Raw genomic sequence first — 72,089 nt, 5'->3', positions numbered from 1 at the left:
AAAACCTGTCAGGGCTGAGTGTTCGTTTTTTTAAGTAAGTTTTAAAATGTTGGGGCAGTCAAGTGTGAGTCAGCGTGCCGGCTTTCGGAGCTCACCATGTTTTTCCGCTTAGCGAGTAATCGCTTATTCAGAGAGCGCGATGAATTAATCCGCGGAATGTAGGTGACATAGGCACAGAAACACATTGTTTGTATAATCGAGATTGTATATATTTTTAAAATCGCACGCTCAAAAAAAATATTCCGGGAAAGGGGGAGATACATAGTGTACTACTACATCGCTCGTACAAATAATATATACATCGACGTTATCCTGCTGCTGCTGCTGCTCAAGGGAAGGCGACACTGCGCACAGGTGAGTGAGTGACTGACTGTTTTCGTGTTCGTAATAGTGGGCAGGCAGAGCGGTCGCAAGGTTGCCAGTTGAAAGCTTGTGTTGGGGGGGGGGTGGAGTTGACTCAGCCCATCATCTCTCCGGGGTCGATAAAATAGTAGCCAGATGAGCACCGCTTCAATGCTTATTTGAGCAGGATATACCGCTTTTGACTTATTTTTACGTTGGATTTCTTGGGGGGAGTCCTTCATCCAGCAGTGGATTGACAATGGCTGATAATTAAGACGACGAATACACTTTGTTTATCCACAAAAGCCGTATTGAGGCTCAATATCATTTCGAGGTGGGGGGGGGGGGTCCCGCATTTGGGATGTTTGGCAAATTCCATTCATGAGCGTTTGGCACACGCGGGAGGGAACTGGACTTAGTAGAGAACAGCCACCCTTGCACACCAGGAGGATAACACAAAACAACAAAGATCCCCCGTGAAGCCTTAACAGACTGTAGGGGCAAGTGCTGTTAGCGAGCACCTATGAAGGCCGGAACGGTACACGAGGGGGTGGGTGGCCAGCACCACGCCCGACCGCCTTTGTTTCCCCAGTGGAGATGTTTAGACACCGCACCAGGTACTCATTTAAGGCTGAGTCGACTTAGGGGAGGCCCGGGACCGGTTCAGATAATCGTCACTGGTGTTAGCCGTGAGCGGGAATCGAACCCGGGTCGCCAGGTTCATAGCGCAGCACGCTAACCGCTACACTACCGCTCCCCAGACCTCGGATAACACGCACAGGTCCTCACAGACTGGCGTCACGAACCTACTTTCTGCACTGCCTCCTCCTCCTCCCGGTCACCTCCTCGCAGCCCCAGTTGGGCTTGGGAGTTTCACGAAATCGCGATGCGACCCACCAGCCCTTGCCTCCGATGTGCTGTATCACGGCCCGGCGTGTGATAGAATCTGCACAGCCCTTTGGTAAATCCACCGCTGGATGAAGGCCTCGCCGCGTCGTGTTGACTGTTGGTTGACCATACTTCACCGCGCTGATGCGATGCGATACATGTACGATGCTGCTATTCCTGCATAATGCACGGGTATAATATGACTTTGAAACCACAAGCCTACCTCCTACGCATTTCCCATAAATATGCTAAATTCCTCTTGATATGCAAATTATTTTGTCAAGGCGCTCTTCTTCCCCCTCCAACCCAGCTTAAATATACGCTCCAAGCTTGGTGGTGTTTCATTCTTCACCTGAGGACGGTTGCTTGCGTTGTGGCCGAAACGTCGTGAGAATTATTTTATTATTTTTATTTTTATTATTTTATTACTTCCCTTCTACGTGACTTTACCGAAAGAACCAAGAAAATGAATCCCTGCAGTCACGAAAGCTTTAAATCGAAATGTACGATGTTATCCCTGTAGATCATACGGAGGTGGAGTTCGGGAGGATCACACACATGTAGACCAACCGTCGTTCCTGTTAGAGCCACCAACTTGCATAGCTTAAAGGCGATGCCTGTAAACAAGGCAGCACAGCAAGTTTTGTTGTTGCGAATAAATGTGTTTAATACAAAACTTGGCCAAAATGTTACAACCCAGGACCCTCATGCAAAGGAGTCCCAAGACTCAATTAACTTTTTTCCAAGTTATGCAAAGGGCTACTGTCTTTATAATAATGTAATAAATAGGCATCTTTGTTGCGCAAAAACTACATTGTTGTTGTGATCAGCTCATGTGTGGGTGCTCAGTGGACTAGCACATCGCAGGATCGTGAAAGACGATGAATACGTTTAGGAAGACCTTAATCCAGCAGTGGATTGACCAAGGCTGATGATGATGTTGATGATTATCAAAATTGTTGCATTAGCGGTCAATTTGAGATTAACAAAAAAACTTTTCAAAAAGCAGGGTAACGGCGGACTCAGCCAATCATCCCTTGAGGGGAGATACAATTAGTAATCCTATCACTTTGTAAGACATCAATGATGATCGTACTTCGCGGATATACTGGCTGCTGTCACGGGGATGTGGAATTTCCACCACTGCCTCAGCATTGCCTGCCAGACCTCGGAAGCAAAGCGTGACGGAATCTGACTAACACGCGAATGGCAGTAAATTCTCTTCGTTCTTGAATCCATCTGTGCGGATCTTTGGGTGTCACCGCGACTCCTCCCCCCGCGCCGTCGTGTCCGTGATGGGCCTTCTCCGGGTTCTTCGGTTTCCTCCCCGCACGAAAGACAAAACGCCCATTGCGAATGGGATTGGCCCCAAAAGCCAATTGAATGTAGCAGAACCCTCTTGAAAACGAGTCTTTCTTTTTTCGAGTTTTTTTTCTGAGTTAAATAAAGCGCAATATTTCGACTAGCAATTTTTATATCAACACTTGGATGCTGCCACAATGCATTCATGGTCAGCACACCGGACTTCAACTAACACCACACTTTTAGTTTTATTTTACCAGGTCCACTGAGCTAGATAGCTCCTCTCTCAGAAGCGATCTGGCCACAAACGATAGCTGAGCGAAGTGGCTTATCATCGTGTTGGAAGCAATAACAGCCAAATACTCGAAACGCATGGAACTAAATGTGGACGGAAAAACCAGAGGGCCTCGCGAGAAAAATCCACCTGGCCACGGGCAGAGAGACACAAACTCAAAATATACAACAGTAGGCGTCAGGGTTGGGATCGAACCCACGAACTCCTGTATACTAGGCGAGGTAGTTAACATCTCACCATGGGCAAGAGAGAGATACACACAAACTCCAAATATACAGCAGCAGGCGTCAGGGTCGGGATCGAACCCACGAACTCCTCCATACCAGGCGAGGTAGTTAACATCTCCAAGCCACCGTGATGATGATGAGAGAGACATGCACACTCCAATATACAGCAGCAGGCGTCAGGGCCGGGATCGAACCCACGACCTCCTGCATACCAGGCGAGGTAGTTAACATCTCCTAGCCACCGTGGCGCCCCTTGGAATCCTGAGGTCGCCGGTTCGATTCTATTTCCCGACGCGGCAGTAAAAACAATGGTGCAACTGTGTTAAACTCGCCTCCCCCCCCCTCTCATTGCCTCTCTCCACCCAGCAGTGTGCATGGGTACAACCTCGGTTTAGTCGATCTGCAGGTCGCGTGTGGTGGGGTAAAGTGTGGGTAACACCCATCTGTTGAGGCAACGCGGTGGCAAGATGCTAATCCCGTCGCCTGGTATACAGCAGGTCGTGGATTACATCCCGAGACCCTGACGCCTCTATATTTGTGAGTTTGCATGTTCTCCCCGTGGTCGCGTGGATTTTTCTCCGGATCGTACGGGTTTTGCCCTCCCCCCCCACCCCCATTCAGAATCAACATGCGCTTAGATTATTTGGCTGCTATGAATGTCCACACGATGATAAGCCACTTTCGTCGTCGAGCGATCATTTGTGGCCAGGTCGCCTCCGAAAAAGCAGCCAGATAGCTCAGTGAGCTTTACCTGGCAAAGATAAAAACAAATATATATAGTTTAGTTTAGTCTTCCAAGACGTGTGGCCGGCATGGAAGAGTAGGCCAACAACATACATTCTAGAGGGGAGCTCTCTGGAGCTCCCTCCAGAGGAAACCCTTCCCCACCCCCAGCAGTGCATCGATCGAAGGCATTTCAGCGCTGCCCCTTTGTCTTCACATCAGACCGATGGTGTTGCGCAACAATGCAACGTAAAAGCCCCACCCAGTGCCAGCGCGATGTGGCATATAGGATGTGGCAGTCAACAGCGGTAATTATGTGTTATGTGTGCTCAGCTGTCCAGATGTGGTTGTGTCATATAGACTCGTAATAATGTATTAAATAATATTCCTACTGCTGATGATGATGATGATGCACGCCTTCCCATGCCACTTCAGTCACAGGGTCTGTTCGACCATACTTCACCCACGCTGGGCAGTGGGGGTTTGGTGGAGGGGACAGAAGAGCCCATTACTCTCTACCCGTTCGCGCACAAGCTCGCCATTGATCTCATAGCCGTGGCCAGGAATTGATTACAGTACTCAGGTCGCCGGGATCATAGCGCAGCGCGCTAACTGCTGCGCCACCGCCCAATCTCTGTGTACAAGACATCGGTGCAGTCATACAATTCCTTGCTTACGCCCCAGTTGACAGGAGAGAAGAGCTCCCACCCCCTCTCTAGAGGGTATTTGGCCTACTCTTCCACGCTGGCCAGACGACATGGAAGAGGTGGGAGAAGCCCACACTTTACTCCATGCACATTAAACAGTATGTTAGAAAACTACCGTTGTGTTTGTGGTTGTATATGTATACTGTACTGTAGGGGGAGCGGTGGCGCAGTGGTTGGCACACCGCGTGACGGACCCGGCGACCCGAGTTCGATTCGCCGCTCACGTCCAATAACCCAGTTGTGGACCTCCCGTACGTCGACGCAGCCTTAAATGAGTGCACGGTGCGGTGATGTATTCTTTGGGTCTTTCTGTAAAGTCACGTAGATAGGTTCAAAGAAAATAAGAAAAAAAACTATTGACGTGACTTTACCGAAAGCCCCAAAGAATGACTTCCTGCAGTCACGAAAGCTTTAAGTCAAGGTACGGTGTGTATTGAACACCAGCACTGGGGAGACAAAGGTGGTCCGGCGTGGTGTTGGCCACCCACCCCCTCGTGGACCGTTTCGGCGTTCGCGAGCAGCAACCTGGCCCCGACTGTCTGTTAAAGGCTATACGGGGGAGCTTTGTCTTTATTTTGTGTGCAGGTGTGTTGTCTATTTATTGCATGTATGTAACCTCACGTAATTATACACGCGAACACATATTTTCGTAATAGCGCTGTTTGTTCATGCGGTATATACATATGGATTAGAAACTCAGGTGCACGTATTTCGTAACGTATAATTTATTGCACGCATATCCAGCCACAGCCACATGCCGACCGTGGCAGGTAATGCAATACACATCAAATATATTGTATATACTAAAGCCTATATATATAAACTTCATATATGGGGCTAGCATAAATATATGAATGATGCTGTCGTGGTTAAATTATGATAATTGGTTAGCACACGATAGTGTACAGAAGTCGACGATTCGATGTACCAACCGCAAACACTTTTTCGGCAGGTCGCGTACGCATGTGTGTGTGTGTTGAACGTCTATTGCACCCTGCGTAGCCTGGGGAGACACAAGGCCGGTTCACGTAATCGTCACTGGTATTGGTGGCCGTGAGAGGGAGTCGATTTCGAGTCGCCGGTTGCGTAGCGCAGCGCAGTAACCACAACGCCACCGCTCCCCACACCGCTCCAAAGACAAAGATCTCCCGTAAGGCCTCAAGAGACTGTTGGGGCAAGTCCTGTTAGCGAGTAGCACCTATGAAGGCCGGAACGGCACACGAAGGGCAGTGGGTGGATGGCCAGCCCTACTACAAAAAGAAAGATCCCCCGTGTAGCCTTAACAGACTGTTGGGGCAAGTGCTGTGAGCGAGCACATATGCAGGCCGGGTGCGGCACACGAGGGGGTGGGTGGCCAGCACCACGCCCGACCGCCTTTGTCACCCCAGTGGCGATGTTTACACCCCGCACCAGGTACTCGTTTGAGGCTGAGTCGACGTAGGGGAGGCCCAGGACCGGGTCAGACAATCGTCACCGGTGTTGGCCGTGAGCGGGAATCGAACTCGGGCCGTCGGGGTTCGTAGGGCAGCGCGCTAACCGCTACACTACCCGCTCCCCGCAACCCTAACCACACATCGCTCTCCCACACACAGACACACGTGCACACACTCTGTCTGTCTGTCTGTCTCTCTCTCTCTCAACCGTGCGTAAGAAGTCGCCTCTAATCCCGCACCCGTGTGCGACGGCTGCGGTGACTGTCAGGGTTAATCCACGTGGATTTTCTGCGGATCTCGGCTCTGAACGCTCACTTACGGATACCCCCGGCGGTTCAGAGGGCCACGGGGATTTGGAGACAGAGGCCGAAGACGCGAGGCGTTGCGGTCCGCCTCTGGCGTTTCGCCGAGTGCTAAAATCGCGTTACCCGATAATTGTGGGCAAGAACAGCGGCGTTTGAATCGTTGCCTCCTTTCACCGTGCCCGTCTCTCCGGATCAACGATAAAAGCAACACAAAAACAAGATGCGTAAAGCATGTTTTTGCTTTTATTTTTTTAAATGTATTATTTTTAATTTACATTTTTTTTCTTTGGCTCCTTCGGTAAAGTCACGTAGATAGAAAATAAATTAAATAATAGAATACGACGTTTCAATTGCAACACAAGCGGTCGTCATCAGGTAGAACTACATTTGAGAGAGAGACACAACACAGAGACACACAGAGACACACTCTGTGTGTCTCTGTGTTGTCTCTCTCTGCTTGTGTGTCTGTCCCTGTGTCTCCGTGTCTGTGTTTTGTCTCTCTCTCAAATGTAGTTCTACCTGATGACGACTGCTTGTGTTGCAATCGAAACGTCGTATTCTATTATTTAATTGCTTTTCCTATCTACGTGACTTCACCGAAAGAACAAAGAATATGCGTGAATCAGTTTGTTCACACGATCTGCGCGTCCTCCTGTGAGTCCCATGCCGTCCGTTCAACGGCGTCCCATTTGTTGTTCTTTGTTGTTGTTGTTGTTGTTTTGATCGCTTGTAAAAACGAGCGTCCCAAGACGGCGCCCGGACTAGGTTTCGACAATTCAGTGTCTCTCCGGCAGCAGTCGGGGGCTCGCGCGAAGCAATCCTGGCGCACTGCCCGATGCCGATAGGGAAGGTGGCCACCCCCTTCCCCCTCCTCCGTTAAAAATGTATATCTCCGTATCGTATTAATTCACACGCATTCGTCAATGGCGCTGTGTGGTCTTGAAAGGAAGATGATACAATAAGTAACGTTTCGGGCAATGGCCCTTCTTCAGTTGAAACATTGGGAATGTTTCGTTTGTTATCACCCCCACCCCCCTTACCACCCCACCGCATCTGCCCACGCAGCAGTATACACAACATGGGTTCAACACCACAGTAAGTCGATCGGCAGGCAGCGTGCGGTGGGTACTTCAGCCTATTCTAAGACGTTTGTCCAACGTAGAAGAGTGGGACAAAGTACCCTCTGGGGAGGCTCTCGACAGCTCCCTGTAGTGGAGGCCCTTCCGCTAGCAGTGGCGAGAGCGAGCGTTTACAGGCCTGCGCTTTTAGCTTTACTCTAACACATCAAAGACAGATATCCCGCGTGTAGCCGCACCAGACTATTGGGGCAAGTGCTGTTAGCGAGTAGCACCTATGAAGGCCGGCAGGGCGCACGAGGGGGTGGGTGGCCGGCAGCACGCCCGGCCGCCTTTGTCTCCCTCGTGGCGATGCTTACACACCGCACCAGGTACTCATTTGAGGCTGAGTCGATCTAGGAGAGGCCCAGAAACGGTTCAGACAGGTGTCACTGGTGTTGGTTGCCGTGATCTGGAATAGAATGCGGGTTATAGGGCAGCGCGCTAACCGCTGCACCACCGCTCCCCACACCCAGTTCCACACCCACTCACACCCATCCTTCCTCACACCAAATAAACCATCACGGATGGAACGTAATCCTCGCTGATCATCCCTGCGGGGAGTATAAGGACAGTTGTAACATAAGTACACGGACAATTCTCCTCCCGCCCAATATGTCTCTGTACGTAAAAATAAATTAAATATTTTTTGTTACACATTCCAGTCAGCTACACAAACTCCTGCAAATGAATATTTTAAGCAGCCTTGGTCGAATAATATGGTGCTATGTGTGTATATATATACACTGCACCGATGTGTCAACAGATATCATTAAGCCGATAATGTAACACGCGTAATTCAACTATTTGTCTTTGAATTTTGTTTTAACACATCTCATCAGCCACACGGTTTTCAACAACAATTGTCTATTAACACCGTACAAGCAAAAATGAACAATCTGGACCGGTTTCGACAATCATTGGCTCATCATCAGCGATGGGCAGGCTTGGGAACTTGCCCGATGTTTTAGGCAAGGAACGTTTCCGAAATAAACGGAAGTTCCTCGGCATTGATTGCTTTAAGCAAGCCCGACATCGCTGATGATGAGACGCCACATATGGAAACCGGTCGAGAGTTGTGCTTGTTGTACAGGGTATGTAAGTGCTCCTCCTTCGTGCCATGGGTGCTTGGGTTTTCTCTGGGCGCACTCATTTCGCTGGGTGTCCCTTACAATAAAATAGTCATTGTCCATCAGTGTGTGGGTTTCATTGGTGCTCCGATAAGGGCATTCAAGAGAAACACGGACACCGATGAAGAACGGGGAACAACACTTTTCATAAAATGTAGTTGCTCAACGAAAGCAATGGGTGCTGCTGGTAATGACACTGAGCGACGATGAGGGACACGTGGATAAGAGAACACACGCACGTTGGAGACTTCGTATGTACTGTCGTATGCACGTTGAACTTCTTTCGCACCGTACGTAGCCAACCGTACTCATCAGAGGTGTGGCGGGGAAGGACAACAACACCAAAGCAGCTCTCTAAAGAAATTCGTTTGAAAGCTAAATGTATTGAGGAACGCTAGTCGGACGTCGGCAAAGGCTACGGGCAATGCTGATGGCGTTGATGAGCTGATGGGCGAGATCGGCGATGGGAAGAGAGAGTCAAAGGTGGAGGGGGGCCGCGTACGAGAGGATGACCCCTGCAGAGAGGGAGCGGATGAGACCGGCTCATCCCGCGTGGGAACGAGAGGGAGCGCGGAATCGCACCAGCAAGGCTCGGGGAGGCCTTTCATCCAGCAGTCGATAGAACATGCCCGGTGATAACGACGCTCAAAAGCACTCAACTCGCACATTTGAAAGTGGCAATTTCAAATGCCGGTCTGTGGTCGATGGCAGCCCATCATCCCTCATCGTGCGGGTCGCTAAAATTGAGTAACGCTTTGTGAGAAGTCGGCCGCGCTTTGGTAATCCTTGACACCCGCCATAGGAATGTGGAATTTGTTTTAGCAGAATCCACCAACACACCCCACACCCACCCACCCCCACCACCTTCCCCCACCTCGCCAATGTTTCTATTTCCCGGAGGCACTTTCCGTAAATGAGGGCTGACACACAAAAAAAAGAATACCACAAATTCTTAGCGCACGCAGAAATGGCCACCTCTAAAAACGGAGGAGGAATTCCCGCAGACGTTGACAGCCGGCACTTAACTGTGCCCGGGTGCTTGCACGTACACATCAGTCATCACGGAGCCTTTCGATGGAACCAACAAGGGGCAACGTCGCATATCCGACCGTCAACTTATCCGCCCCGACCGATTACCCGGCCCCCGAACCTGTCCACCTGTGAGAAGAGAGCTTTATAGCTCATCGGATTCCTCCGGTAAAAAAAAAATACGATATTCTGATTTAAAAAATACCCACCGCGATATTCGCGCACGACGGTTGTGACTTGTGGTCGACAACAATCGGACGTTGGCAAGTCCCAACCTTCGTCTTTATTTCATTTCTCACTCACATCTCCGACCTGTGAGTACCCCCGTGCCGCATGCGAATCACAAACGCCGAGAAGCGATCGCGATAAATGGTACACGGGCTGATCCGTTTGCAGATGCCGCCAGCCACTCGCTTCTAACGAACCCTTTGAATTGGCTGCTCGACGGGTGATTGATTATAGTGAACGCCATGGCTCCACACGTTGCAGATAAATGTCATTGAGATGTAATAGGTGCACTGAGATTTGGTGAGAGGCGTGTCGAGGCCCTGGATTTAAATGTTGCTTTCTCCATTATAATATCTCACCATTATTTTAATGTGGGGCATCTGTAGATGGATCACCTTGAATTTTAGTAACATACAGAGTTGCGGCACGGCTATCATCAGTGGTGAGTGACATCTGAACCAATCTCGGGCATCTCGACCACCTCCCACCCTTCCCGTCCTGCTTCAATCACTGAGCCTGCGTGGTGAAGTATGGTCAAATACCCCCCCCCTTGCAAACAACCCCGACGAAGCAGGCTTAAACCATCTGAGCTTCTCAGATGCGTTTCTGTGGCCGTCTGGAACGCTCTTCCTTTCGATATTAGGAAACCACTTGGAGCTTATGCACTTTTAAATTAGCTCGATTGAAAGCTCATTTCGTTAGAACAGATTTTTGTGTTTTAGTTTGTTAGTCTTCTCCCTGCACCTCGGATTATCACGGTTGGCTGCGTACGGTGCGAAAGAAGTTCAACATACATACAAGAAGAGACTGGGTGCAAACGGACAGATTCAGTTCGAGGCAATAAGCATATTCGCCGTATGAATTAAGGGTGACATTTAAATCTATAAAGATGCTCGTTGTATTATTTGAACGAAGCCAGAAGGTTAAACTTGACTAGAATGTGTTGCTAAACTTCATCTTCCTAGCCCTTCGAAAGCTATCGCTGGATTTCACGCAAGTCACACACCCAGCAGGGTGTATAATCACGATGATCATCATCATTATTATTCACGATGATCATCATGCTCCTGTGGCAGCACGTTACCCTCCAGAGAGATGAGTCCCAAAGAAGGTGAAACTTCTAAGAACACACGTTGTTTTAGTTATACCCTGCTCGCACTATAATCCTGATTGTTAAAACCTCGGGTGTATAGAAAATAACAATTATATGACCTTACCCGGCCGGTTGGTATAAAAAAAAGTATATATATAAAAATATTTACGCACACATTTGGAACGTATAATTATACGCATACACATTCAACGACGCGTACTGTACACGCAGTCGCACACACACCGTTTTACAAATGCAGACGGTCATACTATGTACGTAAATATGTATATGAATACTATTGTACGGACGCATACATGACACATGTATATTTAGCTTACTATTTGACCGTTTTATTTATTTTAAAAGGCCCACTGAGCTAAACAGCTCTTTTTCAGAAAGCGATCTGGCCACATATGATAGCTCAACGAAGTGGCTTATCACGTGGAAATTTATAGCAGCCAAAAACTCTCAGCGCATTTTTCTAAATGGGAGGGGGGGAGGGGGCGGAGGGCCTGGAGAAAAATCTACGCCTCCATGGGGAGAAACATGCAAACTCAAAATATACAGCAGGCGTCAGGGTCGGGATCGAACCCACGACCTCCTGCATACCAGGCGAGGTAGTTAACATCTCCTAGCCACCGTGATGATGATGAGAGAGAGAGAGACACGCAAACTCCAAATATACAGCAGGCGTCAGGGTCAGGATCGAACCCACGACCTCCTGCATACTAGGCGAGGAAGTTAACATCTCCGAGCCACCGTGATGATGATGAGAGAGAGAGAGAGACACGCAAACTCCAAATATACAGCAGCAGCAGGCGTCAGGGTCAGGATCGAACCCACGACCTCCTGCATACCAGGCGAGATAGTTAACATCTCCGAGCCACCGTGATGATGATGATGATGAGAGAGAAAGAGACACACAAACTCCAAATATACCAAATATACAGCAGGCGTCAGGGTCGGAATCGAACCCACGACCTCCTGCATACCAGGCGAGGTAGCTAACATCTCCGAGCCAACTCGGCGCCCAAACGCAAAGTCGACGTGCACCGGTACCCGATCTTCTCCTGGCGTCTCCTGCGCTCAGGTGACATCCACGCAGTTTGTTTCGTGCGTCGATTCGCGCGTCTTTCGTTGACGACCTTCGCACCCCCAGCGAGTTCTCGACTTTCCCCGCACCTCCGATTAGCGCGGTTGGCTTACGCACGCACGGGGTGTGAAAGACGTTCAACATCCGAATGGGAAATCTGTACATACACCGGAGGAATCCGATGAGCTATACAGCGAATTTCTTCACAGATGTCCAGTACACACACACACACACCTAACAGTTCTCAAGAAACCCTGCTGTACTCGCTGTCTGCAATATTCGCGTAGCTGTTTTTGTTTCCTTGCTGCTGCTGCTGCTGCGGCGAAGCTCACGAAATCCTATCGATCTCCCCGCGTAAAATCGCCGTGCAACTGGCTACAGGCAATCGGTCATCCGCGCCACAAACCGACGCACAATTTGAGAACCACTCGGGGCTGAGCGACGCGCTCCCGTGGGGACGACGAGGAGGAGGGTGAGTGAGGTGGGTGAGTGAGGAGGGAGGGTCAGGAGGGTGAGGTGGGTGAGGTGGGTGAGTGATGAGGGTGAGTGAGGAGGGAGGGTGAGGAGGGTGAGGAGGGTGGGTGAGTGAGGAGGAGGAGGTGAATGAGTGGGGAGGGTCAGTGGGGAGGGTGAGTGGGGAGGGTGAGTGAGTGAGCAGGATGAGTGAGTAGGGTGAGTGAGGAGGGTGAGGGGGGAGGGTGAGTGAGTGAGGAGGGTGAGTGAGTGAGGAGGGTGAGTGAGGATGGTGAGGTGGGTGAGTGAGCAGGGTGTGTGAGGAGGGTGAGTGAGTGAGGAGGGTGAGTGAGTGAGGAGGGAGGATGAGGAGGGTGAGGTGGGTGAGTGGGGAGGGTGAGTGAGGAGGGTGAGTGAGGAGGGTGAGTGATGAGGGTGAGGTGGGTGAGTGAGCAGGGTGAGTGAGGAGGGAGAGGTGGGGGAGTGAGGAGGGTGAGTGACGAGGGTGAGGTGAGTGAGGAGGGTGAGTGAGGTGGGTGAGTGAGGAGGGTGAGTGGGGAGGGTGAGGTGGGTGAGTGGGGAGGGTGAGTGAGGAGGGTGAGCAGGATGAGTGAGCAGGGTGAGTGAGCAGGGTGGGTGAGGAGTTCGCGTGTGGACGTGTAGTCGCGGTGTGTCTCAGTCCGCTCGCTATCGGGAGCGCGATGCAGCCTCGAGCCAAACTCGCGGGGGGAGGGAGGACGGCGTAGTGGGTGTGGGGGGGGAGGCGAGTTTGTGATCAAATTCTTTTGAACTCGATAAACCAAGAGATGTCGGCGCCACAGAGGGGAGGCCACAGCCGTCCAGACGGGAAGGGCACGCGGCACAGGGAGAAGTTTCCACCACCGAGGGATGGTCTCTCTCTCTCTCGTTCTCTTGCATCGTTGTTGTTGTTTCACGCCCAAGAAAACCCTCAATTCGCCCGGGTCTCATCTTCTTCATCTCGCTCGTGCGGCTCATGTCGCTGTAGAGCGCTGTTCTTCACTCAGTTTCAGAGCTGGTTGGGGGGGGGGGGATGCTACTTTCGCCGATAATTATCGATTTGAAGCTTTCGTGACTGCAAGGATTCATACTCTTAGGTCTGTTTCGGTAAAGTCACGTAGGTAAAATAAAAATAATAAAAATAATATAAATATTAATAGAAATTAAATAAAAATGTATACTTTTTTTTTTTTACCTATGTGACTTTACCGATAAAAACCTAAGAGTATTTCGCCGATAAGACATCATCAGCGTGAGGGCCGCCACACACGTGAAGCCATTGGGGGTTTGACAGCATGATGATGATGATGAGGGGCGGGGGGGTGTTTTCACTCTTGGTGTAATGTCGGGGGGGGGGGGGGGGCGCACGTCAGGGCTGCCGCACTAAAGGCCACCAGGGACCTCCAGAGGCCCGTGGGGGGTCCTTGCAATGAAGAACGCCGCCGTCGAGCAGCGCCTGTGACTTCACGTCGAGGTAGTCAATGGGCCGCCCCGGGTGATTTGCGTCCGGGTTAGCGGCGCAGAGCATCTCGCTGTGACGGCGACGACGCTCCGCTCTTCCCGTAGTCTTTGTGAATCGCAGCACTCAGTCTGCGTTCCACGGTTCAGCGATTATTCCATGCCGGGCGGTTGACCACAGTACACCGCACACTGCCCCGGAGACAGTTTTTAAATTTTTGTTATTTTGTATTTTCCGTTTGTGCATCGTCATCAATTATCCGCATCCGTCGCGAGCCACAGTCTCATGGCCCCAGCTGGAGAGCGGTCGCCGCGAGACGTTCGCGGTTCTAATGCAACGGCCGCCCTGATTAATGCTGCCGATGTAATAACAACGACGACGACGCCCACCGCATTAACGGGCGAAGTCGAATCTTGATTTGATTTGGCGAAGTGACTCTGCCGTCAGAGTGCCGGCCCACGGTCCCACATTTGAATATTGCACCGCAAATGACTCGAGTGGGATGAATCTCTCACACACACACACGGCGCCAGCGGCGATCTTTGATCATCCAAACTGGTAGACGAGTGGCCCAGGTCACTCGTTCTAAATCGGACTCGTCATGATCTATTGACGTTTCGCCTGGTCAAGCGTAATACACTCAACTCGCATGGAGATTCGCCAATAACTGGTGTACGTTCTGATCCTCGGCTCCGCATAACATCATATAACGTAGCTAATACATTAAACTATTACATGTTTATTTTGCTCACGGTTAGATGTTGTACTGTACTGCCGAATCATCATCGACGACGATGATGATTCTACTGCTGATGAGCATCCTCATAGCCTCACAGACTATTTGGGGTCACGCGCCTTCACCGAGCACATCGCAAGGCCTGCACGGTACACGAGACGGTTTTGTGTAGTTAGCGCCACGCCTAGCCGCTTTTGTCTCCCCAGTGCTTATGTTTAACACACCGCGACTGAGTACTTGTTTCAGGCTGAATCGACCTAGAGGTGAGCCGAGCACTAGTTGAGAAATTACTCACCACTGATGTTAGCCGTTGCTGAGGATCGAACTCGTTATCGCAGTGTGCTAACCATTGCGCCACCGCTCCTCAGTGAAAAACAGACTGTTGGGGCAATTGCTGTACGCGAGCCATCTGTGAATGGCCGGAACGGCACGGTACCATTTCCCAGCCGCCTTTGTCTCCCCAGTGCTGATATTCGATACACGCCTTTGGCGGGCGACTCGCTTGAGGCTGAGTCGACCTCGCCGAGGCCCATTACCGTTTCATAAAATCGTCACTGATATTAGCCACGAGCTTGGATCGAACTCGGATATCTGTAAAGGGTTCGCAGCGCAGGTGCGGCCGGCGCTAACCACTTCGCCACCGCTCCGCACGTGCACGCACGCGCACGCACACGCGCGCACAGCGGACCTGAAGACGTAGTAGCCTCGGCTTGCCCCGAACAGGTCTCATTGATTACCCCTGAAGCCCACACAACCCTCCACCCCCGCCCCAACCGCGCCAGGCGAATCACTGTGTGATCGGTGGGAACGAAGACCATTGTGATGCTAAAGCAACTCAGGGTGGGGCGCGGGAGGGAGACGGGGGGGGGCGATCTCTGTCAGATCTCGAGGGCCCAGTTCTCCTCACCCGCACCCCAACCTCCTCCACCCCTGCCCTCCTCCTCCTCCGCTTTCTCGCTCTCTCACTCACTTGGCACAGACGTGCGCTCACACAGAGACGTTGCCGACAGACCGAGTGCGGCGTTATGCACAGAGCCCCGAGAGTGTATCGCCGCGGTTGTTGCCTGTATTGTGTGTGTATGTGTGGGTGTGATGATATAGGATCATCAGCAGCATCATCATCATCAGCAGCAATGGGATTGTAATTATCAGCAGCAGCAGTGACATCTTTGTCAGACGCAGCAGAACAAGCGTGCAGCAGTAACGCAAACAGCTTTACTGATACAATTTTCACCATCGTAATCGTCAGCAGGAGTAATAGATTATCATCAGCAGTCGTGGAAACATCATCATCAGTGTAAGCAGGAGCAGCACGATGAAAGAATCGCAATCATCATCAGTAGCTGCGGCAGTCACAGCAACAGCATCAGCAGCATCAGCCGCGACAGCTTTATGATTTGCTATCATCATCAGCAGCCGCAACTTAATCATCAACTTTAACAATAACGGAATCGTTATCAACAGAAGCAGCAAGAGTAACAGTCCAACACAGTCATCATCATCATCATCAGCAGCCTTATCACAATCTCGCCTCTATACCCCTACGCGCACACGTACATATCGAAGCGCTCTTCGACATTATACAATCAAATACAAAAGCCACCTCGACTGAACGCTGGCCTGTGGAATATAACCTCGTAGGACGCGTTCGTCATCGGCAGCGTTCACGTGGTCACACTCACAGCAGGATATCAACACAATCATTATCACCATCAGTCAGCTGGAGCTCACCAAGTCGCGCGCGCGCGCCTCGCATGCATGCGAGACCTGAAGCCGCCGTCCACGTAGGAGCAGCGGGGGAAGGAAACGCGAACATCCCACCCGAGCTATGGAACACGGGTTCGCATCTCCACCCCGGTGCATCGCCGACCTCGTCGTCACGGTCATCATCTCCGTGCTCGTCGCCGCCGGCTTCGGCTACGTTCCTCTAACCGGTGCCTCGGCCTCGTGGTGGTGAGTGGAATGAGTGGATGGTTGTGATGGGTGGGTTGGTGGTCGTGGTGGTGGTGCTGGTAGTTTGGCGTTGCACACACAAACCCGGCCGCTCGCGTTCGATTCGCGCTCACGGCCGTCAACACCGGTGACGATTTATCTGAACCGGTCCTGGCGATTCAAACAAGTAACTGGGTACTGTGTGTATCCAACATCGCCATTTGGGATATAAAGGCGGTCGGGCGAGGCGTTGGCCACCCACCCCCTCGTGAACCGTGCCGGCCTTTTAGGTGGTTGCTAACAGCACTTGCCCCAACAGTCTAATAAGGCTATACGGGGGAACTTTGTCTTTGGTGCTGGTGATAAAAAAAAACTACGTTGTTATTACATCGTATTCGTTATTAAGGTTGTAATAACGTACAATCGTTGTCATGGTGGTAATCGTCATCACTGCCGACAAAATCATCATCATCATCATAGTTGTCAATGTAACAGACTTGTCTTCGCTGTAATCATCATGATCATGAAGATCATCACCAGCGTCTCGCTCGTCATCGCGGACCATAATGAGCATCTTTATTACGCGTTATCTAAAAAACTGTCGGTGCAATGATAATTATCATCATCTGTATAATGATGAGATCATGATCTTAATGATGATTATGATGATGATCAGCATAATCTCCGTCGTCATAATCACCATCGTTATCATCACCACCATCGTCGTCGTTATCGTAACCGTCGTTATTGTCATTATAATCTTCGTGTTAACCATAATTGCCGTTGTCATCGTCACTGTCATTACCATCATCATGATTATCATCATGATCACCGTCAGCATCATATTAATCACAATCGTCGTCATTGTAATCTTCGTCACTGCCGCAGTCATCATAATCATCATCAGTAATCCTAATTATCGCCATCGCGATGATATTCAGAACGATTATATTCTTGATAATTGTGCTGCTGGTTCACCAAATGTTATTGGCAAGAGCACTCCCTCAAAACGACGTAAAATAAAAACACAGAACTAAAGAAAACTACCCAGACTGCGAGGTCGTGCAGTGTAACCTCCGTTTGTACGACAGTATACATATATACTGTCAGTATACATATATACTGTCAGTATATACATATATACTGTCAGTATATACATATATACTGTCAGTATATACATATATACTGTACATACTGTCGTGCGTTCCTAACCCTCCGTAGCTGCGATCATTAACCAAATTCATCACTTCATGATAAAAAAAAATATCCACCGTGGTGACACATCTATCTGCATGAATGCAATCACACATCACGCGACGCTCTAAACACGAATCGATCAAATAAGCGGCAACTTCAAAAGGACCTCAGGAGCGGTTCTCTATTGCACCCTTCCCCGAGCTATGTTCTGACCATGACCCAGATCAAGGTGTTGCACTGCTCACTGCCGGGAAGTTACCAATGGATAGACATTCCTTTTCGAGGTCCTCATCCAGCAGTGGATTGACAAACTTTGTCTGTATATTTGCAATGCGTTGGCATAGCTTCTCGCCCCATACATTCTGGAACGCCAGCAATTGGCAAAGCTCCGCTGCTTCGTTTGTATTCGGATGTTATCGGACCATTAACGAGTGCTCATACACTGGAGAAAACCGGAACACCCGGTAAAAAAAACCCCCATCCGTGCGAGGGAGAAACACTCTATCCCATACAGACGGAAAAGGCGTAATCCGCATTGTTTTGATGTACCGCCCTCTCCTGGCGAGCTCGGCTATGGCAACCTCCTCTACGTCCACGGGACGGACAGTTCCTCAACATCAGTGCGATCCACCAATCCTCGCCATCGATAAAGGCCGTGCCATACCCGTGCCGTACCCGTGCCGTGCCCGTGCCGTACCCGTGCCAGGTCGCTGGGTGCCGTGCCCGTGCAGAGACCCGAGATGTACCTGCTGGGCGCGCAGCCGCTGTGCGCCTCGCTGCCGGGTCTCTCCCCCGGGCAGCGCAAGCTCTGCTCCCTCTACCAGGACCACGTGGCGCACGTGGCGGCCGGGGCGCGACTTGCCGAGCGCGAGTGCCAGCACCAGTTCCGCGCCAGGCGCTGGAACTGCAGCGCCGGGGAGGGCGAGCACGCATACGGCAGGGTCACCGACACGGGTGAGCTCGTGTTTATCTGCTTGCCGACTCAGCTGTCTGAAGACTTACCTGTCTTCCCGTCTACCTACCTACCTGCCTGCCCGCCTGCCTACCTACATATCTAACTACCTGCCTGCCTGCCTGCCCGCCTGCCTACCTACATATCTAACTACCTACCTGCCTGCCTGCCTACCTGCATACCGACCTGCCTACCTACATATCTACCTACCTGCCTGTCAACCTATCTAACTGCCTGTCCGCCTACCTCCATAACCTAACTCACCACCTGCCGACCTGCCTGTCCCTCCTACATATCTGACTGCCTCACGACCTACACAACCACCTGCCTGTCTGCTTGCCTGTCTGCCTGCTCACCTGGCCTGAGTTATGTCTGCACACAAGAGCAGGTGCGTGGTTATGAAGTGTTTCTATGGGAAGGAATTCGTTATTTGTTGTTGTTGTTGTTGTTGTTTTTAATATGCAAAGCGAGGTAGAGGAGCGGAGGAAGGAAGGTCTTGAACCTGGGACTTGAACCGAGGCAAGGAGGGGACAGCACGGATGGGTGGGGGAAGGGAGTTTCCAGACATTGTGGGCAGCAAGCGAGAATGAGCGACCATTCCCCCCGCCTCACTGAGTTAGAGGTCTACGGAAAGCCTTGGGGTTGCTGGATTGGAGAGTGTGTGGAGAGGCGGTGCTGGGGGGAGGGGGGGAAGAAATGATGACAGTACTGCAAGTAGGTCCACGTAGGATTGTGCAGTGACGATCGTTTGAGGGCAGTGGCAGAATGAATTCGTGCCGGATTCGGTGCGCGTGCCGTAGTTTCCGCCACACATTTCCTTACCCTCATTCCGAACACCCCCTCACCCGCGCCACCCATCAACCCCCTCGCCATCAATGAGGCGATGACGTGTGGTCTAGCCGCGTATCTGTTGCAGAGGTTCACGGTTCTAATCGAGCGGCCGCCCTGATTAATACTCTGTGTGTACGGTATTAACCACAAACAACAACAACAACGCAATATTTTGCCTGACAGTGATCGTTAAAGATCGCGTTACGTCCTTCGCAAGAGCACCCATTGTGTGGCCGGACGAGGCCACTCGAAAATCACTCAACACACACACAGCCATCGGCACGGGCGAACAAAAACACACGTGGCAGCACCCTGGCCCCGAAAGAAGAAAAATAACGAAACCAAGTCATGAGACTCAGCGAGGGGTTTCCCCGTGGCTGAACAAAACGTAGTTATAATACGCAATGATAATTATAAATTTGAAATGTACCTATTTTAAATGAGAAAACGTGTGCATTTGTGTCTTTCGTTCACATGAAGTCCTGGTCACAAAAGCAAAGTTTGTGGGGAATAATAGCCGTTTTCCATACTTTTTAGGCATACGCAATAAAAAATAACACTTTGTAGCCAGGAACAAGAATTGTGTTACATAGTGTAATTAACGTGATTTTAGTGGCGCAACTTACATTACGAGCTCAGGGGGGGGGGGGGGGGGGGGCGGCAATCGGTCAGGCGATGCCCCGATATTTGATTTGTCTCGGACGGTCGCACCGAGGCTGTGAGATATCCGGCTCCTCTCGTTACTCTCACGGTCTCGAACATTTCACGCTGTAGGGGCGGAAAAATTCACCCACTACAGCTCCGTAGCGCCTCTTTTGAAAAATTACGCTACTGCTCAAATTCAATTAAAATAAAACGTGGAACGTAAACAAGATCATTTTCATAAAAAAAAATTAACGTAAACCGCGTTTTAAATAAGTTCTTAATCTTCAATACTGCTGTTGAAAACATCTCATCATGGTGTTTTCAATGGTGCATCAACTCGTAGCTTTGGTCATCAGTGGGGTGCCGTGGGGGGGGGGGCAAGGCACCCCCCATGCCCCCCCAACGCCCGTCACGTTCCTGCGTGATGGTAACCAACCCCACCTCCCCACCTCTCCCCACCTTCCCCAAACCCCCGGCTTCCCCACCGCGTGCCAGGCTCTCGCGAGGCCGCCTTCGTCTTCGCCGTGTCGGCCGCGGGCGTGACGCACGCGGTGTCGCGCGCGTGCCGCGAGGGCGACCTGGCCACGTGCGGCTGCAGCCGCGCGCCGCGTCCGCGCGCCCTGCAGCGCGACTGGCTGTGGGGCGGCTGCGGCGACAACACCGAGTACGGCTACCGCTTCGCCAGGGAGTTCGTGGACGCCAGGGAGCGAGAGGACAGGGGAGCCGCAGAGCCGCGCCGGGCGCTCATGAACCTGCACAACAACGAGGCGGGACGTCGGGTAAGAAGGGAGGGGGGGTGGTGGAGGGGGGGGGGTGGTGGGGGTGGTGGGGGTGGTGGGGGGTGTTGGGGGGGTGGTGGGGGTGGTAGGGGGGGGTGGTGGGGGGGGATGGTGGGGGGGGATGGTGGGGGGGGTGGTGGGGGGGGATGGTGGGGGGGGTGGTGGGGGGGGGTGGTGGGGGATGGTGGGGGTGGTGGTGGGGGGGTGGGGATGGTGGGGGTGGTGGTGGGGGGGGATGGTGGGGGGGGGGTTGGTGGTGGGGGTGGTGGGGTGTGTGGGTGGTGAGCGCGCCGCGCTATGAATCCGGCAGGCCGAGATCGAGTCCCGCGAGCGGTCGACACCGGTGACGATTATCTGAACCGGTCCTAGGCCTCCCCCTAGGGCGACTCAGCCTCAAATCAGTACCTGGTGCGGTGTGTAGACATCGCCACTGGGGATACAAAGGCGGCCGGGCGTGGTGTTGGCCACTGACCCCCTCGTGTGCTGTGCCGGCCTTTATCGGTGCTCGCTAACAGCACTTGCCCCAACAGTCTGTTAAGGCTATACGGGGATCTTTGTCTTTGTTTCGTGTGTCGGGCTGTCCGACACGGCGCTGATGCCTCATTCATACAACAAGTGCTTTTTGTGTTTAGTTTTCTGTCCTTCCACCGCATCTCCGATTGGCACTGTTTGACTACGTAGGGTGCGAAAGAAGTTCAACATACACCATGCAAAAACACGTGACCTTGAATAACTTTCAGCAGCGCCGCATTCCCGTCACAGGCAGGAGGGCCTCGCTGCGATGTGGGGCCCTGACTCTTTAACAGGACGTCACTGCAGTGACGTCACGTGAGCGGTTGTCTGATTTTGTTCTAATCATCGGGACGATGAACGATACGACAGCAGATTAAGATGATTGCAATTCGATTCGTGGATTGGTCGATGACTATTAATGAGCGGCATCGTCTTGATCACCTGCGGCATCTTCATGATCAGAGGAATAATTATCAGCTGCATCACGATTCATCATCAGCTGCATCAGACGCATCGCTGTAAAAATCATCATCAGCTCGATCATCATTGACTGCGTCACTGCAATAATCACCATCAGCTGCGTCACTGTACAAATCATCATCAGCTCCATCATTATCATCAGCTGCATCATGATCATCATCATCATCAGTCGCTTGCGTTGCGATCGAAACGTCGTGATCTATTATTTTGCCTACCTACGTGACCTTACCGAAAGAACCAAAGAGTATGGATTCCTGCAGTCACGAAAGCTTCAATTTAACATCATCATCATCAACCAGAGTAGTACAACGGCATCAGTATATTTTAAGGGATTAATGTCAGGCCGCTGTTCCGAGGATTAGCAGCCCTAGGAAAATATATCTACATCCGGCACACCACACCCAGAATACCCTCCACTTATATTTGTGGCTACCGTAGTCACGTGGTGCCATCTTTCTCCAGTAGACCAGCAGCGACTCGGGAAAAATATATATAATTCAGTGAGAAATTAAACCCTGTATCATCATCATCATCGGAGTACCATCATCAGCTACATCGCCATTATAGTATCATCAATCGCAGCAGTAGGCACATGGTAATTATTTCCATGCAGTAGCATCGGCAACACATGTTATATGCAATGCGGTCTTTCAACGAGGTTGGGTTTTAACGGTCAGTTCATATAGAAAATGAACAATAACATGAATAATGGTAACGGTTTTTAGTGACCACTTTTACAATATCTTAAGTTGCTCTTTGAGCTGCATGCTCGTCGCACGGCACGAGTGTTCCGAGAAGCGGTGTCGCTGTTGTTAGCGCACTGCGACTGCGAACTCAGCCCCGTGTCGATTCCAGCATCGATGGCGAATATCTGAACCGGTCCCGGGCCTCCCCGTAGGTTGACTCAGCCTTAATTAAACCAGTAGCTGTTGGAGTGTGTGTACATCACCAGCGGGGAAGACAGAGGCGGCTGGACGTGGTTCTGACCACACCACATTCTCCTCCTGCGTCGTTCCCGCCTCCATAGGTGCTCGCTAACGGCACTTTCCCCAACAGTCTATTAAAGGCTATATGGGGGATCTTTGTATTTGTTCTTACACGACAAAACAAACATCAAACAGTTGGGGCAAGTGCTGTTAGCGAGCACCTATGAAGGTTGGGACGGCACACGGAGGGGGTGAGTGGCCAACACCCCGCCCGACCGCCTTTGTCTCCCCAGTGGCGATGTTTACACACCGCACCAGGTCCTCATTTGAGGCTGAGTCGACCCCGGGGAACCCCAGGGCGGTTCAAATAATCGTCACTGCTGTTGGTGGCCGTGAGCGGGAATCGAAATGTGGGTCGCTGGGTTCGTATCGCAGCGCCGCGTACCACCGCTCCCCACTGTTATCGCAAAGAGAAATATTACAAACATCCCAACGTAGAACCTTAGCAGACTGTAGGAGCAAGTCCTGTTAGCGAGCACCTCTGAAGGCCGGAACGGCACACGGAGGAGTGGGGGGGGGTTGGCCAACACCAAGCCCGTCCTTACACACGCAGAGAGACACAGACATACGGGGAACTGGCGTGGGCCAGAAGGCGACATCAAAGACACAAACTCCCCCTTTTAGTGGCGACGCCAGGAGGCGACATTGCATCCGCCAATTATTTCCTGCGTTCGTTTCAAAGAGCAACCACCAAACCAACGACCACCTAACCAGCCATCCAGCCAGCCACAACCAATGCAACAACCGACACCACCACCGCCACCACCACCACAACAACCAGCAAATAATTACAATGACCACATTGAAGCAGAGAAAACAAGGGTTACCCCAGAGGAAGGAGACAGGCCGATGCCACAAAGGAAACGACTGAGCAGCGACCCATCGTTTATGGGTTTATTTTTTTTATCTTCGCACGGAGATGCAAAATCCGGCTTTGAAGAGAGGGGGGAGGCAACCAAGAGTTTATTGCAAGGCCAGAATTTGTTTCTGTTCATGGTGGGGGGTTGGGGGTGGGTAGATGTGGAAAGTGGAGGTGGGGGGGTGTTTGAGCGGGCGGGGGGGGGGGTGTGTTTGAGGGGGAGAGGCCGAGGGCGAGGTTGCTTTTTTGTCAATGCACGTGTCTTTTCACGTGCTAATCAGGGTACACGGCGCCAGTATGCACGTGGTAATTGTGAGCAGACTGGATGGGGGGTGGAGTGTGGGTGAGTGGCGTGGGCGCGAGTTGGGATGTTTTGGTCTCGGTGGCGAAATGTTGACTACCTCGCCCGGTATACACGGCGGCCGTGTATACCGGCTGGATTTTTCTCCGGGTCCTCCAGGTTTTTTTTAACCTCTCCACATTTAGAATCAACGTCACGCGTTTCGAATACGGTGTTCGGCTGCCGTAAATGTCCACGTTTTTCGCCACGTCGTTGAGCTATCATTTGTGGTCAGGTCGCTTGTGAAAAAGATCAACACAGCTCAGTGGGCCTTACCTGAAAACATCGTTTTTAATTGTTTATAGTTCTCGATGTATGCCCCCGAACGCGTTCTCTTAGCCCGTACGCGCACCTTAAAGGTGCTGCTGATGATGACTTGGATAAATTGATAAATATCAAGGTACTATCAGCCCACACATCCTTTGGCAGCCAGTGAGCAAAACGTTTCTCTAATATAGTGTATGGGAAGTAATTGTAATTTTTTTTATTTGCTGTACAGCCAGTTAATACGACAAATCGCTAACCTTAAACACCCAGTCGTTCATAAAAGTTGAAGGCGGTATAGTACTATCGTAATGGAGCAAGTGCAGAATCACTGAACCGGAATTGATAGCTCGAAAGCATTTAGCGCGGGGCCCTTGAAAGTGCGGGGCCCGTAGTTTGTGTAGGTACTTTTGCTGCTGGGATAATCCAGCACTATCTCTGTCCACCCAGACGTGTAAATAGATGCACCACCGTTTAGTCGATCAGCGGGGGACGGCTCAGAGCATCGTTGATGCTGCTGCTGCTAATGCCATTGCTGTTGTCACACTGCTCGTGACAATGATGCTCCAGGAACTGCTGTTGCATTAACTCATCAATTCACCCTCCCCACCTCCCGCCACTCAAATCCTCTCTCTTGTTCGCAATGACGATGGTAAAAGTGACTTGCGCAGATAACTTGGATTTAAGTGAGGGTGATTTGCGCAGCGTCAACCTCACTCTCTCGACCAGCCCCATCTGTACCCAGTGGCAAGACGTAGTCAAGACGACTGGAGATGGTCCTGGTTGCAGTGGAAGGTCCAAAGACCCGTTTTGGTGGAATTTCCTCCAGGGGTTCCACAATGCCCAGGCTCAGACAAGCTGAGTTGTCCGGGTTAGTTAATCGCTGCCCGGGGTTCGGCGTTGTCAGCTGCTGACTGTAGCGACTCACCAGGGATGTTGAGCCTGGTGTGTTGGCAGCTGCTGACTGTAGCGACTCACCAGGGATGTTGAGTGTGGTGTGTTGTCAGCTGCTGACTGTAGCGACTCACCAGGGATGTTGAGCCTGGTGTGTTGTCAGCTGCTGACTGTACCGACTCACCAGGGATGTTGAGCCTGGTGTGTTGTCAGCTGCTGACTGTACCGACTCACCAGGGATGTTGAGCCTGGTGTGTTGTCAGCTGATAGCTGTACCGACTCACCAGGGATGTTGAGCCTGGTGTGTTGTCAGCTGCTGACTGTACCGACTCACCAGGGATGTTGAGCCTGGTGTGTTGGCAGCTGCTGACTGTACCGACTCACCAGTGATGTTGAGTCTGGTGTGTTGTCAGCTGCTGACTGTACCGACTCACCAGGGATGTTGAGCCTGGTGTGTGCCTACGGTAACCAGCGAGAGACCCGGCCCAGATGGAACAAGCCTGAGGCACAACTAACTCCCCCGCACCCTCTCTCCCTCCGTCTCCCCCAGGCCGTGTTCAACTCGGCCGAGGTGGCGTGCAAGTGCCACGGCGTGTCGGGCTCGTGCTCGCTCAAGACGTGCTGGCTGCAGCTCGCCGACTTCCGCAAGGTGGGCGACTCGCTGCTGCGGCGCTACGAGCGAGCGGTCGCGGTGCGCGCCACGCGGCGCGGCCGCCTCGAGCCGAGCGGCCCCAACAAAGCGCCCCCGCCGGCTCCGCCGGTGCCCCCTTCCCCCCTCGGGGGGCCTCTGCCGCCGTCGGGGGCGGCAGGAGGTGGAGGAGGAGGCGGCCAGCAGGGCGCGGGGGCTGCGGCGGCTGCTGGCGCCTCGGCGTTGGCGGAGGACGAGCTGGCGTACCTGGAGGCGAGCCCCGACTACTGCGCGCGTAACGGCAGCACGGGCTCGCTGGGCACGGCGGGGCGGCTGTGCGAGCGAGCGAGCACGGGGCCGTCGGGCTGCGAGCTGCTGTGCTGCGGCCGGGGCTACGACCACTACAAGGCGACCGTGGTGGAGCGGTGCCAGTGCAAGTTCCACTGGTGCTGCTACGTCAAGTGCAGGAAGTGCTCGCGCACTGTGGACCAGTACGTCTGCAAGTGATTGGGCTGGGGGGGGGGTGGTGGTTGCTGGTGGTGGCGATTGTTGCAGCGTAGCGGTGAGCGCGCCGCGCTACTGAACCCCTGCTACCCGAGTTCGAGTCCCGCTCACGGCCACCAACACCGGTGATGATTATCTGAACCGGTCCTGGGCCCACCCCTAGGTCGACTCGGCCTCTAATGAGTACCTGGTGCGATGCGTAAAAACAATGGCACCGGGGAGACAAAGGCGACCGGCACGTGGTGCTCGCCACCAACCCCCACGTGCGCCATGCCGGCCTTCATAGGTGCTCGCTAACAGCACTTGCCCCAACATTCTGTTCAGGCTACGCAGGTGATCTTTGTCTTTGCTGGTGACGGCGTCGGGGAACGGTGGCGGGATGGGCTGTCTCCCCACCTTGCCCCCCCCCCTCTCCCGCTGATGAGCTGAAGATCGACGTGGAGAAGAGAAGAACAGGCTTGCGTGCGCATGGATCGTGGTTATCGCCTCTCGTCTTGCGTGCGTCCGTGCGTGCGTTTTCTTCCTCTCGGTCTTCGGGAAGTATTTAATTAGCAGTGAAGGAGGGAAGCTGGGTGCGTTGGCGTGCTCACAAATGGGCCCCTTCTGCTGCTGCTCGCTGTGTGTTTCTACGTGATAGATGTGGCCGTTTAAAATAATAATACCGACGGAACTTTACACTAAAGTTCTGTTGATATCGCATCAACGCTGTGAGCGTTATCGTGAACCCACGACGGACAGATGGACAGAATTATAATTCGTGGACACTTTCAGACGTTAATAATCACGACGGCGATGACGATGAATTTTTTAGTAAATTTGCTATTAGTTCTCTTCTTACAGCGCCGGGCTATGTGTGCACCTATTGTTAAACTTCCTTTGCACCATACATAGGCAACGAACTAAACACAATCATCACGAGAAGAAGACGCTGCTTGCGTTTGCCACAGAACGGATAGAGTCTGTCAGTAGGGAAGCGAGGGGGGCGATGCTGTCGCTGCGATTTTTTTTTTATTCAATTCAGTAACTTTGCTGGTTATCTTTTTTCTAAAATTCGGTCAAATTTTGGGCCGCGGCACCAGCAACACGCAGCCCCCCTCAACCCACGCCGTGCCGAATTGTTCACGTGGAGAGAGTTTCATGAACGTTCGCGAAGTCCTCCTTGCACACGTGGCAGCGGTGTACTGATGAGCTTCCAATAAGGGAGACACCAGCACACACAGTGCCGTTTATTTATCATTCTTCTGCCAACATTTAAATATATGTACACAAAATAAAAAAACAATGCCATATTTATCGGCTCTTTTAGAGCTCGTGGCTGCCGTGATTAAATAATAATGTTGGGGTGGGGGGGGGGTGGCATGTTGACATGCAAAGTGAGGCTGAGATTGCTTTGCTGTTGGAAAACCTTTTGTCGCCTGCAATAATAATAACACTTTATTTTATACAGCGTCATTCATTCCAAAAGCATTCCACAACGCTCTACATTAATTATACACAGCGACCAAATCCCACGTACGTGCGGTTGGCTAGGTATGGCGTGAAAGAAGTACAACGCGCACGCACACATACACACACACGTACCAAGCAAATTTAAATCCCTACTACCAAGCGAAAAAAATAAAAAGTTAATAAGTGGCACGAAACCAAAAAAAACACAACATTTTTTTGTCACTATTATTAATAATTATAATGTATAATCATATATTGTACTGTATAACGAAGCAACAGCAGTGTCGGTCTCATGCAACTCGCTTGCTTTCTCACGCAGTTGCGCGCTTTGTGCTACCATAACGAACGCAGCTCATGTTACGATAGATTTTTTTTAAAAATAATTATCGATTTTTCTGGTTCGTTCATCATTAGGACTATAGAATGCAGCGTCGAGCATGACACCGAATAATAGCCATCATCATTAACATAATTATAATCCATGGTCAATCCACTGCTGGATGAAGGCCTCCACAATCTGCCTCCAGTTGTCACGGAACTGCAATGCGACAATCTCCACAGACTAGCAGAGTGGTGCAGCATCGCTGTGATGCTGGTGCTGGGCCTCCCCTAGGTCAACTCAGCCTCAAATTAGTACCTGGTGCGATGTGTAAACATCGGCACTGGGGAGAAAAAAGGCGACCGGGCGTGGTGGTGGCCACCCACCCCCTCGCGTGCCGTGCCGGCCTTCATAGGTGCTCGCTAACAGCACTTGCCCCAACAGTCTGTTAAGGCTATAAGGGGGATCTTTGTATTTGGTGATGCCTCCTCCCTTCGTTTTTGTGAATCGGGGCACCGAGTCTGCGTTCCGCGCGCCGTGGTTCACTTCTGGGTGTTGATCACAGTCACCGCACACTGCCGGAGAGAGTTTTACATTTTCCATTCGAGCAACATCATCCCCTGAAATCCGCCGCTTACAAAATTAGAATCAAGAAGAACCCTGAATGAATTGAGACAACACAAAACATCATTGATGAACGTTCACAGATTACAACCTGCAATCTTAAAGCGTGCTAAATTCATTTCAAACAGAGTCCATGCATCACGCATTCATGTTACTGGAAGTCAGTTTGACCATTTGTTAAAATACATTCAATAGCCGGACACGATTTGTTAAAATAAATGTACCAACCCGATGTGTCCTGACTTTTGGGCCACCCTGTATATGCCGAGATAATCAACAGACACAAACAAAGCGCCTATGCATCCATGCATTAGGCATAAGGCTGCACGTGCAATAGACGGACTCGCCCCCTCCACCCTGCCCCCCCCCCCCCACCACTATTGGGGAACGTAGAATTTCCACTGACAAGCCCGAGTCTCTGCAGGGCTGCTACGTCGCGCGGGGAACCGTGGCGGAGAGCGAGCGGTGAGGCCGACGGCGCCAAGCTCAGAGTGGCTAAGACGTCCTCGCGGGCACGGCCACGACCCTGAGCCGTCGCCTCCTTCCTTCTGCCGGATCGCTCGCCAGTCGCAATAGTCGACGTCTGACTTGTTTTTTTGTTGCTGCGTTGCATCGAAAGCTGTTCAATATCTCTCTCTCTCTCTATACTCTTTGGTTCTATCGGTAAAGTCATGTCGGTATAAAATACAATGAATCACGACATTTCGGGCGAAACACGGACGCTTGTGTTGCGCCCGAAACGTCGTGATGTATTATTTTTTATACCCACGTGACTTTACCGAAAGAACCAAAGAGTAAGGATTCCTGCAGTCACGAAAGCTTCAAATCGAGATCTCTCTCTCTCTCATCGGTGGTGTCAAACGCCTGGTCCACACCCGAGCCATGGGTCCCGGCAACTTGGTTCCATGCAACGGAGATCGCTCGCGTGTGTGTATGTATGTATGTATGCGCAACCGATTGCGAGCAGTTGCTTGGACGATATAACACGTGGGTGCACGCTCTCTCTCGCCACTGCCATCGCCTGGCCACACCTCGAAGCCCCACGCCGACAACACCCTGTGATGGTGGTGGTCACCCATTGAAGTGATAACCAGGCTCAGACATTTACGTGATCAGACAAGATCGTGCGCAGTCAGGGTGTCTTGATCTTAGGCCAAGATCAAATCAGATTTTTTTAAAATATATATACAGGAGGAATCAGATGAGCTATAAAGCTCCTTTTCACAGATCTCCAGTCGGGGGCGGGTCAGAGCGTCACAACAGCAAACAATACAAACACACGATCGGAGTACAAACGATCAAGCTACGCGGAGGTTACTATAAAGCCACGACAGAGATGTCACGTGCCCCCACGCCTCGAGTGAACGCGGTGTCAGCAGGACGTTTGATTTCGCGTCGTGAATTCGCGTCGTTTTGTCGCTGACGCTCCCTAACGAAAATGCCTCCTGCACGGTATCCACGCCGTCGCCTTCAACCCCCCTCCCCCACCTCCCCCGCAGGGCGAAGCGCCCGGGTTGAAATCGCTGCCATTGATGTTTTGAACGACGCTTTAAAATTTGTTTTATTTAAATAACGTTTCGTTATTGTTCCATAGTTTTTGTTTTTAATAATTTGTATTCTTATTCGATAAATACCGCATCGAGTGTTCGTGATCTTGCTTAATTTAAACAAAAAAATGTTCTATGATGGCACTGTAGCTTTTTTTTTTTTATAGCAGTGTGAGTTGCGTACGCGAATTAGCAATATATTCAGAATTTCCGCAATGTCACTGCACCGAATTGCTATATGCCTTGTGTATGTCCGTCGTTGTATATCTGTAAATGACACATGTATAAACCGCGGAAGAAGTGGTGACCTTTATGAACACGCAAATTTTCCATTAAAACAATTCTGGCGATCATTACGCGTTGCTTGTTCATCATTGACACAATCATCATCATCATTATTGTAATTATTATAAACGTGACTATTGGTTTATAAACGAATGAACAATAATATAGACATCGCAACAATATATGATCCGCTTACATTTTGTAGGCAATGTCATCATACAATTAAACATCATCATCAGCAGCAGCATGTGAGGCGGTATCAGCATAAGCATCACGATCATCATCGTCGTGTTAAAATACGTACAATATATATAGGGTTTAAAACAATGCATGTTGCATTTCCCAGTTTAACACGTAGGCTGTCGCGAACATTATCACCCATAAGAGTTTTTTGGGTTAGGTCGATTAAATATATAAATGTGTCGTTAAACCCACTACCACCAGAACACAGCCAACTAGTAAGGGTTGCCACGTAAACAGAAACATGCCAATTCGTCACTAGTACAGCACACCGGTGTGTTGGAGAGCCAAACCACAACATTTACAATCTGAGTACGACGTTTCGCCAGTAATTACAACTAGCTTCATCAGGCGACAGCTAGTTGGCTGTGTCGGGTGGTGGCGGCTTTTATCGATACATTTATACATTTCCCAATCAAACGAAATTGCTGCTGCTGCTTTGGCAGTGGTGCACACGCACAATGAACGCTGCTCAAAAGAGGAAACAAATATAAGTGGTGACGTTTCGGGCAACGGACCTTCTTCACAGCACATGGGCCAGTCTACCTCTCAGGCCTATGTGTTGTCAAGAAGAGGCCGTTGCCCGAAACGTCGCGTATTGTATGCATTTACTTCTTTTAAAGCCACGGTGTGAATGATGAAAGTGTTGGGTTTTTTAAATCCTTTATATTAAGTTCGCTTGCTTGCTTAGGACCGTGCAAATCTTTCGGTCGTTTTTTAACCCACTTCCCGTGATCCAATCGAGCTGACATTTTCCACACAGACTCGTTGTGCGTGACAATTAATGTTCGTGAAAATTTTTTTCCAAAATTTTACACTTTTTAGGACAAAAATATTATATTTAATTACCAATTGCTTAATGGTGGCAGGCAATCATCTGACCCATAGGTGGCAGCCATCTCAAGCCAGAGGACGAGAGGACTCTAGCCGCCACGCATATAAAGGATTTATAGTGAAAAACTTTGTTTTTACGGGTTATACTTTTTTTTAATTCCATCTTAATCTTCACCATTGTCCGTGTGTCTGTTAACACGTTACCTCTTACGTCACGTCTCACGTGACGGCTCATGTTACCCCTCAAATGCAGCTGGTGGTTAACTGACTACGAACACTGACAGCCGAGCTATAGTCCAAGATGAGTGGCGAGTGAATTGTCAACCCGGTTATGGCCATTCCTGTTCAACAACCCGTTCCTGCTCAACGACCTGTACATTTAGTAGTAGGTTTTTACCCTTTAAACTGGTACAAAACTGACACCTTTATACAAGGCATCATGTTTGCAATAACCGCAACACAAGCAGTCAAAATGCAAACAAAAAGAAACAACTCTGATAATGGTAATGATATGCACTGTCCTTGAAGTTGATTGGTCCACACCCGAGACAGCTTTCCTTAGAGCCTAGTCTCCATTGCTGTTGGACCAGATGATGCCAAAATGCGTACAACTCAAAAACAGTGCACTATCAGAGTATTGAGAGCTCGGGGTAAGCATTTACACTATGAGACCTCCTTTACCAGTGGCAAAATATAGTAGTAGGTTTTTACCCTTTAAACTGGTACAAAACTGGCACCGTTATACAAGGCATCATATTGCAAACATGATGCCTTGTATAAAGGTGTCAGTTTTGTACCAGTTTAAAGGGTAAAAACCTACTACTATATTTTGCCACTGGTAAAGGAGGTCTCATAGTGACCTGTACATTTGTGTTTGTACATCACTGCCCACACATTCCCTGACCATTCATCATGACCATCACGATCCATCGGGCAGATAGCCCGCAGTAAGCGTCCACTGGACATTTCCTCATTTTGTTTCCACTTTCCTCTCTGTCGTGTGTCAATATGCTCAAGCAGTGTGCCACATCTCTCTGGCACCAATCTCTTACACTGGTCAACACACTTTTTCTGGCATAAGCTATTCCAACGGGTTTAAGGTAATTTTGGGGTGCTGATTCCAAATCTGGCATCAGTTTTTGTCTATCACATCAGGTTTTTGAGATATAAAATATTGCATTTTCAATAAAAACTGCAGAAGAAAAATATTAAATAAATGTGGATATCTACATAAAATTATATTATAAACACACTATCCTAAAAATACAGCACCACATTTTAACACTAAAGCAGTCACTGACTCGCAACAACTTGCAATCATAAGTGACAGAGTTAATTTCGGTTAAAATCAATGAAAATGGGGTATGCCTATAGCATAAAAATTTGATGTGATAGAGAAAATATGAGATCAGATTTGGAATCAGCACCCTGAAATTAGTCTTAAACAGCTGCAAAAGTCCAGGCCAGAAAAAAAAACGTTTTTTGTTGTTGTTGACCAGTGTTATATATTGTCATCCAGGCACTCTTTGTGAGGTCTTCTTCTCTTTCCAGTTCCTTCCATTCCCTTGCCATTCTCGTCTTGTGAAATGCCCAATGTCCGAGGTCTCCTAGCCACGACGAGAGGGCTTCAGCAGCAGCAGAGAGAGTGTTCGTGTCTTTTTGCTGTTCTTCAGCCTCCTCCGTCGAAGGAGTGCAGACGATAGTGCTTCACTCAAATCGTCTATTTACTTACAATGCAACTCCCCGTATGTATGCACGTATACGTTCAGAATCAGAATGTTTATTTATACTAGAAGAATCCGATGAGCTATGAAGTTTTTTTTTCACAGATGTCCAGTAAAGTTCTTCGTAATTCCCAGGTCTCTTGCGAACCCCGAGGTAGCCGGTTCGATATTTATACCCAGACGTATAAATGGATACACCAAAGTTTAGTCGATCGGCGGATCGCTTGTGTTGGGGCAAAGTGTGGGGTAGGTCCCACTTCTTCCAGCGTGGAAGAGTAGGCCAAAGTATAGTCCTCTCTAGAAGGTCTCTCTTGTGCACGGGTCGGCAACCAAAACACCAAGAGACATTTTTTTGGGAATTCCGTAAAAACAAACTAAATTTTTCAAGAGCCGCAATGCACTGAGCGACTTCACGAATCGGTCCTTTAAAGAGCCGCATGCGGCTGCGAAGTCGCAGGCTTCCGATCCCTGCTCGAGCGCCAGCATCACCCGCAGGGAGGCACCTTTAACTCTTGCTCTAACCGTTTAAAATGTTTCGAATGGAGCAGGAAAACACAAACTTCTCGACCCAATCAAAACATCAGGCCCTTCTTCCGCCAGCGGTGACTCCGGCGAGAAATTGCAGGGTTGCACCTTTACCCATTTTTTTGCGAGAGAACAGAAAGAGAAAAAAAAACAGACTTCTCAGCTGATAAAACAAAAGCTACTTGACTTGTCTGACTGCCTCAATTGGGGGCTCATCAAAGCAAGCCCCTTGTAAAAGCCAAACGCTTGTTTGTCTTTGTGCACTAAGCCTGGCACTGGCTGGTCGCGACCGCAACCGGCCCGTGTGTGCCTCTCCCACAACCACTCCCCTCCACCACCCCTCCCCCCAACCTCCTCTCTCTCTCTCTTCTCTCTTCCTTTCTTTAATTTGGGCACAATGGAATGGGAGGTAACGACAGGAAGTATCCCGAGTAATAGCTCAGCTGAGTCGTAAAAGTGGGGTTGTAAAAATTAGCATTCCGCCGTGTGAGCGTAGGGGTGGGTTGGGTTAAGTGGCTGTGTGTGAGTACGCGTGTGTCTATGGGTCTCCCCTACGTCGATTCAGCCTCAAATGACGACTGCACTGTACCTGATGCGGTGGGTAAAACATCGCCACTGGGAATGACAAAGGCGGTCGGGCGTGGTGCTGGCCACCCACCCCCTCGTGTGCCGCTGCCGGCCTTCATCGCTGCGCGCTAACTGCACTTGCCCCAACAGTCTGGTTAAGGCTATACGGGGGAATCGTTACCTTTGCTTGTGTTTGTGGGGAGGGGTCGCTGGGTGATTGGCGCCGTGCGCCACGCGTCCTGCGTCCCGAGTTCGATTCCCGCTCGAGACCCATACCGCAGTGGTCAATATCCGAACCGGTCGTGGGCCTCCCGTAGGTCGACTCAGCCAATCGCGGCGTGTTAGTCATCAGCGCTGGGGAGACAAAGACGGCCGTGCGTGATGTTGGCCACCCACCCCCTCGCCGGTGTTGCGCCTGCCTTCATTTATGCTCAGAAGTACTCGCCCCAGCAGTCTGTTAAAGGCTGGACGGGGGATCTTTGTTCTTGTGGGTGTATGTTGGGGGGGGGGGGTATATGTTTGTGTGACAGCCCAAATAGCTTCAGGGGGGTCTGCCCACCGCCCCCCCCCCACCCAACTCTGCTGATGAAGAAGACTGAGAGTGTTCTAAATTCGCGTCGTCAAGTTCTGCGGAGTCGTGAAATGTTGCCAAAATAATCTAGATTTGAAGTTTTCGTGACTGCAGGGATCCATACTCTTTGGTTCTTTCGGTAAAGTCACGTGGGTAGAAAATAAAATGAATTAAATCACGACGTTTCGATTGCAACACTAGCAATCATCGTCAGCAAAAAAAAAATGTCTTGCTGTGGTTTTCCCACCTGATGACGATTGCTTGTCTTGCAATCGAAACGTCGTGATTTAATTCATTTTATTTGATACCTACGTGACTTTACCGAAAGAACCAACGAGTATGCCATAATATTTTGTCATGTACGTACAGAGTGGTCCGTGATGTCTTTTGACCCCCAATTAAACGACCGCTGACACGTGTTTTCCCCTTTGCATGTTCATTTCTGTTTTACGTAAACATTACTTTAAAAATGTGATAGATTTAAATGGGGATCACAAGACATCTGGGCCACCGCCGTGCATAGCGTTTGGGCGATGCGGCTGCCCACGCACAAATGCCCGCGAGTAAAAACATTCAACGCGTCCGTCAGTGGCAATGCGGCCGTAAATAGGCGACGTTCCGAGCAATGGCCCTCATTCGTGATGCGCACATGCATCTTATCGGGATTGAGAGCTAGAGACGAATTGATTCACGATGGACACTGCCGGCCTGTGGAATCTGCTCACCCGTTTCCTTTCCCCAAGCTCTTATATTACGACGACGACGGCGGTGGTGGTGGTGATACAAAATGAACGCGTTACACTCGTATCGATGACGGCTTCGACAGTGCTGGTTGCTGCCGACCGCTTCACGTGTTGGGTCTTTGGGCCTTGTGCTCCGCAATTGTGTTCACAAAAAACAACGTATAAAATGATACTCAATCGACTTAGCCATTCGTCATCACCATCATCATCATCCATGGTCAATCCACTGCTCGATGAAGACCAATCCACGTCCCCTCCCCGCCCACCCCCTCCTCAACGGATACGTCGCCAAACAATGCACCGGCACACGAGCTGATTTAATCGCTCCATCTCCCACCGGTTAGGAGCCGTCCATAAATGACGTCACGCACCTAGGGGGGAGGGGGGGAGGTCAACCATTTGTGACGATGTGTGACGAGGGGGGGGGGGGGTTGAGAGATGTGACGTCACATCAAAATGCGCAACCTTAAATAAATATAGACAACACGTTCTACTTAATTAAATATAATTTTTAATAAATGTTTTCTCCTACAACATCAGAGTGCAGCGCTACATTAAATACGCACTACAATAACAATAGTTTGAAGCGATTTGAAGCATGTTTTATTTTCAAAATGGAAATATGGTTTGGGAGGGGGGAGGGGCAAAGCTTTGTGACGTCATATTTGAGGGGGGGGGGGTCTGACTTTTTGTGACGCCGTGTGACGATGGGGTGGGCGATCAAAAATTGTCCAAAATCGCGTGACGTCATTTATGGACGGCCCCTTGGAACGTCACCTCGTGGCCTCTGTCCATCCCCGTCTCCATGGACGCGATTTCAACCGGTTCGCACGAAGATTAACCAACCAGCCGCTCGATGAACCGCTTGCATGGGCGGCACGTGCTGAGGACAACAAGCCTCCTCTCCGGGGCCGACTCAGCAAACATCATCATCATCATCATCACCCGTCGTCCCCGCGGGTCGATAAAATTGCTACTGCGCGAACTCGCAAGGCTGCGGCGAGGGTTCAACGTGCGTCACATCCGTCATAAGAATGTGGAATTTCATCACAAAACCAGGGTGCTTCTATAGCGCTATCCGTGACATGATCCATCACGAGTTTCATTGACCGCAGCTGTGATAGCGCCAGAACCAGGAGCTGTGTGTGTACGCGTTAAGCACTTTTGTCCATCCACTGCGAGATGGCGGTCTCTCCAAGCCGTGCGGTTTTTGGGGGTGTTATTTGACCATACTTCACCGCACTGGTCAGCGTGGCTTTTGGTGAACTGGTGGGTGCACAGGGCGGGTTCCTGCTCTCACTTCGCCGCTGATGTCACTCTGGTTGTCCTTCCCCCGCACCTCCGATTCATCACGGTGGGCTGCGTACGGTGCGAAAGAAGTCCAGCGCACACATACGGCGCATAACGTTTGTCGCCACGGGGATTCGAACCCCGGGCGGGCGGAGTTCAGAGCGGGCGGAGTGCGCTGAGCACTGCGCCACCGCTCTCCCCCCCCCCACTCGAGTGGACGCGTTGAGACGGCAGAACACCGCCGTCCAGTGGAGCCGTGACGCACGTGCAGCCACCTGCGTTGCGGGTCAACTCCAGGGGTCGGCAACCTTTCAAAGAAGGGGAGGAAAAGGCATTTCTCTCGTGTTGTTTTCGTCTTCGACTGATCAAAATAGTTCGAGAGACGCATCACACGCACAGCTGCCTGGACACAGACACAGCAGGTAACACGGCAGATGACAACACACATCCTGACTTCGATACACAACATAGGTGATGGAATTAACTCAATGAAGACTGCGTCTATTTAGTTATTTTTCCGCTATTGGTTCTTCAGTTTGACTGCACATTTCCGTGTCACCACGACATTTCATAGTGGCCCATTCCTCGTCATATTTAGAATTTTATTTTTAAAACTGCTGCCCGCAAGGGGGGCAGCCAAAGAGCCGCAAGGGGGCAGCCAAAGAGCCACAAGGGGGCAGCCAAAGAGCCGCACGTGGGGGCGGGGGGGGCAGCCAAACATCAGGGGGTGGGGGGGGGCAAAGAGCCGCAGGTTGCTGACCCCTGGATTAATTAGCTCGTGGTAATTCGGGCGGGCGTTATATTTTTTCCGATTCAAATCACCCTCCCGGCGCGGCAGCTGAAACAATTGGGCAAGTTATCTTGTACCCCGCAGCGCCCCCCACCCCTCCCCCCCACGTGATCTATGTATCTTTACCCGGCAGTATATAGCGGGCGGCAGCTGCACGAGGTCGCGTGTGTGGTGGGGTCGAGTGTGGGCACTCCCCTCTTCCGAGACGTCTGGTCGGCACGTAAGGGTAGACACCGCGTGAGTCCCCCCACAGTGGCGACCCCTTCCACCAGCAGGTGGAGTATACGACGTTTCGGGGCCGCGCCTTTACCGTTTTATGCTGCAGTACTTTGCGCCCGGGGAGGCCTTCATCCGGCAGTGGATCGCTCCCGGTTAAGGATGATGATAATGTTCATAGAGGTTCAACATTGACGATAAGTCTGGCTGTCGCCTGATGAAGCTAGTTGTAATTACTTGCGAAACGTCGTGCTCAGATTGTAAATGTTGTGGCTTGGCTCTCCGACACACAACGGGTGTGCTGTACTAGTGACGAATTGGCCACGTTCTGATAATTTTTTTTTTACCCTTTTATCTGGCAACAAAACTGACACCTTTTTTTACAAGGAGTCATGTTTGCATTGACCACAATACCTGCGGTCAGAATGCAAACAAAAAACACAACTCTGATAATACATGCACTGTCCTTGAAATTGATTGGTCCACACCCGAGACAGCTTTTATTAGAGCTGTCTCGGGTGTGGACCAATCAATTTCAAAAAACAATTATCATATTTTGCTACTGGCAAAGGAGGTTCCAATGGTGGCCACGTTCTGTTTACGTGACAACCCTTACTAGTTGGCTGTGTCGGGTGGTGGCGGGTTTTAACGACACATTTATAGATTCAACCCAAAACACTTCTAGTATGGGATGATATTGTTCGCTAAAGCCTCCTCCTACTAACGTGTTAAAATGATGCTAATGTTATTTTCTGTCTATAATCAACTACTTTACCGCCGACACGCCATCTACTCAGGAGCCCCTGCAGGTGTGCACACCTTTTAAATCTGAATCGAAAACTAATTTATTTGGAACTGATTTAAGTTTTTTTAGTGTTGTTGTCCTTCCCCACGCACCTCCCATGCGCACGGCTGGCTAACGCACGGTGCGAAATACGTTCGACGTGGGTACGTTTTGTGTTTCGCCTCCCCTTGCCATTGGCGTCGAGGAGGTTGCAGTACCCTGGCGAGCCAGCAGACGGCGGTACAGCAACGGGGTGGAATAATCTCCATCTGATTCCATGGTATTGTCGATTATACTCCTAATAATTGTCGATAATAATCTCCGTCGGATCAATGGGATGATCGGGGAATGGAGAGTTATCCCCTCGCAGTCGTGCGTCCTCTCCCTGCGCTCCGCTTTCCCCCCACATGTGTGCACACTCATCGGCTGTAAACATCTTAATGTATGGAGGAGCGCAGAGCTTGGGTAATTATATTGGTGGCGCCGGCTTGCCGTGTGGCTGCTGCCTTCCCGCTCGTCTGAGGTTCATCCCTCGTGCCTCCGAGCCGTTCTCTCTCTACGAGAGCGAGCGAAATACGCTCCGAGTCGGGATGTTTTACTTTTTCCCCGGAGGAATCCGATGAGCTGTGAAGCTCTTTTTCACAGACGTCCAGTAGAGGCGGGTCAGGTAGTGCGGCTGCGGCGCGTTTCAAGTTGTAAGCAGCAACATGATAAAAAGAACAAAGATCCCCCGTATAGCCTTGACAGACTATTGGGGCAAGTGCCGTTAGCGAGCAGCTAAAAGGTCGGCAAGGTTCACGAGGAGGTGGGTGGTCAGCACCACGCCCGGCCGCTTTTGTATCCCCAGTGGCGATGTTTACACACCGTATCAGGTTACTCATTTGAGACTGAGTCGACCTAGAGGAGGCCCAGGACTGGGACCGGTTAAGATAACCGCCGCTGGTGTTGGCCATGAGCGGGAATCGAACTCGAGTCAACGGGTTTGTAGCGTAGGGCGCTAACCACGACACTAACGCTGCCCACGAAGCAACACAGACCCACACACGCATTCCATAAACCAACAGAAGTGAGATGAGATGAGTTCTTAATATATCACGTAAGTGGAATTTATTGTCATTAATAATATTATCACATTTATATCGTTTAACGTTCCATGGGAGATCTTCCCACACGTTGCGGTCGCTACAGTAGAAAGGCACATGCGGCTATGTGCTCTCACGCCGAGAGAGAGAGAGAGCGCGAGTCATATCTAAAACAAGCACAGAGACACACAGCACATCGTCAGAACAACATCATCCCCCGCACCTCCGATTAGCACGGTGGGCACCGTACGGTGCGAAAACAGTTTTCTATACTTTCATTATCAGCATCAGCATCATCATCCGAAGACGTATTTCTCTTTTAGAACATCACTACCGAAAGGGCGCGTCTTCATTTCAGTCTGAGCTCCGGAAAATATTAATTTACCCTTGAAATTATTACGTAAAAATTAAGCTGGGGGGGGCGGGGGTAGCTGCCCACTAGAGGCCGCTGCAATTACATCGAAGATATGCACGTGTACAACAGGCATTTTGTCAAACCAGTGCTGGGCGAAATACTTAGGCTGATGATTGTTGTGGTGGCCTTCATCTAGCAGTGGACTGACCATGGCTGCTGATGATTAATCAATGCCCCCCCCCACATCACTAGCAGTGAGATGTACAAATGCTACTCAGGGCGCTCATGCGTTATCTTAAGTGCAGACTTCCGATTGCCGTCAATGTTTAATCTCAGCCGGAACAGCCCGGAACGCTCACCCTGGAGTAATCGTGGCCAAACTAACACCAACCCCGCCTTCTTGCGTCCATCTCATTTTCTAACCTGTTCCTATGATTATAGAACAATTAGGGTACGGTACAATACGTATAGGATTGTTATTATGGAGAAGCTTAGCTTGTGATCTAGTGGCAGTGCCTTACGCCGGTAATTCTCTACGCTACTCCAAGCTCGCCTGTAAAGCTCTGATTGTAGTAATTGCAGGCAAACTGCAATTCACGCGAAAATGAATCCCGCGCGGAACATCTAATTTAATCTCAATACAGAAACTACGAATATTGTTGCACACTTACGTGTGGGGAGTGTTTCATATATATCATGTACACTTTGGTAATTGTGTGACCAACACAGTGGCATGCTGATGAAGACTACAAAACACAATACCGGTCCAAATCTACAAGTGCAAGTTTAAAATGATCTCCACCCTCGCTGTTGACAGCGTAATACATGCAAGAGGTTGACATATTCTCTGGTTCTTTCGGTAAAGCCAGATAGATAGAAAAATAATCATAAAAGAACACGACGTTTCGGTCGCAACACAAGCGTCCGTCATCAGGTGAGAAACGTCGTGATATTTTTTTTATTCACTTTATTTTCATTTTCATTATTTAATTGTTATTATTTTTTCTATCTATCTACGTGACTTTACCGAAATACCCGAAGAAAATTCTCTCTCTCTCTGTTCTGCATTGAATTCCTCCAGGGTTCCTCCCGTACGATGTAATACACATGCAGGGTAGGGCTTAAATGTTTTGTTAACACTTTATATGGGGCTATCGTTTTAATTAAAAAAAGATCGGATAATAACGATACACCGTGACGTGATAACAAAAGTATGTTGATAGCTTCAAAAAGTCAAAGAGCCTCCCACTTGTCAACGCGTGGCCTGGAATCTTTTCCAGATGGTCTCCAGAGCCCGGAAGAGACACATTTTTCGTGGTTTTGTTGCAAATTCTCAGAGGTGTTAACATTTTTTTTGAAGCATCCTGTACATATGTGACAGCAAATGTGCTATGAAGAAGGGCCATTGCGAGAAACGTCATCAACATGTTTTTTTTTTACCTTTGAAGGCCACAGTTTTATTAAGAAACTAAACCGGGCTCGTTTCAGGAAGCAGGACTTGTTGTGCAGGGCACTTGAGGACTAAGGAGGGTTGATGGAGCGTGGTCGAGATGAAAGACGGAATGGCAGCCGTGGTGGTGGTGGTGGTTGTGGTTGTCGTCATTCCGATGGATGTCCTCGCGATTGTGAGTGTGTAACAATGCAACCGATTGCCGGATCATGGTCGAATGCCCATTACATTACAGCAGGTATGCGTTGTCATAACATCGATTTTTCTACAGACGGTCGCGATGATATCCTTAATCAATACGTCGTGAACACAAGCAACAAAAGCATTTTAAAATTGACGCTTAAATTACGAGGTGAGTACGTTAATACGTGTGTTTAACAAATCAAACAACACATCAGCTAATAATAGTTACTGACATCCTTATAACATAATACAACTGTCATTTAACAAATATCATAGAAACTAGCCACCATAACACTATATATCATAGCTCAAGCCTAAGTAACAAAAACCACACACGTTTGCCTTGTTTAGAACCTATCACGTAGGTAAAAATAAATAATAAAAATACAAATAATAGAAATAAAATATTTGTTATATATTTATTCTTTTATTTATATTATTATTTCTATTATTTTTTTATAATAGAAATAAAATACTCATTATATATTTATTATTTCATTTATATTATTTTTATTATTTATTTTTACCTACGTGACTTTACCGAAAAAAAACCAAGAGTATGAATCCTTGCAGTCACGAAAGCTTCACATCTAGAAACAAAATACAGTCCCTGCCACAGTAGCGAGCTAAACTTTAACATTTCAAACAGTAGATAAAGAGGGGGGGGGGGGGGTGGAAGGGGGAGGAGGGGGAGGGTGGGGGGGGGGGGCGAACGCGGCACGTGACTTCGTTTCAACCCCCCCCTCAACCGCGCGGCCACACGACGCTAAATCCCGCGAACTAAACGGGGACCCCACTCTACGAAATTCCATCCGTCACTGCAAGCATCCCTTAAGCCATGGGGTGGTTCTTCACCCGGGGTGCACGTGCACCCCCTGGGCTTGCGAGATGCCCTTTACGGGGGTGCGAGACACGGTCAGATTTCTTTTTTAGAAGGTAAATCATCGAAACACAAATTAAGCAAGGGCACGTAAGTTCAACTACTTTGTTGCATCAAACCTACGTACTTATTAACGTTATATATTGTTTTACGATTGATACCCAAGGAGTGCAAGGGCTACAATAAAGGTCAAGAACGCACTGATCGTGTTGTGCTAATCCTGCTGATGCTGCTGTTGCTGCTAGTCTTGCTGGCGCTGTTATTGCTGCTGCTGCTGCTACTGGCAGTGCTAGGGCTGTTCTAGGTCCTGGTGGCGTTGTTATCACTGCTACTGGCGGTGCTGCTGCTGTTGGTGCTGCTAGTGCCGCTGCTGTTGCTGCCCCTTGTGCTGCTGCCAGTGCTGCTACTGGCGGTGCTGCTGCTGTTGGTGCTGTCCGTGCTGCCCGTGCTGCTAGTGCTGCTGCTCCTGGTGCTGCTAGTGCTGCTACTGGCTCTGCTCGTGCTATTCTCATGCTACTGGCGCTGCGAGTGCTGATGTTGGTGCTGCTGCCGGTAGGGACGCTGCTGCCGCGAGGGGGCGCCCGCGTGCCCGCGTGCCCGCGTGCGTGCGAGCTTGCGCGTCACAGGCGCGCAAACGCGCACGTCACAGGCGCGTGTCCTGCATGAGGCCCGCGAGCGGGTCGTCTCCCGAGCTCACGTTGTCCAGCGGCACGACCCACGCGTCAACTCCCACCGAGGGGGACGCCGCCACCCTGGCGGGCGTGGCCCGGCCGGGCGGGCGGAGCGGGGGGCCCGTGTCGCACCCCCACGCCTCGTCGGGCCAGCCGTCTGCCGCAGCAGCCGCCGCAGCCGGTGACGGGCCGCCCGCGATCGCCTCCATCGCCGGGTTGTCGTGGCAACCGCCGTTGCTGTTCCCGCCGTTGTCGTGGCAACCGTTCTCGTAGCAGGGGTTCTCGAGCACCTGGTGGTCGTTGTGCACGTACTGGCGCGGAGAGGTCGAGAGAGAGGGAGAGATGGTCAGCGTGCATCGGGCGTGGTCAATCTAATGAACTCCCACGATCCAGCGATGACTTTTGACTGACCGGGCGTTCTCGTTGGGTCACAATCACCTCAAAATGTCGTGGACCTACTGCACTAGATTCCAATTGAGCTCCATGCCGCACTTTTCGAAGTTACTGTTGCTTAATTCGCAAAGCACTCGTTCAGTAATTGCCTCGACATTTGACCGATAAGCTGCAAGAGTTCTACAATCCGTCCAGGAGTTTGAGGTCCTCAAACGCGGAAACATTCGTCGCCCATCGGCGAGATGCGAAACAACATTGGCAACAAGGCATGGGCAATGTGACTCGGCTGTAGTCGCACAAAGTTCACTTCGTTTAACGGGGCGAGAACTCGAGAGAGAGCAGGATATAGTCACATAATAGATATTTTTTGGGGGGTTAGATCGCGTAAATATATAAATGTGTCGTTAAAACTCGCCACCACCCAGCACAGCAAACTAGTTATGGTTGTCACGTAAACAGAACATGCTAATTCGTCAATTGTACAGCACACCGGTGTGTTGGAAAGCCAAGCCACAACATTTACAATCGGAGTACGACGTTTCGCCAGTAATTACAACTAGCTTCATCAGGTGACAGCCAGAGTTGTGGTCACATTTGGTCACATTTGCAAGAGCCATCGTTGCCCCCCTACTTGCAGACTAATGCACCCAGGTCACTCTTGCAATTGAAAACTCGAATGTTTGTATGTTGAACTTCTTTCGCACCGTACGTAGCCAACTCGTGCAAATTGGAGGTGCGGGGGAAGGACAACAAACTAAACACAAAAATGCAATAAAAATGGGGTTGTCAATCTAGATGATTTAAACGTGCATAGCCCCCAGTGGCTTTCCAATATCGGACGAAAGAGCGTTCCAGACGGCCGCAGAAGAGCAGTGACCATCTCTGGTAGATGGCCAGCCAGGACGTGATGGTGGTTTACGACTCAATTTTTGTGATCTCGTGTGAATTACACACATCGTCTCCCTCACCCCCCTCCCTCCCCTACTGCCACACAAACAAAGACAAAGATCCCCCGTATAGCCCGAACCAAACTGTTGTGGCAAGTGCTGTTAGCGAGCACATATAAAGGCCGACACGGAACGCACCCAGGGTCACACCCGTGCGCTATGAGACTCATCCTACTGGTACCCTTGGAAGTTGTCGCTCCGGTGAGATAAAGAAAAGCAAACTAAAACTCGACGTTGGGGGGAGGTGGCTGGGGTGTGGCTGGGGTTACGACTGCGTGATGCGGCCACCACCGCCGCTCACCCAGCTCTTGTTGCGCGTGCGCCGCTTGCTGTAGAGCAGCATTGCGGACACGAGCAGCACGAGGCACGAGCAGCCCACGGCGAGCAGCACGGTGCGCACGTTGTGACGCGGCCCGCCCGGACGCTCGGCACCCGCCGCCTGGTGGCCGCTGTCGGAGCTGTCCGGCTCGGTCACGGCCTGGGGAGGGGAGGGGGTGGGGGGAACACAAAGACGAAGACACGTGGATGAAGATCGCCCACGTGTTGGTCTAACAATCGAACAGTTGTTGCTAGTGAGGAGCAAACTGATCGAAGGCGGCACGGCGCACGAGGGGGTGGGTGGCCAGCACCACAAAGACAAAGATCCCCCGTATAGCCTTAACAGACTGTTGGGGGCAAGTGTTGCTGGTGAGTAGCAACTGAGCGAAGGCCGGCACGGCACATGGGGTGGGTGGTCAGCACCACGCCTGGTCGCCTTTGTCTCCCCAGTGGTGATGTTACACACCGCACCAGGTACTAATTTGAGGCTAAGTCGACCTAGGGGAGGCCCACGACCCGTTAATCGCCACGGGTGTTGGCCGCGAGCGGGAATCAAACTCGGGTCGTAGCGCAGCGCGCTAACCGTTGCGCCACCGCTCCCCTCCACTGCAGATATTTACAAATACATACAAACGTACAGTTCGCCTTGTTACTATTTCTACAAGAGACCAATTCATACTTCTCAGGTGAGAACTAAAGAGGCCAGGTTGAGTCTCACATGCAATCTGGACGTGGACCTGGATTGATCGTGGCGTATGATGATGGATGATGATGATGATGATGACCGGTAGATGTAACCGTTGCGCAATCCTCCACTCCTATAGCCCTGATTGATGTTGGAGCCCTTGCAAGAGATTTAGGCTGTGTTGACGTGAGAATGGACAGGGCAGGTCAAGGGTAGAGAAAACTTGCGTCAATAGCCCCCCCCCACACACATCGCCCAACACCCCGGAATTCAACTTGGTGCGTGGGTCATGCCCGATCGCAGCTGTTTATTTTAATAGTTATTTAAAGCGCACATTTTAGGTTTTATTTTCCCCTTCTTATTGTAAATACATAAAGGAACACGTGTGTGTTTGTATAGCGTTAATTCCGGGATAAATTTGTATAAATAAATGACACCGCTACATTCGTGAGGAGTTTAGTGTCAATCACGGATTGCCATTAAAACTGATTTTTGCTTTTAAACTATCCCAGTACAACTTTCATGTTTTTGGAATTATTCTTTTTTCGTTTTGTCCACCCCCAACCCATCCCCATATTTGACACCAATGAAGCTCCCGGCGTCGCGTTACGGGCCGGCGCATCCCAGCGTTCCTCATTGCAAGGCCCTCGAGCCACTGGTGGCCCCTTGGTGGCCTTCAGTGCGACCCCCTGGCGTGCACCCCCCCCCCCGCCCCCGACCAATACACAACGTGTGAAAATACCCCCCTCCCCCCATCGTCATCATCGTGTTGTCAAACCGCGAATGGTTTCAAGTGCGCGGCGGCCCTCGCACTGACGATGTCTTATCGGCGAAAGTGCCCCAACCTCCCTCCTCTGAAAATGAGTGAAGATCGCTGTGTGTGCCCCTCCCGTGCGACCCTTGGCCTGGAAGATAGACGCACAGTGGTGACATCGCCTTGCTCCGCCGAGAGCGGGAACAGAAAACTATTCTGGCAATCGCATGATGACGCCGGTTGTTGCGACCACGAGCGTGAACGCCGCCAGCTCAAATTGTCATCGTCGACGTGGATTTGCTATCCAGCACGCAAGCGGTGGTGCTGAAGAAGAATCGCGCTTTGTGACCTTCTGTTCCCCGCGGACGACTAAGCTTGCTGATTGACTGTGTTGGGGTGGAGGTGGGTTTAGGACGCGTTGACATTTACGCAAATCTATCCCAACATAAACATATTTTATAATTGTTTTTTTACCCTTTTATTTGGCAACAAAACTGACACCTTTTTTTTTTACAAAGAGTCATGTTTGCATTGACCACAATACCTGCAGTCGGAATGCAAACAAAAAACATAACTCTGACAATGCATGCATTGTCCTTGAAATGGATTGGTCCACACCCGAGACAGCTTTCTTTAGAGCCTAGTCTCACATGGTGTTGGACCAGATGACGCCTTTTGCTTTCCGACTGCAGGTATTGTGGTCAATGCAAACATGACTCCTTGTAAAAAAAAAAGTGTCAGTTTTGTTGCCAGATAAAAGGGTAAAAAAACAATCATATATTTTGCTACTGGCAAATGAGGTTCCAATGATGTAAAAATATTTTAATTACGAATAATGTTGGTCAGTCTTCATTGCAAGGCCCGCGGGCCACTGGTGGACCCTTTTGGACTTTAGTGTGGCCCCCGACACTACACAAATAAAAAAAATACTTCCCCATCATTATAGTGCTGTCAAACCCCCAATGATGTCCAATGTGTGGTGAAATTTAGTGAAGAACACTGCTCTACATGTGAAATTAAAATAACCAAGCAGACAGTATGCCGTCTCCTTCCCATCCACAATCCCTCCCTCCACGTGAGAAAGTGTAATCTTTATAATGTACACATCCCACCGGCCGCATGGCCTTCTGGGACTTACAATAAGGATTGACTTCAGCAGCATTGGTTCAGCACAAGCAACACTTTGGTGGTTGTTGGGGTTCACAGTTGTGGGGGGGGGGGGTGTAAGAGTGGGGGGGGGTAATGGGGTTTGTGTGTGAGGGTGGGAGGGGTATGAAGGGAGGGATGGGTGCGGGGGGGGCTTTCTCCGTGATGGAACGGAGGGGTACGGGGAACGCGAGGAATGTTCGGTGCATGCCACGTGCGTGTGTGCGTTACATCAAGCTGACGGGAACTGAGGATCCCGGTGGGCTTTACCTGATAAAATAAAGTAGTTTCGTTTATTTGGACGGAGACATTTTAGTGATTTGCTGACCTTTCCTCTACTCTGCGCTCGTATCTCCTGTCTGGTTTGTTGTCGTAACGTTCTGGCCACGCCCCTACTGGATAGGTGTGAGAGAGAGCTTCGTAGCTCATCGGATTCCTCCAGTCTAAATAAATATTCTTATTCAGACATAAATACGCGCCTCCTTCACGAGCCTGTTCCTGCAGATGAATACATCCTTTGTATTTCGTAGCTGTTGTTTTAACACATCCCATCGGCTGCACCTGCCTTCTTTTTTGCCAGTGCATCATTCAGCAGAATATGTTCAATACAAAGTAACAAGAACATATATCTCTGGACCGGTTTTCAACATTCACTGTCTCATCGGCAGAGGCAGGCTTTTTGGAACCAATGCTGGTGAATAACCAGATGTTTATTCACAAGGAAGGACCATGTCTCTTGTAGATTGGGAGGATCCTTCAGAGCGAGTGGCTGATGTAAATCCCAATGACGCTCTCGAAGGGCTAGAAAGCTGTAATTTGGCACGGATTTATAGCAGCAACACATTTCATTTATACTGCGCCAATAAAGTAACAAAAGTATCAGAACGTTGAATTTTATTTTGGCCTAGGGCACCCCCTGATAGCAGCTGTCCTTGTAGTGGAGTTTGGTTATTGTTGGTGTCAGTCTGTAACTACCCACTCCTCTCTCATTGGCATCATCAAATGATCACCATCAGCATCAATACATTTAAACAATGCAACAATTATCATCCTCAAAAATTACACTCACCATCACTCACAATGATCATCATCGTCATCATCATTGTTTACACTCAATTAAACATGTCATTAGTACTTACACAGACACTCACTCAAGTACAAAATGTATTTATCATCATCACCACCACCATCATCATCATTGACGCTTCATCATCAATGTTGGTACTCACCATCACTCACTGACCAATGTCATCATCATCATGATCATGATGCATTGTTACACTCACCACCATCATCATCATGAGTTAATCAACACACCATCATCACATTAACATAATGCAATCATCATCTACATCATGGATGCATCCAGGTACCAATCATTAAACCGAGCTGATCACGCAGGACTTGCTATTGTAATCATTGTTACTCCTGTCGAGGATGTTCGCGACATCCTCACACACAACCACGGGTTAAGGGTCAGGGGTCACTGCCGTGCCCAGCAAACGCAATCCGACGATTGAGTGGAGGACACTCCCATCGGATTATTGCGGGGATGGATTGTAAACGGGCGGGACACACCGAGAAGGGGATAGGCGGGGAAAACTAGGTGAGGCGGGCGAAATCAAGTGGACGGGAGTCGGGCGAGCTCGGGGTTGGCTTTGGATGACGAGTGTAAGTGCGCGGTGTGAGTTGGCGTCGACAATAAAGACGCATCCTTGACCCGCTTCAAAGTCCTCCGCTTCATATTCTTAGGTTTTTTTCGGTAAAGTCACGTAGGTAAAAAATTAAAATTAATAAAAGTAAAATAAAATAAAAATCACGACGTTTCGATTGCAACACAAGCAATCATCATCAGGTATACATGAAATAGCAACAACAATTTTACTTTTAATTTTTTACCCACGTGACTTTACCGAAAAAACCTAAGAATATGAATCCTTGCAGTCACGAAAGCTTCAAATCTAGAATTCCTCCGCTTCACTTTACCTCGGTCTTGCTTGGGCGAGCAGTCGACGGTGGCGGAGTTCTTCCGCCGTCGATGCCGCGATCATCGATCGGCACTCCACCTTCACTCGCATCCTGTGTCGTCGCGGTCTTGGCAGTAGATGCGTCGAATCGATTATTCGTATTATTAGTATTGATATCACCACCAGCAGTACCACCAGCAGCAGCAGCAGCAGCACCACTAGCAGTGGTCACACTCGAACTCGCGGCTTCCGACGCCGAGGGCGGAGTCATGCTAGTGCCGTTCACGGTCGCAGCGTTCCGAGACACGCCGTGGGTGACGGATGGGAAGGTGGACGAGGAGGGCGACGAGGAGGAGGAGAGGGGCGACTTGGGGGTGACCGTGGAGGAATTGGCAGTCTGCAGCGTGATGCTCGCGTTGTTGGGTAACTCCGTCGCGTTCGTACTGGGGGAAGGGGTGATGTTGGCCTCGTATGCGGGGGTGGTGGTGCTGTTGGTGTTCGTGGGGTTGGTGGTGTTGGTGTTCGTGGGGGTGGTGTTGGTGTTTGCGGGGGTGGCGGTGTTGGTGTTTGCGGGGGTGGTGGTGTTGGTGTTTGCGGGGGTGGATGCTGGGTTAGTTGCCGATGTGGCAACTGCGTTTGAAGAAGTGTTTTCTATTGCGGTTGGTGACGCCACTGCCGCTGCTGCCGCTGCTGCTGATGTGGCTGATGAGGGTGGCGTTGATGATGGTGGTGTTGATGATAATGGGGTTGATAATGATGGTGCTGTTGATGATGGTGATGATGCGACGTTGTTGTTTTTATTGAGAGTAGTTATTTGTTTTGTCGGTTGTGTGACGGTTGCCTTCGATGGTGGTATTTGTGTAGTGGCGGGCTTTGTTAGTGGAGGAGATGTGATGGCGGATGGGTTGACTGCGTTCAACGTGGTCAAAACTGCAAGCAAAGAGAAACGAACAAACGCGGATTTTGAGAATCACACCGTCGCCCTGTTAAACAACGTCGGCATTCACATCACGTGGATGGCGATCTTGCTGCTGATGCTGTTTATGATGCTACTCCTCATGCTGCTGCTGATGATGAAGCTGATGATGAAGCTGCTGCTGCGGCTGATGATGTTACTGCTGCTGATTATTCAGCTGCTACTGCTGATGAAGTTACTGCTGCTTCTGTTGCTGCTGCTGGCAATGCTGCTGAAGATGCTACTGCTGATGATATAACGACTGCTGCTTCTGATCTTGAAGTTACATCCACTGCTGCTAATGATGATAAATTAAGCTACTTGCTGATACTACAACACTGCTGATGATGTTGCTGCTAATGCTGCTGCTGTTGCTGACGATGAAGCCACTGCTGATGCTACTGAGAGGAGCGTGGATAAACCACAGACGAGCGGGGAGGGTAGTAACAGCAGCAGCCAGGGCGCGAGGAGCTGTCGCTATAGCAACAATTGCCCATGCTCCGCGGTCCTCTGTGCATTAAGATGTTTCCAGCCATGCGTGCAAGGGGGCAACACTCAATCCCATGCCATCCAACTTCCTCCCATGAGATTAGTCTGCGCGTTCGTTCGATCGCCTTGTTGTTCTGGCGAGCCCGGGGGATCGCACCCCCTCGACGCCAACGGGAAGGGAGTCTAACAACATCTGCGAGTGATCCGCCAACCCTCGCTGCCTCCACAGCGCTGCATTACAGGCCACGTGCGCGGCCACTGCTCTCCGGCTCGCGATGAAGTTACTTTAACTTCCGATGCTGTCGATGGTAATGAACTTACTACTGCTGCTAATGCTGCTGCTGATGGCGATGGGTAATCTGGTGGTGGTGATGCTGCTGGGTTGGCAACGGCGCGCAAGCACAATTGACAAGACGATAGCAATAACACCGAAACAGGTGACGTTCCGGGCAACGGCCCGTCTTCATAGTACTTAAAAAAAATCAAAGGATGTTGTCTCGTGACTGCGCAGCTTACCCCCCGTCACCGTTGTCACATCGCTTGAATGGTCATAGTTTTCCCCAAACACCATCCACCATCCTGGCACGAGCGAACAAGACAATCAAGAGATGAGCACCGCATTTGCCGGATAATAAGACGCACACCCGCACCCTCCTACCACCACCCCCAGCTGCTTCCCACTCCTACCAACCTCTCCCTCCCTCCCTCCTCCCTCCTTCCTCCTCCTCCTCCGCCGCTTTTGTGTGTGAACGCCTTTTGTCACGCGCAACTTATTTGTCCACCCGGTCAAAACCATTCCGGGGTGGTGCGTCTTACTTTCCGGAGGCGTCTGCCAACGAATAATAATGTACCGAGCATCGAAGGGCCGACGCGATTCTGCAAATTGCGTCGTCGACACAGATTCAGGATTTCACGCGGTTTCGGCTTGCGCAACTTTCCGTGAGATCGTAGGGGCGGGTCGGGAGAGCCGCCGTACGTCGTGCCCATTGCTCACGACCACACAACAAGGACAGTTACCCGTATAGCCTGTAACAGGCTTTTGGGGCAAGTGCTGTTAGCGAGCGCATACCAAGGCCCGGCGCGGTGCACGAGCGGGTGGGTTGGCCAGAGCCTGCGCCCCAATGTTTAAACACCGCACCAGGTGCTCATTTGAGGCCGAGTCGACCTAGGGGAGCCCCAGGACCGGTTCAGATGATCGTCACTGGTTTTGGCTGTGAGCGGGAATCGAACTCGTTTTGTAGCGCACATACACCCACAGACAGACGCTCTCACAAATAGACACACAGAGACATGCACAATCACAATAACGCACGCATTAATACACGCTAAGAATCACACACGCCAACACACACACACGCTTGCACAATCGCATACAAATACTCTCCCCACCATGTAGCCTTTTGAGCAGACTGTTCAGCGATCGCCTGTAAAGGTCGACACGGCACACGATAGATAGACACGGACAGACACACACAAATGTATCAGGATTGCTTCTCTGGCAGCTGATTGGCTGGTGTCACGGGGATGATTATAATGCAATCCCTAGCAACCACTGACGCATTCCTCTTTGAAAAGTGGCGTCGGCGCACACAGATACTCCGGACTTTGTAGCATGAATGTTCAGATTCTACACGAATCGATGTCCTGGTAGTATTTACGCGGTTATTTTTTTTATTCATGCCACTGGTGAACAGGATAACTGTTATAGTGAATGGGGTAACTATTCTCCCTCTAATTAATTATTGGTCACGGTTCAATTGGTTGGCTGAATAAAATAAAATAAAGATTTTTCAAAAAAAAAAAATTCAACACATTCGTCAAACGCACTGTGGCCTTCAAAGGAACAAAAAGTATAACAGGCGACGTTTCGGGCAATGGCCCTTGTTCAGGGCACATAAGGAGTCTATAACAGACATTTCTAAGGCCACGGTATTTATAATGGCGAGTGTGTTGAGTTGTTGTTAACTGTGGTTGTGCACCGCTTACACCACCAAATAATGGAAACAACAAGTACCGTAGACCACGCCATCTGCGGTGTTGCTCTCGAGCCTTCGAGCGGCTCGTGGGTGTTGCCGCGATATAGATTCTTCACGATACGATACAATATAACACGACGATTATCGCGATATCAGATTTACGTAACTCCGCAAATGCATTTTTGAACGCTTTGCATTGCGTCAAAACCTTGCCCTGTTTCAATTCCAGAAGGCACATCGATGTGACTTTGAACGCCCACGATGTGTACGTATGTTACGTTGAACTCGTTTCGCACCCTACGTACCCAACCATGCTAATCGGAGGTGCCGGGGGTAAGGACAACAAACTCAACACACACACACACAAAGTCAGCCTGCCCACAAATATTGTCACGAATGATGTGGTGCTGCTCCTGCTGCTGCTGCTGCTTTGTCGGTGGTGCCACAAGCACAATTAACAACGACAACCCCAACACACTCGTCATTAATGACACCGTGGCCTTCAGAGGAAACTGTAATAGTCACGGTTTTAGTGAAATTGCCCTACTTTCAAGTGAACGTGTCTTCAATAAAGAAACCATCTCAAGAGAAGTACGTCAAGTCGTCGTTACACTTGTAACAATGCCCGTGGAACTGACCAAGTAAGGCCCCTTCTCGCTAACCCCTTTTCGGGGCCCTACCTATAGCTCGACGCAACATTTCATCATGCACTGCTCTGCTCGGGATCTCTAGAAACACGGCCATGTATTGAACTCCAACACTCACTCAGGGCATGAGAACACCGAGCCGACCTCAACTCTACATGGGGGGGAGCGGGGCGGGGTATCGTAGCGAAGATGTGAAACAATGCGCTGGGATCTCTGTGGGAGTGTCTATTATCATGGGGGAATTATACAATGGGTGTGGGAAGTAAAAAAAATGTTCCACCCGTTGTCACGATGTTAAATATCAACAAACGGTGACGCGGGGGCCCAGACACGTGTGACCACGTGCAGTACCACGTGCTCGCCCAATGATGTCAGTTGCACGTAGCACACACACACAGATAGATACCGTTTGCTAACAAAATAACAATGGGAACATCTAATTTATTTAATAAACTAAACAAACATTCTATGGAAGCCAAGGGTCTTGGAAAGTTTCGTTCCTTTTCGCCCATAGACTCCAGGGGACTGGGAGGGACCGGGGTTTATTATTCAGGGGTTGGTGGTGATGATGGTAGTCGTGATGGTGATCATGGTATCGGTGGTTGGATGGCAGTGGTGATGGTGGTAGTGGTGAGTGGTGATAATGACGGTGGCGATGGTGTGGAAGCTGATGATGGTAATGGTGGTGTGTTTGTAGGGCTGACAGTGGTGATGGTGGTGATGATAGTCGTGTTGATGATGGTTGTGATGGTGTCAGAGTTGATTATGCTGATCATGACAGTTGTGATGATGGCGATGATTGTGATTATGATGGTAATGATTACTGTGGTGGTGATGTTAGGGGTGATTGTGGTAATGGTTGGTCGTGGTGAGGATGGTGGTAACGATGATGTTTGATGATGGTGGTGGTGGTGAAAATAGTTTAATGCTGGTGATGATGATGGTGATGCTGGCGATGATGGCAGTGATGGTAGCGATGACGACAGTGACTGTGGTGGCGATGATGACGATGGTGACGTTGTTACCAAGACCGTAAATACGATGATGGTGAATCTAATACGAACGCTGTCGATGCCATTGATGACGATCAACAACATTTTGCATCCCCTACTGCTGCCGATTACGATGACGCTTATTCTACGAATATTGTTATTGATACTGCAACTGATTATGATATTGATGACGCTTCTACTCGTGATGCTGCTGCAACTCATTTTGATGATACTTTGGTCAATGCCCCTGCGTTTAATGATAATCATGATTCTGCTGCTGCTGATTATAATAATAATAAAGCGACTGCTGTTGGTGCTGATTTTACGTCCGCTGTTGGCTCTTGCTTACCGATTGTGATTACGCGACGGTGATCATCACCCATAACTGTACCAGGGGACGTATTGCGACTCAATGCCCGATTGGGGCATAATCGTCACTGCGACGATTCACCACTGACGCAGAGCAACATCAGCCACACACGGAAGAAGATGATGGTGCCAGGACTTCTGGCACCAACGTGGCAGAGTACCTATTATTGTGCATTTCCTGCTGCCGATATTCATCCTTTAACGACGAATAATTACCGCTGCTGCCGATGATGGTTTTGTTACTGCTGGTGATGACAATGACATAACTGCTGCTGATGATGATACTGCTGACGATGCTGCTGAAGATCCTGCTGCTGCTAATGATGATGCTGCTGATACTGCTGATGATGCTCCTGATGATAATGCTGATGATGCTGCTGATACCTCTCATGATGCTGCTGATGCCGCAGATGCTGCTGATGACGCGATTGCTGATGATACAACTGATGCTGCTGCTGTTGATGTTGCTGCATGCTGATACCTCTACTTTTACTTCTGCTATTCCCCACCCAACAGCCCACCACCTCCCTCCCCCCTTCGCCTCTGTTCTCTGCATGAGCCACAGGCGCACACGCGAAGTGGTGAAACGCACAAAGGCAGGAAGCGAGATCGGGCCGCCAGAGAAACATCAGAACGGGCCATTTGAGCCACTCCAGACTCACAGCCACCACCACCACCCCCCGTCTGCGAGCGAGAAGACGATCGAGGAGACCCGACGCCGTGACCCGGCAGAGAGCTCGGACCCGTCAGCACCGGCGTTGTTGGTTTATTTTGAGACGTTTCTGCACGGCAATCGACAATGGCATTGCCGTTTGTGCCGGGCGTGGTGCTGGCCACCCACCCCCCTCTTGCCGGCTTTCATAGGTGCTCGCTAACCGCACTTCCACGAGTAGCCTGCCAAGGCTATGCAGGGGGTTCTTTGTCTTTGTGTACGTGTGTGTGTGTGTTCGTGGGGAGCGGTGGTGCAGTGGTTAGCGCGCTGCGCTACGAACCCGGTGGCACGGGTTCGATTACGTCTCACGGCCACGAACACCAGTGACGATTATCTGAAGCGGCCCTGGGCTCCCCTAGGTCGACTCAGCCTCAAATGCGTACCTGATGTGGTGTGTAATCATCGCCTATAGGGAGACAAAGGCGGCCGGGTGTGATGCTGGACACCCACCGCTCTCGTGTGCCGTGACGGCCTTCAGAGGTTCTTGCTAGCAGCACTTGCCCCAGCAGTCTGTTAAGCCTACAGGGGGGATCTTCGCTTTTACCCGATCTGAACTTATGATGTATATGCTGGTCTGAACTTACTCACATAGATGTGCAAAATCTTTTGTTAACACATGTTTGACCTCTCCGACAAGCGAAGAATGTTATCAACGCCCCCCAGTCAACCTCTGTCGCTCAATAGGATTGCCGCTCAATAGGATTTCCATTCCTCCTCCTCCTCTGCTGCCCCTATGGTCTAGATTTCTCTTCCTCTGCAACCACGCTCCACTCATCACATTGGCCGAGGGGGTTATCGGCCAATTTAGCGAGTGAGTGCTTACACGTGCGAAATAACCGCAGCATCTGGAGAAAATCCACGCCTGCAAGGGGGAAACACGATATCCCAAACAAACAGTACAGGTGGGGGTCCGCATTTTTTTCTGTACTGAATTCTCCCGACCAAGCCAGGGTATGGGATTCGAACTCGGGTCACCGGGTTTGTTGTAGCCCAGTTCGCTGACCACTTCGCTACCGCACTCCCCACTTTACACACGTGTCCGCCCACTAACATTCGAATAAAGTTCAACGCACAGGTTCACGTGGCTACACCCTGACTCATTGTAAGTGAAATCGCGAACCACGTCCCTTTTCCCCACCACCACCACCACCACCAAAAAAAAACCCTCAACAGACACTGGTCAATTATTTCCTTCTAGACTTAACAGAGGTCACGGGCACGAACCCAGTCCAGGGAGGATAAACGCCCTAAGCCTAACCCTAACCCGGACGCGAACGCCCCAGTTCCACAGTGGAAGGATCTCCTATTGTTTCTCAAGGGCGGGGCGCCCATTGATGCTATTTCTGACCTCGTGGAAATTCGCCAGCGTCGTGCCCTCCAACGTGACTCGATTGTGACTCGAAGGTGGGGTGGGAGTGGGGGGGGGGGGAGTCTAAATTTAACACGAAAAAGGCTGGAGCTGGGGAAACTACCATAGCGTAATCTTTACCAATTCTAGATTTGAAGCTTTTGTGACTGCAAGGATTCGAGTACATGGTGGTAAAGATTAATACTCTTAGTTCTTTTGGTAAAGTCACGTAGGTACAAAAATAAAATGAAATTAAAATTAATAAAATTATTTTTGTTTGTTGTAGTACAGAGTTAGACTGATGGCCTTAATCTAAGTTGTCTTATGGTTGTTGTTGTTGTTGTTGTTTGACTTGCATCCCACTGGGATTTGTGCACACAGCGTTGGTGTACGGTGCTTTTTTCTGCAATATTTTGCTGTCTTTTCTTGGATTTTCTGTTTGCACTTAGTCACATATTCACTTTAAGATGTTTTTTGTTCATGTTTTTGTTTTTTGTTTGTTGCGGTTGCACCCGATTCAAGAGCCGAATGGCTCACAGGGCTGTACCTATTAAATGAACTTGAACTTGAACTACTCGCAATCCGAGAGAAGTTATGCGGTTTCCATCTCCCGGTGTGGCATTTGTAACGAATCCATCTCAACTCCGTCCTCCCAGAGGTAGCAACGTGGCACAACCGCCACCACCGTGAGTCGATCGTGCGAGGCAGTGCGCGTGCGGGGGCGTCAAGCGTGGGTAACGCTCGCCCTCTCCCAAGACGTCTGGCCAGAGTGGAAGGGTAGGCCAACTGTTCACTGGAGGGGGCCCTCTCGGGGGGGGGGGGGGGGCAGGGGGAGCGAGGCCGGTGATGATGTAAGACTCTCGTGCAGTGTTTGAATTGCCGCACCGGGAGGTTGAACAGGCGACATCTCTGGTTCGCAAAAAACACGGATGTCTTTAGCGTGGCTTAAATCCAATCTTGAAACTATATGTGTAGGACGACTGCCAGTTCTAACTTGTATACGACGTCATACACATTGTGTGTGTGTGTGTGTGGTTTAACACAATATAACTCGGATGGAGAATTACATTACTTCACTTGTGTGTTTCGTATCAAGATGTGTGTGGGTCGTAGTATCAGGTCAGCCCCGTCTCGACTGCAACTGGCGTCGTCACGAAGGAAAGTGCCGCTCAACTTAAGACAGCCGTGCGTCTCTTTGGTTCTGTCGGTAAAGTCACGTGGTTAGAAATAAAATAATACAAATCACGACCGCTTGTGTTGCGATCGAATTTGTTTTATTTTACTTTATTTCTAACTACGTGACTTTACCGAAAGAACCAACTAGTATGGATTCCTGCAGTCACGAAAGCTTCAAATCAAGATTACAGCCGTGCTTGTTTGGCTTGCGAGCCGCACCTGCGATCCGGGTTCCTTTGGAGGCGAGGGTTGGTGGATCACCTAAAGATGATGTGAAGGTCCCCTTAATCCCGATCTTCGGGTTGCGAGGTGGCCAGGAGGTGGGAAATCATTGTAATAATTTTTCGAAAAGTACATTTGGTAATTGCGCCGTTCTTAAAGCGCAAGGCTATTGTCGCGATGCAAGGCTCTGCTGCTGTGCTTCAGAGACACAGCCTGCAGGAGTTTCAAAGCAGAGGGGGGTGATGCTGCTGCTGCTGTGCGTGTGATCGCAATGCAGTAAATCTGTGTGGTCATTTTTCGAATGTTCCTATATTTGGACCGTGACGCCGGCACGCCATGGCCTCCCCTTGCCAATGCCACCACAGGATCTTTAACGTCAGGCAGTCGGGGTGTACGTTATGGGTAACGGAGCCGCATGCTGTATACAGAACGTGATGATGATGACGACAGCGTATGTACGTTGAACTTATTTCGCACCGTACGTAGCCACCCGCGCGAATGGAAGGTGCGGAGAAAGGACACCAAACTTAAATAACGAAAAGCAGTTGGAAAGAAATGAGTGTTCCAAGTGCTTAGCTCCAGTGGCTGCCTAATACCGGAAGGACAAAGCGTTACCTTGTTGATAATGGAGACCTGGGTAGGTTATCGTCTGAATTCAGTGAAACATTCCAGATCAATAAAGGTTGAGATGTCATCATGGTCAATGCCACTGATGCCCCCGCACAAGGCGATCGCCAAAGTCGAAGAAACGTAAACATCGAGTACACAGCAAGGGGACATCGATGAGCAGATGTCGGTTGTTAAGGTCATGATCACACTCATTGATTCGCATGTGTCGCAATGAATATACGTGTTTTATTCTACGTGTTGTATGTAAGCGGTTCACGCTATGCCCGCAGCCACTAGAGGCCGATATAGTCACCGCCGTTAAGCATGATCTGGCTATTGAATCACAATCGCGATCCATTGATCCATTGCGGTGGATGGGTCTCTCACTCGGGGGGAGAAGCAGAAATTGCTGCGCAAGATTTTCGCATGGATTCACCATTCCGTGGCACGATGAATTCATCACATTTTTACTAAGCGTCAAACAAGATAGATACGTAAAACACCCCTATCCCAGTCCTAAAACAATCAATAAATGCGACAACGAAATTAATAAGTAAGGTAAGGGGGGGGGGGATTTTGCACACGCATAGATTCCGTAACGCTGTTCAGTATGTTGTTTTGATCAGCAGCACGGACAGCTGAAACAAAGCGTGTCAGAGGAAAACGCGTTTTAATATAGACACATTATAATTTTTGCTCTGCTGTGTGTGTGTGGTGTCTCCCAAGTTGTGAGCAACGTGTCCGGTTTTCTCGAGGGCACTGGTTCTTAACCTGGGATGCCCTTTCTGAGAACCGAAGGGGTTGCAGCCTGCAGTAAAGGTTAAACACCACTGCTCTAGGATGAGTCCCTACTAGCAACGCTACTTTACACCCCAGGTTCATTCACATTGGGCCGCCGTTATGAGGGCTATCGTGACTCCCGGTTGCACACGGACAGACGGGCGAACAGACAAAGCTGATGCATTTACCGCGTTCAAGCCGAGTCGGAAAGCGTAAATAAAACTAGCGGTATTTTTCTCAACATATCAATGAGTGGAATTCCTTGCAACCTCGGACAATCTATAAAGGGGTACAGCATTGCGATATGAGTTTTATTTTCGTAAGATGCAAGAATGCTTACACAGAGCAGATTTAGATAGCAGGGTTCGTATCTCTTGGGGCCCCTTCAGACCTCCGGCGAAGAGTTAAAACATTAAGACGGAGAAAAACATGTGAACACACGGACACTGAACAAAGATTAGCCCACTCATTTCCGACATAGCACGACAATCGCGAGATGCATTGCAGAGCTGTGAGGCAACTGATAACGGGAAGGACAGATTAGGGTTACAATTTGAAAGAACACAAAAAACGCACAAAGATTACCCCAAGTATCTATGGAACCCCCTTTTGCCAGTTTCAAGATGATGAACCTTTCTGGCAAAAAAGCAGCCCCATGAATGCAACTGCCTAACCCGAGCTATTAATGCTGTCCTTGACATGGTCCTTGTACTCGTTGCCTTTTGACGGCCTCTGGTCTTGAGCACTGCGTGAGACAAATCCATGGAGGAGGCTCTCTCTGGCCTAGGCCAATGCAGTTTCAAGAACAATGCAAACATGATCAAAGCATTATGAGATCTCTTTTACCAGTGGCAAAATATAATGGTAGGTTTGTACCAGTTAAAAGGGTAAAAACCTACCATTATATTTTGCCACTGGTAAAAGAGATCTCATAGTGTAAATGTTTACCCCGAACTCTCAATACTCTGATATTGCACTGTTTTTGAGTTGTACGCCTTCTGGTGTCATCTGGCCCTACACCAATGGGGACTAGGCTCTAAAGAAAGCCGTCTCGGGTGTGGGCCAATCAACTTCAAGGACAGTGCATATTATTATCATTATCAGAGTTGCTTCTTTTTGTTTGCTTTATTGACTACTTGTGTTGTGGTCATTGCAAACATGATGCCTTGAATAAAGGTGTCAGTTTTGTACCAGTTAAAAGGGTAAAAACCTACCATTATATTTTGCCACTGGTAAAAGAGATCTCATAGTGTAAATGTTTACCCCGAACTCTCAATACTCTGATATTGCACTGTTTTTGAGTTGTACGCCTTCTGGTGTCATCTGGCCCTACACCAATGGGGACTAGGCTCTAAAGAAAGCCGTCTCGGGTGTGGGCCAATCAACTTCAAGGACAGTGCATATTATTATCATTATCAGAGTTGCTTCTTTTTGTTTGCTTTATTGACTACTTGTGTTGTGGTCATTGCAAACATGATGCCTTGAATAAAGGTGTCAGTTTTGTACCAGTTAAAAGGGTAAAAACCTACCATTATATTTTGCCACTGGTAAAAGAGATCTCATAGTGTAAATGTTTACCCCGAACTCTCAATACTCTGATATTGCACTGTTTTTGAGTTGTACGCCTTCTGGTGTCATCTGGCCCTACACCAATGGGGACTAGGCTCTAAAGAAAGCCGTCTCGGGTGTGGGCCAATCAACTTCAAGGACAGTGCATATTATTATCATTATCAGAGTTGCTTCTTTTTGTTTGCTTTATTGACTACTTGTGTTGTGGTCATTGCAAACATGATGCCTTGAATAAAGGTGTCAGTTTTGTACCAGTTAAAAGGGTAAAAACCTACCATTATATTTTGCCACTGGTAAAAGAGATCTCATAGTGTAAATGTTTACCCCGAACTCTCAATACTCTGATATTGCACTGTTTTTGAGTTGTACGCCTTCTGGTGTCATCTGGCCCTACACCAATGGGGACTAGGCTCTAAAGAAAGCCGTCTCGGGTGTGGGCCAATCAACTTCAAGGACAGTGCATATTATTATCATTATCAGAGTTGCTTCTTTTTGTTTGCTTTATTGACTACTTGTGTTGTGGTCATTGCAAACATGATGCCTTGAATAAAGGTGTCAGTTTTGTACCAGTTAAAAGGGTAAAAACCTACCATTATATTTTGCCACTGGTAAAAGAGATCTCATAGTGTAAATGTTTACCCCGAACTCTCAATACTCTGATATTGCACTGTTTTTGAGTTGTACGCCTTCTGGTGTCATCTGGCCCTACACCAATGGGGACTAGGCTCTAAAGAAAGCCGTCTCGGGTGTGGGCCAATCAACTTCAAGGACAGTGCATATTATTATCATTATCAGAGTTGCTTCTTTTTGTTTGCTTTATTGACTACTTGTGTTGTGGTCATTGCAAACATGATGCCTTGAATAAAGGTGTCAGTTTTGTACCAGTTAAAAGGGTAAAAACCTACCATGATCAAAGCATATTTGGGTGTATGATTATTTTGTTGTTAGCACAAGCACGTGTGGTTAATGCAGACGTAATGCCTTACACGAGGTGGCGGGGTAGGAGGGACGGGGTTGAGATGGAGGGCGAGGCGGCGAATTGTTAAATACCTCGCCTGGTCTACATGCGGTTGTGGGTTCCATTGCGGCATTGACGCCTGCTGCTGTATATTTGGAGTTTGCATGTCTCTCTCTCTCTCCCCGTGGTCGCGTGGGTTTTTTCCCCGAGTCCTCTGATGTTTACTTCCACGTGATGATGATCGGCCACTTCGATGAGCTATCATTTGTGGCCAGGTCGCGTCTGAAAAAGAGCTACAAAGCTCAGTGGACCTTAGCTGGTGAAATAAAAATAGTTTAGTTTCATAGTTTAGTTTAATTTGTGTCTGTTTGGCGATTTGACATCTTAACACCCGTGTCATCACCTCTGTAGCTTTTTATGTTTCTGGGACAATGGCTGTAAGCGAGAACATATGAAGGCTACAATAGCACATATGCGCGTAGTGCGATCAACGCCACGCCCGACCGCCTTTGTCTCTCCGGCGCTGACGTTTACACACAACACAGCCTCAACAGGAACGGTTCAGTCTCATGACTCGCCACTGATGTTAGCCGTTGGCGTGAAATCGAACCCCGCGCGTCAGATGTATGGTACACGCGCACATCGACCACGACGACACCGCCCTTCAGATTACGACGACTTCACGACAGCGTATGTGCCAGGCTAGGTGCATGTTGAGGCCACGGCAATTGTCGAGAGCTTGCTGCCGCCAGGAGGTCACGGGAAAGACCCAGGTGCTGTGGGCTGACTGATGTGCCAGGCTAGGTGCAGGAGGTCACGGGACAGACCCAGGGGCCATGGTTGACTGACTGAGACGTCTTGGAGAAGCGCAACTTGCGCTCCCCACTGTGACGAACTTATTGCGTTGTAGCCGCCCAGCGCTCCTGCTCGTTGTTGTGAGCAATGCTCCTCCGCCCGTTGTTGGAGGGCGATTGTCAGGTGAGTCACGCACGCATATCCAGACATACACACAAGCACGCAGATACATACATAAAAAGACAAAGATCCCCCGTATAGCCTTAACAGACTGTTTGGGGCAAGTGCTGTTAGCGAGCACCTATGAAGGCCAGCGCGGCACACGGGGGGGTGGGCGGCCAGCACAACGCCCGGCCGCCTTTGTCTCCCTAGTGGCGATGTTTACACACCGCACCAGGTACTCATTTGAGGCCGAGTCGACCTAGGGGCAGGCCCAGGACCGTTTCAAATAATCGTCACCGGGGTTAGCCGTGAGCGGGAATCGAACTCGGGTCGTCGGGTTCGTAGCGCAGCGTAGCGCTAACCGCCACACCACCGCTCCCCATGCACACACGTGACACACTCGTGGCGTGTGGCACACGTGGGCACAGTGGCTTGCGCGCCGCGCTACGAAAAAACCTGCCACCTGAGTTCGACTCCCGGATTGATGAAAGGATGAAGAGAGATGACGTCCACGTCGGCGGTGGCAAGCGGCACCCAGCCGACAAAGCATGACCCCCGTCTCCTCCCTTACTCAATTCGACTCAGCCAGATGAGTCAGAATCGTTGGGTAGAAAGTTTATACAGCCGACTAAGAGAGAGAGAGAGACGTGGGGGGGGGGGTGAGAGAGAGCTAAGCGGAATGCGTGTCTCACTCACATCCGCTCATTCTTAGAGACTCCGGCTCGCGTTAGCAGAGAAAGAGCGGAAGAGCCGAAGGGTGGAACCCCCTGCCGTGTCCCGTTAGAAGTGACGCGGCCCTGCGACAGCGCCTTCGCCGCTTGTTCCAGCGGGGGTGTGGTCGCGGTTCGAATCGAGCTGCCTCCCCGGTTAATCCTGCGTCGCGTGTATTAACCGTAAAACTTTGACAATGTACGCGCGTCGTCTGCTGCACACCGATGCTGTCACGTGATTTTTTTAAAAGTGGTAAGCCATTGCGTCACCGGTTCCGGCGTCAAGGTCCAAATTTGCCACGTGTTCAATATTACCCGTTTTTAACTCAATCGGGATTACACATAGAGCACAAGCTGAAATAAATAAAATAAAAACGTGGCAGGATCCTCTTGAAAAGAGAGTTTTGAGACTCTCGGTGAGAGTTTCCTGGTCAAACGAGCGTCATCATGATAATAAATATAGTAAAAATAACAATAATAATCACAATGCAGGGCTCTGTAAAGTTCCGTTGGCCAATTCACTGCTGGAGGAAGACCTCCCCACGGCGTGCCGGAGGTCGCGGGGGTTATTGGACTTTGCTTCACACGATACTCATCACAATTGTCCCCTATTTTACGCAGGAAAGTCTCGCTGAGTCTTACGATTGCTTTTCAGGATGGGTCCTGCTTCATTGGGGATGTTTTTTGCCAGTGCCGATATCTGCTGTTAAGTTCAGAGTGAGTGTGTGTGCGTGATGCGATAACGTGCGGAATGGTGGCACCACGGTTAGCGCGCAGAGCCACGAACCTGGCGACCCGTGTTCGATTCCTGCTCACGGTCGACACCAGTGACGATTATCTTAACCGGTCCTGGTCCTCCCCTAGGTCAACTCAGTCTCAAATGAGGACCTAGTGCGGTGTGTCAAAACTTCGCCGCTCGAGGATTAAGGTGGCCGGGCGTGGTGCTGGCCACCCACCCCCCCTCGTGTTGCGTTCAGGCCTTCATAGGAGCTCGCTAACAGCACTTCACTCAGTAGCGTGTTAAGGCTATACGGGGGATATTTGTCTTTATATAGATATGTGTGTACTGGGGAGCTGTAGTGCAGTGGTTAGCGCACTTAGCCACGAACCTGCCGACACAATTTTCGATTCTCGCTCACGACCAAAGATAACAGTGGCGAATATTTGAACTGTTTCTGGACCTTCCCTAGGTCGGCTCAGTCTCAAATGAATACCTGGTGAGGTGTGTAAAAGATGAGCACTGGGGCGTGGCGCTGGGCACCCACCCTCTCGTGTAGACATTCCGGCCTTCATAGGTGCTACTCACTAACACCATGTGCCCCAACAGTCTGTCTTTGCATATGTGTACAGTCGTGTATTCTGTAATGTATGACTATGCCCGGACCAAAAAAAATCATCCCACGAGGGGAGAACACTCCAAAAGTGCTCTCGAACCAACTTGCAATATTGTCTACTTCCACCTAATGACCACATCGTAGCCGAGGTGGGGGTGGGGGGGAGGGATCGGGGGGGGGGAATCGGGGGGGGGGGTGTCTTGGGAATTTCGCAGATGCCTATGCGATCCACCAACCCTCGCCTGTCGAGTGCTGTCAAACAAAGTTTAGCCGCAGCCAAAACGCAACCAAAAGCATTTGGGGTCAAGATCAAGCAATCGTCATTGTCAATGAAGTTGATACCACCACCAAGATTCATGGCTAACGCCTCCAGCCTTTGTGCGAGGCGCAGCAGAGACAAACAACACGCGACTCACCCATTCGTCAGTAGCACTGCGTGGCCTTATAAAGGGGGAAAAAATATAGACTAGACGACTTTTCGGGCAATCGCCCTTCTGCATAGCATACACATGGAGAGGCCAGAGAGATGACGTCTAACCGGAATACAAATGTAACACATTCGTCAACAAAAAACTTTGGCCTTAAAACTCTGGAAACATATTATATGTGACGTTTCGGGCAACGGCCTTTCTGCATAGCACACGCATCGAGAAGCCAGAGAGACGGGGTGTTTAACAAGAGTCGGAGACTGTACGTGGCTACACCATGGGGACCTGCCGGTTCTGTGCGCCACGTCCAATGCAGGGGTCATCGAATCACGCGTCGGGTAAAAGACACGCGGGCCCTCCCGGGTGAGGAGCGATCTGATGGTCTGTGACGGACACATCTGCCTGGAGGCATTTTTGTAAAGACACCGGGGCACAAATCGCCGTGCGATCTCATTGGTCCCTTTTGGGCTGGATCCAAAATATATAGAAAAAAAACACAACCAACCCACAAATGGGCCGGTGAGGAAGAATCTTTGATCTTGATTCGAAGCTTTCGTGAATGCAGGAATCCATATTCTTTAGTTCTTTCGGTAAAGTAACGTAGGTATAAAATAAAATAAATTATACCTATGTTACCAAAATAACCAAAGAGTATGAATAATCTTTGGGTGCTGCCGAATATGGGAACTTTAATGCCAACTGAGAGCGTAAATAAGCAATATTTGTTTACTCTGATCACCTTTGAAATTTCCCCACACAGACCGACCCTCCGAACGGACCGGCCCCACCGGGCATTTGTCTGCTGCCTCATGGCCAGCCCGGACCTGCTGATGGTCATTCCTCTAACGACGCGGGCGTGGCGGCTATGCCCGCCTAGGGCCCTCAACGCCATGGAGGTAAAGGGTTGGTGAATCACGAGGGGACGGGGTGATGGTGGGGGGGGGGGTGGGGACATTGACGAAACTCTCCCAGGCCAACGAGGCTGCCAGGTGATGGCCGGTAGTTGTACCGCGGTACAGAAAGTGGGTTCGTGAACCCGTCTGTGTGTAACTTTGAGCGTTACCATTTCGTCAGGGTGGCGGGGTTCCTCTCGGTACACACCAGTTCAACATCATCGGAACACCAAAAACACAACCCTCCCCCTATCCTAATCATGAATGGCGTTGTATTGAGTGTGAGTGTCTGATTTGTTCGAAGGAGAATGATCCCGTTTAGCCAGCTACTCGGCTATTCTACACGCGGGGAGATTATTGCTGCTGCGTCAGCACAGCAGCAGCAGCAAAGACAGAAACGTGGGTATTGCAGAGAAGGAGAACACGGCACGGTGCTCAGAGAATAACTAACAAGCCAGGCACACGCGCGCGTCGAAAAACGCGAAGCACACACATGATAACGATGGCAAAAGGCGTCGGAAGAAGAGTTAGAGGTGCAGGTAAGCTCTCCAACTTTGGTACGACGGTGACGAAAAGCGCACCCGAATCGAGAAGGACAAAGTGCAAATTTGTGGGAGCAAGAGGCGAACGAATACAGGTGGGCACGGGTGCACGTCAGCGCTGTGTGTTGGTTTTAAATAGCGAAATAAAGAGGGGGGTGTGAACGGATCTGTCGCAGGGACGATTGGCTTAAGCCGGTGGTCTTCATTGGAAGGGCCGCGGGTCATTGGCGGCCCTTGGTGGCCTTCAGTGCGGCCCCTGACGTGTGGAACTCCCGACCAGTAGACAAATGTGAAAACACCCCCCCCCATCATCATCATCATCGTCATGGTGCTGCTGCTGTCAAACCCCTAGCGGTTTCAAATTTGTGGCGGCCCTCGCACTGAAGATATCTTATCGGCGAAAATGTCCCCCGCCCCCTCTGAAAATTAGTGAAGAACGCCGCCTTTAACGTTGCCTATTATGCGTGTATTTCAATTTAAGGTCACGGTATTGTTGACGAGTGTGTCGAGTGTTTGTTGTTGTTGTCTGTTTGAGCTTGTGCACCGCTCCCAACGCAGCAGCATCACTAAATCGTTGATCACAACAAGAATGCAATTGACCAAACATTGCGATGCAGAAACCTCCTGGAAAAAAAAAAGAAACTGTCTCGAAACTCAGTTAAGCTTCTCTGGATAATACATTATATTTTTATTTATTTATTATGAAAATCATAATAACAATAATGTACAGCCTTTCGTCAATCCAACTGCTGGGTGAAGGCCTCTCCCACGCCATGGGTGCTGTTTGACCATACTTCACACCACGCTCACCACCACTCACGCAAGCCGTGGCCGACGAGTTCGCCGTGGGCTCACCGGGTTCACAGCGCGAGTGCGCTAACCGGTGCGCCACCGCTCCCCCCCCGCCCGCCCCCCGTAATTACTTTTTCTCCGGAACGGAAACATGTGACGCGCTGCTGCCGATGTTCGCAGGGCGTGCGCGCGGAGATGCTCATCTGCTACTGACAGGTGCGTTGGCGTCACAATGGCACGAGGCTAACCCGCATTGACTAGGGGGGGGGGGGGGGGTCCTGTGAATTATAACGACGTCGATGAGCTCAAGGGGTAGCGGTGACGAACATCGAACAAGGGACTTGGTCAGTTGCGAATCCACCGTTATGTAATGGACACAAAGACAGACACGCGAAGCCTTACGTTAACCGCTGCTTGTGTGCACGGTGAGCGAACACCTATTAAGACCGGTGTGGCAGACACCACACCCGGCCGCCTTTGTCTCCCCAGTGGTAATGTTCACACCACACCGCACCAGGCACTCGTTCACGTAAGAGAATCGAAGTTTGGTCGCCGATTGTCGTTGCGCAGTGAGCTAATCACCGTACTACCGCTCCCCACTACACAATCATGAAAAGACAAAGATTCCCCGTATAGCCATAACCGACTTTTGGGGCAAGTGTCTTGAGCGAGCACTAGTCTTTGAGCACCATGGGTGGCCAGAACCACGCCCGGTCGCCTTTGTCTCCCGAGTGGCGATGTTTACACAACGCACCAGGTACTCATTTGAGGCTGAGTCGACCAAGGGGAGGCCCAGGACCGGTTCAGACGATCGTCACTGGTGTTGGCCGTGAGCGGGTATCTGACTCGGATCGCAGGGTTCGAAGTGCAGCGCGCTAACCACTGCTCCACCGCTCCCACATACACACACACACACATAGACGTACACACGCAGCAGCAGCAATTCGTTACTAAGTTGCGACGACTTCCCTGCACGCTTGTGCCAGGCTAGGTGCACATTACACGAACACCGCGCACACGTTGCTCTTCCGATGGGCACGGTTGGCTACGTACGGTGCGAAAGAAGTTCAACATACGTGCGTCACTCACCTGTAAGCAGCAGGAAACTCCCCAACCACCGCATGGCTGTCTTCTGTAACCTGCACCCGAATCCACTCTTAAAAATGAAACCTAAATGAGGCTTCGTATAATATCAAGCAAAAATAATGAACTTCATAAAACACCAATTACAGGCGTTATCGTTAACGTACTCACAAAAAAATGAAATGGAAAGTTAAGCTAATTTAATTAAGGCCAATGAACTGCTCAACCTATGACATCGATGGCGATGGAATTCTATCATCTGTGGAGGTCTTGAAGACTGGGACGCTTTGCTTCCTGCTTTGAAATGATTTCGCAACTGCTGATGCTACTTTTGCTGCTTCTGCTACTGATGCCACTGCTGCTGCTACTGCTGCTGATGCTACAGCTGCTGTTGCAAAGGGGAGACACGTGTGGTGGAGACCAAGGGCGAGTCGTGGTTTTTATGCGGAAATCCTGGCTCCACGATCCTGAATTCAGGAATGTAATCCTTTAACGAGCCTCTGCCGACGACGTATATGGATTTTGGAAGGAAGCTCCTGGCTCAGGGTTTTAGACGCCCTCGGATTCCAGACGCTAAAATCCAGGATTTAAGGATTCATAATTATCAATAGCCAGGGTCAATCCACTGCTGGATGAATACCTCCCCAAAGGTGTCTGCCAACACTCACGATTCCGCGATGCAACCACCGACTCAATCGCTCCGTCTCCTCTGTCGACGTCTCCTCGGACGCGTTCCATTCCTTGGCTTCAACTCCCCGACGCGTCTTTGCCCAACACCCGCCCGTACTGGACACGTGTTAAAAACAAGAGCTTCATTGCTCATCGGATTTCTCCAGTCTAAATACAGATTCTGATTCTCACCTTTGTTCACAGGTTGAATGACGCCGTTAACCTGCGCATCAATCCACGCGCTCTTCCTTCTGCCTCTCAATGTGCACTCGAATCACTCCTCTCCCCACGTTCTACCCGCTCACGCCTAAATATTTTGCTTCAATCATCTTGTTCCGGCAATGACCACGTTACCTGCACCGTTAAGTCGTAGCAGGTGGCATCGCACTGATTTAAAATCGATCTTCGACACACCGCATTGGTACTTGCGATCCAGGAGTATGGCTTCGGGTTTCGCGCTCCAAGCTCCACGTTTTCCCCGCTGCCCTCTTTCCATCCTCTCCACTCCCACCGCCCCCCCCACCACCACTTCCCTCACACACCCCCCCCCCCCCTTTTCCGCCTTTTCCTCTCGCACTATCGCAACCTCAACTCCAGCGAACACTTCACCTGCATCTCCAACAACTGTCTCGTCGTCATCATCATCCCGCCATGGGTAGTCCACTGCTCAATGGAGGTTTCACCCATCCGTCCATCCTCACGATCCCGTGCGTTTCGTCCAGTTGACTCTGCTCCATCCCAACCGTCTTGGACGATCTCACCTTATTTTTCTCGCTGGTGTAAGGCGACGTCTATTCTTACTCTTGGTGGTGTTAGGCGAAGTCTGTTCTTACTCTCGCTGGTGTCACGGGAGGTCGATTATTGGGTAATTGTTTGGTAGCGCCCCGTCTACTGCCTCCGCTATCGTCTGTGGGTTTGTATCGATTGTGAGATGCAATTTGCACAAGCGACGATACTATGTATATATATAAAAACGCAACTACATATTATTATAAAACATGTTATAGATGCTCATACGTGGCAAGATCGGGCACGTTCGGTGTGATTTATTGGTCATAGGCCGTTCGAAGCAAGGGATTCCTCAAAATAAATTTGGCCACGCATCTTCAAGCAGCACCCTCTTTGAAAGAGAGTCTGGACTCTTGGGACTCATTGTGGGATTTTGTTGGATAAATAGTCACGCGTGATGTAAAATATATTCACGCGATAATAATAATAATAATAACAGATACATATCGTACAGACGAGTTGCATGAGAGAACACACTCAGGTTTGATCGAGTTTTGAAGCTTTCGTCACTGCAGGGATCCATACTCTTTGGTTCTTTCGGTAAGGTCACGTGGGTAGAAAATAAAATGAAATAAATCACGACGACCGCTTGTGTTGCGATCGAAACGTTGTGATTTATTTATTTTATACCTACGTGACTTTACCGAAAGAACCAAAGAGTATACTCAGGTTTGTATACACTATATAGACAATAATAAAAGGTTTTATTTAGGATTAGATCGCATAAATGTGTCGTTAAACCACCGCTACCCGGCACAGCCACTGAGTAAGGGTTTGTCACGTAAACCAAACGTGCCAATTCGTTGCTACTTCAGCACACCGGTGTGTTGGAGAGCAAACCTACAACATTTACAACTTGATTACGACCTTTCGCCGGTAGTTCGCTTGATGGAGCTGGTTGTAATTATTTGCGGTTCGATAACGATGAGGGCGGTGGCAGTTTGGGCCCATCCAACAGGAATACCTTCACTGGTAATAGATCCGCTTCCATCTTTCCCATAGCGCCCTTACCAATGTCCATGCACATGTAGGGAGGGAGGGGACGTGTCAAACACATTCCTGCGGAGGGAGCTGGTAGGAACGTTGGGTTGCTCGGTCAATGGTCAGGGTCAACGGCGGCGTGGTGTGTTCCACAAATATGGCCGACTGTGAGGGCTGGCACAAGCCGGCATGAGTAGGTTAAACGTTGAGATTTATAAGGGCACCACGGGGTGACCAGCCCCTCCCCACCCAGCCCCACCCCTCCCATCCCCCACCCAGCCCCACCCTCCCCACCCAGCCCCTCCCCACCCTCCCCTCCCCACCCAGCCCCTCCCCACCCTCCCGACCCAGCCCCTCCCCACCTTCCCCTCCCCACCCTCCCCACCCAGC

General features: G+C 50.1%; 2 protein-coding genes across 3 annotated transcripts; one reads left to right on the top strand and one right to left on the bottom strand.

Moving 5' to 3' along the window:
* Window positions 1-18,426: 18,426 nt before the first annotated feature.
* On the top strand, window positions 18,427-30,672 carry LOC144729378 (protein Wnt-5b-like). The gene is made up of 4 exons (XM_078609606.1): window positions 18,427-18,659; window positions 20,629-20,912; window positions 25,799-25,943; window positions 26,070-30,672. Exons 1-4 carry the CDS (start codon window positions 18,446-18,448, stop codon window positions 26,381-26,383), a joined length of 957 nt encoding a protein of 318 aa, XP_078465732.1. The 5' UTR covers window positions 18,427-18,445; the 3' UTR covers window positions 26,384-30,672.
* A 12,432-nt stretch (window positions 30,673-43,104) lies between these two features.
* LOC144729377 (uncharacterized) lies at window positions 43,105-69,698 on the bottom strand. 2 transcript variants are annotated; one of them, XM_078609604.1, is made up of 5 exons: window positions 69,267-69,697; window positions 51,680-51,742; window positions 49,739-50,649; window positions 45,151-45,327; window positions 43,105-43,820 (listed from the first exon to the last, which is right to left on the bottom strand). In XM_078609604.1, exons 1-5 carry the CDS (start codon window positions 69,298-69,300, stop codon window positions 43,482-43,484), a joined length of 1,524 nt encoding a protein of 507 aa, XP_078465730.1. In that variant the 5' UTR covers window positions 69,301-69,697; the 3' UTR covers window positions 43,105-43,481. The 2 variants fall into 2 exon arrangements, with proteins under 2 accessions (XP_078465730.1, XP_078465731.1); XM_078609605.1 differs by lacking the exon at window positions 51,680-51,742 and having other exon boundaries at window positions 69,267-69,698.
* Between the last annotated feature and the right edge of the window lie 2,391 nt (window positions 69,699-72,089).

Source organism: Lampetra planeri, chromosome 32 (genome assembly GCF_965212315.1).
Source record: "Lampetra planeri chromosome 32, kcLamPlan1.2.h2, whole genome shotgun sequence".
In the NCBI taxonomy this organism is placed as follows: domain Eukaryota; kingdom Metazoa; phylum Chordata; class Hyperoartia; order Petromyzontiformes; family Petromyzontidae; genus Lampetra; species Lampetra planeri.
Note: the sequence above shows the minus strand (reverse complement) of the source record. Positions and strands in the feature narration are given on the sequence as shown.

Excerpts from the sequence above, each read along its gene's own strand:
- LOC144729378 (XM_078609606.1), top strand. The coding sequence starts at position 18,446 with ATGTACCTGCTGGGCGCGCAGCCGCTGTGCGCCTCGCTGCCGGGTCTC. Across the intron at positions 20,913-25,798 it reads ACAACGAGGCGGGACGTCGG|GCCGTGTTCAACTCGGCCGA; the intron begins GTAAGAAGGGAG and ends CGTCTCCCCCAG. Across the intron at positions 25,944-26,069 it reads CGAGCGAGCGGTCGCGGTGC|GAGGCGGCCAGCAGGGCGCG; the intron begins GCGCCACGCGGC and ends GAGGTGGAGGAG.
- LOC144729377 (XM_078609604.1), bottom strand. The coding sequence starts at position 69,300 with ATGCGGTGGTTGGGGAGTTTCCTGCTGCTTACAG. Across the intron at positions 45,328-49,738 it reads CTCGCCCAAGCAAGACCGAG|GCCGTGACCGAGCCGGACAG; the intron begins GTAAAGTGAAGC and ends TCCCCTCCCCAG. Across the intron at positions 43,821-45,150 it reads GCACGCGCAACAAGAGCTGG|TACGTGCACAACGACCACCA; the intron begins GTGAGCGGCGGT and ends TCTCCGCGCCAG.